The 60,809-nt window shown below is 36.5% G+C and overlaps 4 protein-coding genes and 1 pseudogene across 5 annotated transcripts; 3 read left to right on the top strand and 2 right to left on the bottom strand.

The window, feature by feature from the left end:
* Positions 1-356: 356 nt before the first annotated feature.
* On the bottom strand, positions 357-2,816 carry LOC149002926 (kinesin-like protein KIN-12C; annotated as a pseudogene).
* A 4,329-nt stretch (positions 2,817-7,145) lies between these two features.
* Positions 7,146-12,594, top strand: LOC149002927 (disease resistance protein RUN1-like). Its single transcript, XM_089138396.1, has 6 exons — positions 7,146-7,844; positions 8,003-9,113; positions 9,226-9,537; positions 9,634-10,281; positions 10,392-10,833; positions 11,180-12,594. The coding sequence occupies exons 1-6, from the start codon at positions 7,288-7,290 to the stop codon at positions 11,248-11,250; spliced, it is 3,141 nt and encodes a 1,046-aa protein (XP_088994522.1). The 5' UTR covers positions 7,146-7,287; the 3' UTR covers positions 11,251-12,594.
* Positions 12,595-13,706: 1,112 nt separating this feature from the next.
* Positions 13,707-23,746, bottom strand: LOC149002928 (kinesin-like protein KIN-12F). Of its 2 annotated transcripts, none has more exons than XM_089137681.1 (16): positions 23,377-23,746; positions 23,118-23,252; positions 22,931-23,014; positions 22,694-22,819; positions 22,486-22,545; positions 22,348-22,401; positions 22,149-22,241; positions 21,861-21,956; positions 21,482-21,630; positions 18,017-18,166; positions 17,630-17,759; positions 16,504-17,535; positions 16,292-16,390; positions 16,061-16,210; positions 14,418-15,140; positions 13,707-14,316 (listed from the first exon to the last, which is right to left on the bottom strand). In XM_089137681.1, the coding sequence occupies exons 1-16, from the start codon at positions 23,677-23,679 to the stop codon at positions 14,056-14,058; spliced, it is 3,645 nt and encodes a 1,214-aa protein (XP_088993807.1). In that variant the 5' UTR covers positions 23,680-23,746; the 3' UTR covers positions 13,707-14,055. The 2 variants fall into 2 exon arrangements, with proteins under 2 accessions (XP_088993807.1, XP_088993806.1); XM_089137680.1 differs by having other exon boundaries at positions 13,708-14,316; positions 14,418-15,146.
* A 3,838-nt stretch (positions 23,747-27,584) lies between these two features.
* Positions 27,585-29,260, top strand: LOC149002929 (Auxin-responsive family protein). The gene has a single exon (XM_089137335.1). The coding sequence runs from the start codon at positions 27,775-27,777 to the stop codon at positions 28,996-28,998; it is 1,224 nt and encodes a 407-aa protein (XP_088993461.1). The 5' UTR covers positions 27,585-27,774; the 3' UTR covers positions 28,999-29,260.
* A 17,322-nt stretch (positions 29,261-46,582) lies between these two features.
* LOC149002930 (uncharacterized) lies at positions 46,583-49,848 on the top strand. Its single transcript, XM_089138934.1, has 2 exons — positions 46,583-48,102; positions 48,371-49,848. The coding sequence occupies exons 1-2, from the start codon at positions 46,756-46,758 to the stop codon at positions 48,440-48,442; spliced, it is 1,419 nt and encodes a 472-aa protein (XP_088995060.1). The 5' UTR covers positions 46,583-46,755; the 3' UTR covers positions 48,443-49,848.
* The last annotated feature ends 10,961 nt before the right edge of the window (positions 49,849-60,809 follow it).

Raw genomic sequence — 60,809 nt, forward strand, 5'->3', positions numbered from 1 at the left:
CAACAGTTGCAATTAAACTAGTTCACACATTGGCTATCCGACAATCGGACGGACGAGAGCTGGATTCATGAAACATCTTGATGGAATCAATCCAACCCTTCAATTCTGATTCCTCAAACCGTGATTTTAGTATTGTATTTTTTGGTGGAATCCAACAATTCAGTTGATCCACCTAATCGTCATAAATCTAGAACTTCATATCACTGAAGATATACATTCAGAGGGAGCTAAGAAATGCTAAGAATTTCAAGTACCACCACATTGATGGCTAAACCAACCTAGTCATATATGAATGGAGACCCAAGTAGGGACCCTGACATATGATTCATTGCTCCTTTTCTTGCCTACAATGCCGCTTGTTATGCTTGCACTTCAGTCGCACCACCAAACATTAGTCTAATTCCCTGTGGTCTTGATATATTGATCCAAATTCAGCTTTCCATGCTTGATCATCATTTGGAGATGCGGCTGTGAAGGTGTTGTCTGTTATGTCAGAATCTTGAGGATATAGTGCCTGTAATGCAGATTCTGGCAACCGGCTCTCTGCAAGATATTGTTTCATTCTCACCATCTCCATCTTGTGCTTTGTTTTCTGTTTCTCCATTTGCTTCTTCAACTTCTCAATCTCTTGTTGAGCTATTGGGTAGTTCTCCTGCACCCATGAAAAAGTTGTCACTTTCATTAGTTTAAAACCTCATCATACTCTAAATTAAATTAAGAAATGGGGTTTCATAATAATTAGTTACATGTATGCTTACTTCTGCTTCTGACACAGCTTTCTCTGCCTCTGTCAACCTTACAATAGGAGTTCCCCAGCTGCATGAACTGCTTCTGCAGTGTCTTTAAGTTGAATCCTAAGACTTGTGTTCTCTTTCTTCAAGTGTTCCCTCTCTCTTTCTCTCTCTACTCTCAAGATTGAGAGCTCCGCAGCAAGTGATTTGATGAAACGGGACCCCTTACACTTGCGTCCTGCTTTTGCAGCTGCATTTTTCACCTCAGCAATCCCTTTCATGATTTTCTTGTGTTTATCAAACAATTCATTATATTTCTCCTGCAGCTCTACATAGTGTTCAATAATCTTAGCATGGCCAAGCACGGCCCTGTTTATTACATCATCCAATTCCATTGTGCAATTCTTCTCCAGTCTCAATTCTGCCTCCAGCTTCTCTGCATGTTGATGGTTTGATTCAAGGTTGATTCTCAATTCATCGGTAAAAGAAATCCACTCACTTTCCTTCTCTGTCCACCTTTGCCTTTCCTTCTGAATTTCTTCCTCAATCTTGTCATGAGTATCTACACTTTCTCTCATTTGGACTGATCCTGACAATGGATTAGAGCTGGACTGTTTGTCGATGGACTCACTTGAAAATGCTTAAGAGAGTCTTCTCTTACCTTCGTTGTATATTCTAATGATGATTTCCCAGTTCTGTCTTCCTTAGCTGGTAAAATCTCCACTTGCCAATGCTTTAACCTGACTAGTTTTAATCTCCTCACTTTGTTGTGGAATGGAATTGTTATTACTCTCCTGTCTGTACTGCTCAACCTGCAGAATTTCTTATTATGACTAACATGCAAAACCTGGTACAGATGGAACAAGTAGTTGTGGTGGATGAGAGTTTCTCACCAGATAATTTAGCTGTTCAATTTTAGCTGCTTGTTCTGCACAAAGACTTGTAAGATCCTTTTCTCTCATTTTTGCTTCCTCCAAAAGCTTTTCAGCATCCTGACAAAGTCCAAGAAGATCAAGACTTGAAGCAACACTCTGCACCAAATAAATGAATAAATCCTCCCCATTCCCTACTCTCTCTCTAAGTGTGTGAAGTCAATTACCTTAGGCACTTGGACTATCAAGCCCTCAGGAGGCCCACCTTCATTGACCGGCACACTACACAAGTTGAAGCTATCCTGGCCTTAGACCAAATTTACTACTTCTTTTGCAAAACATACACAGCAAAGAAGAATTATCTTGTGCTTCTGGTATTTGCAGTTTTGGTGATGCTTGAACTCCAGCATCAGCTTTTTCCACTGCTGGATATGGCTTCGGTGACAAGCGTTCAAAGGACAAGGCAACTGAAGATTTATTTGATGTTGAGTTTCTCTGATGACAGTCAATAATCTGCAAGCCCCTGTGAAGGCTAGCAGCCAAGGACTCTGTGGAGTTGGTGAATATTTTGCTTGACCGCAAAGATGAGTTATTATGATCACTTACTCTAAGTGACTGTCTTAGGACCTCCGGGTTGATTGTAGAATTCTCTGAACTACGATTTTGACTGGTTCGAAGATTTGATGAGGTGGCTATGCTTTTCTTAAGGTGCCAGCAAGTTTAGGTGACTCAGACAAGGCCAGGCCTTCAAGGACTGGAGACCATTGGCATGGTTTGATTGAAAGGCTACTTCTGATGGCAGAGTTAATGATACTAGAAGTGTCCGGGCAAGCAAGAAGGTTCCCCATATTTCCATCATTTTCATCAGAAGACAGTTCTTTGTCAGACTTTCTCAAATGGTTTTCTTCAGTTTTACTTTCTTCTGGAAATCTGTTCGTGTCATGGTGACTTGAAACATAAGTAGGATCAAAGTTTTCCTCCAAGAAAGATGATTGGATGCAATCTTCATTGTCAAGTAGCCCTCTTGATTTGTCATTGGAGGAACTATGCACATTGTCCAACTGGTCTGGTAACATCAATACCTTCAATTGACGAATCTGGTTACTCAAATCATTAACATCACCTCTGTTATTTCATTTATCACTGGGATATTTTGAATTGCTTTTACTCGCTGTCCAAACCTTAATGTGCTCAGGGTTTCATTTTGCCCATATCGTATTTAGCAAGGATGACAATTTCAAGCAAATTAATAAAAGGTGTGAAAGGGGGAAAAATCTTCTTGTGTATCAGGTCAGCAACATTATGGGTCATTTTCTAGTCCACCTGGATCTGGTACTGTTGTTAAATATATAATGCTCCGGATCCCCATTATCTGAAAGTCGTTCAGCAGAATATTTTTTGTAGAATCTGAAGCATAGTACATTGCGAGATAAAAGAACGACGAGGATTTGGGAAAGTTTTCCTCATCTTGGCCTAAGGAGAAGAGCTTTATTTATACTTGTGTTTTAATGTACAAGTGATACAAGTAGTGTATGGATAACCGAATACTTGTGTTTTATTTTGTGGTAAAACATTTGTAACAAAACGAATATAGGCACATCGATCGTACCGAAAAATACCCATAACTCTAAACCACTTATCCTCACACTTCTCATGTTAAAAGGATTTTTTTTTTTGGCCAAATTTAACTTCGTTTTTTTACATTTTTTTTATGAGGTCTTGCGCGCACCACGATTACATCCTCAAATTAATGCCGCCGAATGGGTGCGAACCCAAGACCTCCCCGTGGGAGGTAGAGTCTTTAACCGCTTCTTGCATGCTTCTAAACTGCATTGGTTCAACATTGACTAGAAAGAACCTATCATTTCAAACATTTTTTGTTGCAAATCCATCCATTGTACTAGATTTGGTGTGGAAGTGGGAGTGACTCCCTGAGGAGGGAGCTCAGTCGGCAGCTCAGCAAATTTTACTGACGCTCTTGTTCTACAAGGGCCTGTGTATCTTTTGAGGTCCATCCTCTTTGGCTAGCCCCATTCTTCTTAGCAATGAGGGTTTTCCTGAGATTTAGATCTATGATCTCCTGAATTTTCTCCAACCATCTCTTTTTTTTCAAGAGTGTTTTGAAGGAAAAGCTATTAATGGCTCTTTGTTAGCATTTCCCATAGACGGCGCCAAATGTTGTCGTAAATATATTCTGGGAGCTCCTTGGTTTGTTCCTAGTCCGGATCTAGTTCTTGAAGTCAAACAATGGTAAGAGTGGGCTGCCTCTAAAGATGGGGAGTCACATCTAATGATTAAGTTAATTCATGTAAGAGAACCATAGTTTTCCTCGTGAAGGGATGTTTACTCAATCTCGAACCTTTGGCAAGGAACAATTTCGTAGAACATTGCAACAAAGACCTATCAAAGTACAAGAAGATATTGAGATTGTTCGATGGTAGAAAAGAAACAAAAATAATAAATCATGTACAAATAATTTTTAAATTTTATTATTTTAAACAATATTTTGCCGATTTAGTGAGTTACATGACAAATGTTCTTTTTTTATTATTTTTATTTGTCTTATATATTTTAGATGTAGAGATCCAGAAAAAAGAAAAAAAAGTAGTTTCAAAATTTGTTTTTTTGAGGGGGGATATAAAAGGTTTTTGTTTATGGAGGCATGAAAACTTTGATTTTAATTGTAAAAAACCAATTTGCTCTTGAACTTTACAAAGACTAAACCCCCTCTCTTTCCCCATACTTATTCAAATTACTCATATTAAAATGCATATTAAACACGTAAAATACAATTGCAATACACGACTTATTGGGCCGAATTATCGGAGACATAGTCCTTGCCATATGGATCGATTAATTATCATACGTATTCACACTCAAGTTTTTACTAACTATGATTGGTTCTTTCTCTTTGTATTGATACCACAAGTGCTACTAAGGTAACTGAATCACTTTCCACCCTCACATTTTTCAATTGTAGTTCTCTAGTCTTTTCCAAACTTTTCAAGATTGCATAATTTTTGTGCCATAGTTTTGTATGTAGCCCAAAGAATACCCAAAATGAATCAACCACTCCTATGTTTGAGTTTTGTACGTAGCTCAAAGAATACCCAAAATGAATCAACCACTCCTATGTTTGCATCTTGCATTATTCCACCAACACCTCTATTGCCAGGTTTTCCAATAGAATTACTATCCAAGTTTAATTTATGCCAACTTATAGTGCATTCCAAAATATTTCCTCCCATTGAGGCTGTCTAGTTGGTGTATTTTGTAGACCAATTCATTTTGTAACTAACAATTCCCTTTGACTTATGCACCTGTTTAACTTTCCTGAACTATTTTGAGGCTTCTTTCTTTGACCTTAGTTATCATGGAACTAGAACTTAAACTTAGAACCATTTTGAAGGTGGAGTAGAGTCAAAGAATGCCCCAATCTTGGAGTTTTGAAAGGGATAATTGGAGAAGCAACTTTAATGATGCATGCTGATCACTTTCCCTTCGGATCCTATGTGTTCTTGTTTATTGATAAAAAGTTTTTTGAAAAATTTAACTTATATCAACACATAACTTTATTCTTTTGATAGTAGGAAGGGTTGCTGAGATCTTTTCGTTTTTTTAGTAGAAGAATCATTTATTGAGTAGAAATCGAGGTTACAGGGAAAGATTTATTGACTGAGCTTTCCTGGCTAGGTCATGTGCAAGTGAGTTCTGATATATTTTTCACGTAGGGGTGTAATTGACAAAAAATAATAATATAAAATGAAAAACCCCATATGGAATATCTTATCATTTAAATAAATAATCAAAATTTTGATTAATCAATTATTTAAATTTGACATAAACGTAGCTGAACGGCTATGTAAATAAATTCAACCACATTGAGCTAAATCTGAATCATTTATAACAAACAATCCAGATTTAATCCTATCAAATTTAATGGGTAGGATTTCTAGGAACATTAACCCAAGCAATTTACATTACCGTATAGCCACCACTTCCCCTTCAAATTTTATACAGATTTTACGTTTGTATTTTAATTTTTTTTAATAAAATTCCTTTTCTCTTACGGTCCCACCACAGCAGCAGTGAATCCGACCTCCCATCTTTTCACGTAGCTTTTCTCCATCATTTAAACCAACTTTCTTGACTTTTGGGGTTTAATTACGAAAAGTTTCATTTAAATCAGATAATTGGATAAGCACCTTTAACAATGCATGCTGAGTACTTACCTTTTCCTTTCCCTTCTCCTTCTCCTTCTCCTTCTCCCTGTGATGTCTTCCATATTTTTTCCTTGCATCCTGCTCTTGTAATCTGTGCGTAGAATCCTTAGAAAGTCATCGTGATTTTGATATTTTGCTTTGTTCACGACCATGACGAGGAGTTTATTACTATGGATAGGATTGATATCGTTAAAGAAGATGAGGATTTTTCAGGTCGAGGATAAGGGTAATGACTCTGGTTTATTTTTTGATCCCACAACACCAGTAGTGAGTCCCACCTTATATCTTTTCAAGATTTCGCATTGCTTTTTCTCGAGCAACTAAATTCAAAAGTCCTTGGCCGAAGACGTATGACTTGGTTTATTTTTCGATCCCACAACCCTAGTAGTGAGTCCCAGCTTCTATCTTTTCTGGGTTTCACATTGCTTTTTCTCCTGCAACTAAATTTAAAAGTCCTTGACGAATGACTCGGTTTATTTTTTGATCCCACAACATTAGTAGTGAGTCCCACCTTCTATCTTTTCAAGGTTTCACATAGCTTTTTCTCTTACAATTAAACCCTCTTTCGATATGTATGTCGTATTTTTTGTGTTTAATTGTTACTGTGGTTGTTACAACCATTATTCTAAAAGCTTAGGTTCAACCCATTCCTTAGCTAGGGTGACATTGTCTATTGCATGTATAACATTTGTATCGAACTTTGTGTTTTCATGCATTTATCTTTTGTATTTCTTTCTTTCATTTGATGTGTCTGTGTTTCCTATCAAGTTCATGAATGAAGTTTTTCACCTTCGTACCCAAAAAAAAAACCTTTTTTTTCAATTGGAAAAGTAACTTTAATGATTTGCACGTTTCGAAAAATTTAGCTTGAGTATATATCAACACATAACTCTGATTTTCTAATAGTAGAAGGCTCACATGAATTTTTCAGGTAAGGATATAAATGATAAAAGATAGTAAATTAAAGTTTAAAAAACACATACGGAAGATCTTATCTCCAAAAAAAACTCGATTGATCAATTATTAAAATTATATATGGGTTTCAAATTTTTATTTTCATTTTTTCAATAGAAATCCTTTTTTATTTTTACCGTCCCAACTCCCACGTTGTGTCTTTTCACATAGCTTTTCTCCAGAAATTAAACCTTCTTTCTTGCCTTTGGCAGTCGATTTGGAAAGTCAGTCTCCACGTTGAATTGGATAATTGGAGAATCAATCAACTTTAGTAATTCAAAACGGTGAGCATTTTCCTTTTACCTTCTGAGTAGCTTCCCTTCTCCCTGTGATGTCTGCGTTTTCCTCTCTTTTGTCTTCTACTTTCCCTTCCGATCCTGTGTCTTGCATATACATATTCTCATTGCATCGTCTCTTGTAGTATCTGTTTTTCACTCGTCTTTGGTAGTAGAAATTGTCTTCGTCCTTACTGATCTTTGGCTTAATTTCTCCGCCACGGAAGCCAACATGAGCTTCGGAGCCTCGTCGACTTCTGATCTTTCGCATAATGTCTCCATGGCGGCCTTGTCCAGCGGAGCCTCGTCTTCCTCCGGCCAGTGGAAGTATGATGTCTTCTTGAGTTTTTCCGGGGAGGACACTCGTACTAATTTCACCGATCACCTCTTTAACGCACTGGTTCGAGAAGGTATTCAGACTTTCAAGGACAACGAAGGGCTAAAAAGAGGAGAGGATATCTCCTCAGGACTAATGGCTGCCATCGAAGACTCCAGGATTGCCATTATCATCTTCTCTGAAAAGTATGCTTCTTCCACCTGGTGCCTCGACGAGTTGGTAAGGATACTCGATTGCAAAAGAGATGGCCGAACGGAAGAGGTTCTCCCTGTTTTTTACAGGATCGATCCATCAAATGTCAGGAAACAGAGAAAGAGTTATTCTAAGGCATTTAGGACACACGAAAAGCGTTTCAAGAAGGAGAAGGAGAAGGAGAGGGTGAAGAGGTGGAGGGATGCTCTCACAGAAGCTGCGAATTTGTCAGGGTGGGATCAACGAAAGGTTGCTGATGGGTAAGTCTTATTAATCGTATCTTTTGGTTAATTCATGTTGCTTCACAGTTGCAGCCTTTTGATTTAGTAATCTCTTTTCGTTCTTTTTGTTTTTTCTTTCTTCCATTCTTTTGTTCTCTGTGTTTTCATGTATATGGTTTTTTCACCAACATGATCAGGCATGAAGCAGAACTTATAAAGAGAATTGTCACACAAGTGTTGGCAATAACAAACCACCCCGGATGCTTGCATGTTGCAACATGTCCAACTGGACTTCACTCCCACGTAGATGCCATATGCAGTTTGCTGAATGAAGGCGGATCAGATGTTTTTCGCGCCATAGGAATATATGGCCCCGGTGGAATTGGGAAGACAACCATAGCAAAGGCCGTTTTTAACGTTATGTCTAGAACCTTTGATGGTAGTTGCTTTCTTGCTGATGTTAGAGAGGCTTTTAGTCAGCAACAGGGTTCTCTGCATCTGCAAAAACAGCTTCTTTCTGATATTTTGAAACGTGAAAGCATAGAGATTTACAATGAACACCGGGGAACCATGATGCTCCGTGATCATCTATGCCGTAAAAGAATTCTCATTGTTCTTGATGATGTGATCAAGATGATACATATGGATAAATTGGTTGGTTGTTTTGATAGGATTTGTCCAGGAAGTCGAATCATCTTGACCACTCGAGATGAACATCTGTTAACTGAGTTGGATATGGATGAAAAATATAAGTATAAAGTTGAGGCAATGAATAGGAATGAATCTCTTCTACTTTTCTGCCGCCATGCCTTCAAACAAGATCATCCCTCAGAAGGCTATGAGCAGCTCTCAGAAAAAGTAGTACGTCATGCAGGAGGCCTCCCATTAGCTCTCGAGATTTTTGGTTTATCTCTATACCAACGAAGTCCAGCTGAGTGGAAATATCAACTGGAGAAACTAAAAATGATACCTGATGGTGATGTCTTGAAAAAACTTAAAATAAGTTATGATCTATTAGATGAGTTTGATCAGCGCATATTCCTTGATATCTCATGTTTTTTTGTTTTAGAGGACAAAGACCAGCTAACTATGATTTTAGATGCCTACTATCCGAGCGTAGCAACTGCAATTAAAATTCTCAAAGAGAGGTCTTTGGTAACAATTGATGAATTTAACTGTCTACGTATGCATGATCTAATTAGAGACATGGGTAGGGAAATTGTTCGCAATGAGTCTATCAAGAATCCGGGAGAGCGTAGTAGAGTGTGGAATACTGACGAAGCCATTGATATATTGAGAAACCTCACTGTAAGTACTACTAACACATTCAAATGCATCTCTTATCATAATACATGATGATTCTTTTTTCTTTTTTTTTTTTTTTTCTTTTTTTAATTTAATAAATTATCTTTTTGGTCAGGGAACAAGTAACGTTGAAGCCTTAAACATATCATTTAGTGCACATGAGGATTTTCACGAAGTGATTAGAGGTTTTTCCAGAATGCCAAATCTAAGATTTCTTCTAGCTATCTGTTGGCCGATTGATGGAAGGAAAACCACTATAAATTGGGAAGTATCTGATCAAGAAGAAGTTTTTTTGTTCAAAAACTTAGTTTTGCTTGTTTGGAATTATTTTCCTTTGGAATATATACCAGCAAATTTTCATCTGGGAAACCTCGTTATTCTTCGGCTACAACTCAGCAACCTTATTAAAGTTTGGAAGGGAACCAAGGTATGCAAAATTAAGTTTGCCAATTTTTTGTTATATTTTTTTGAGTGAATTTTATGATATGTAATTGGTGGAAACTACGTTTGTCTTATCTTCCAGGATCTAAAAATGCTGAAGGTCCTCGACGTTAGGTACTCTTTTAAGTTAACCCATATGTCGGATTTCTCTGGACTCTGGAATCTTGAGAGATTGCTTCTCTCAGGGTGCCACAACTTGGTCGAAGTCCATGAATCTATTCATTGTCTGAAGAAACTCGTGGAATTGAATCTATACGGCTGCACCAATTTAACAAATCTTCCACGCGGTATCAACAAATTGGAATCCCTTGAAGAACTTAATCTTAATTGGTGCCACATGCTTGGAAATTTGCCGAAGGGATTTGGGAAATTGAAATGTTTAAGAATTCTTAGTTTGTCAGGTTGTGATTTCACAGACGATGATATGGCTAGAGGTGGTCTTGGAGAGCTTCACTTGTTGGAGTCATTAAATGACTTAGATCTGGACAACAACAAATTTAAGAGCCTTCCAATGCTTCCGTCAAGTTTGCAATGTCTTTCTGTAACTAGTTGCTACAGTTTGGAAAGATTACCACATCTGTTAAACTTGAAGCAATTACGGAGGTTAGCCCTTACAAAATGTAGAAACGTGACAGAAATTCAGGGCTTAGAGGGTTTGAAGTCTGCAACATCTATAGAATTGCAGGATTGCCAAAAATTGGAAAGTTCTATGAAGAAGAGAATCTTTCAGGTTTGTTTGTTTACTCACACTAGCTTTCTATCCCTTGAAAAGAAAAAAAATAATTTATTTGATCTCTTAATTTATAGAAGGAACATGGTCTGATTTGGTCTCATGGACAGGATATATGTAAAGAATTTGGAGATGGTGAGACCTGTGACATCTTTTTTCCTGGGAATGAGGTTTCTGATTGGTTTGGCTTTCAATTTCATAACATGGAGATGCAGCCACAACAAAAAGGGCTGATTATATGCAGCACCTTTGAACCACCCCACACGTTGGCGTCATCTACCGGTCAATTCCATGTTGAAGTTTTTAATAATTCAAAGAATTTTACATGGAAGCATGACAAAGAAGTGCGCATTCCCTATCGGAAAGAGTTTATTTGGATGATCAAGATACCTAATAGTGCTTGGAAATCAATCGCTGCTCAAATTGAAGATTGGGATACAGTAACTGTTCTAACATACTTTAACGCGGGGGATGAAAGATATGACTCAGACAAAACTTCGCTCATTTTTTCTGCGCATAATACAACAGTCAGAATACAAAAGTTGGCGTTAAGTAGGTTATGAGGATTCATCCATTCAATGATTCGTGTTAGCTTTGAATTGAGAACTTTCTTTCTCTTTTCTTTTTTTAAATTCGAAAAATAAAAATCTTCTGTTGTTTCCCTATTTGATTGGATAGGAGATAGGTCCATATATGGATATCTTATTGGGTGTCTTCTGGGGCAACTTCTAGCTAAAGAGGGATGATGGATTTTTATTTGCGGCAGCAGGCTCTGATTGAGCCGCGTCATCAAAATAAAAATCAGCAATTGAGATTTAAACAAAGAGGGGTTATTGTAAATATTCATTTTTTTTCTCACACTTTAATCCCTTAAAAGTTTATTAATTTACAATAACAGGTCCTCTGCAGCTCGACGACGGGGAGAGTGGGAAAGCGGATGTCGAGAACGACGATCGGAGAAGAAGATAGAAAGGCTGATAATGGTAAATCCGGTGGTTTATTCGGAAGGACTTCCTGCTTCATGTGCAACTGATCTAAGAATTTTCTTTTCACTCTTGGTGTTCACCCACCCGTCATCTAGTTGGAAGAAACCGAATTGGGAGCACTCGCTGCTCAAACTAGTCGGGGCGGCGATGGTGAAGGAGATTCAAGGCTTGCGCCTCCGTCTTCGCCTACACCGGCTGTGTTCATAGGAAGGAAGAGACTGGAAGGATTAGAGAATCTGACGGCACTTCATCTCAGTGGACAGCTGGTGCCTCTTCTCAGAGATGTAGGTGCTCTCTGGACGTGATATTTTCATTGTCACCATGTATGTGTCTATCTGTATTTAAGTAGCAAATTCTACTTTTCAACTTCGTATGTAAAATATCTGTGCTTCTTAGTCTTCTTCTTCTTGATTCTTGTTCGTGGGGGTTGGATTGGATTGATTTCCAGGTGTATCAACGAAGAATGACGATGTTAAATTTAGTACTTAGCTTTTCTATTTTGACTTTCAGAATTTCTTTATCATTTTCCAGCCAAGCCGAACAAGAGGGGTGTCTGGCTCGGAGCTCTCGTAGATGATGGTGGAGTGCTCCTTGTCACGCAGGTCGAAAACCCTAACAGAGCCGTCGGCAGAGACGGAGGCGAATACGCCGACGCCGCCCCAGGCTCCACGTTGCCCTCGGAGATGCACCAGATGCTCCTCGTATATTTCGGACCGTTTCTGCTGCTCCTCAGATCCTCCATCATGGTTAGGATCGATACTCGTCCTCCCCATATTCTTCATCTTCTCTTTTGGGTGTCGGCTTTGGTTTTCCTTTCCCTTTCCCTTTCCCTTTCCCTTTCCCTTTACGATTCGATGCACCACCAACAAACTGCGACACGCCAGGTTTCAAAATCGATCAATCTCCCAATCTTCCGTTCCTCTGGATCATCCCTCTCTTTCTGCCCTATTTTCTTCTACCAGAGGTTGATTTGCGAGGACCTGTTATTGTAAATTAATAAAACTTTAAGGGATTAAAGTGTGAAAAAAAAATTAATATTTACAATAACCCTTCATTGTTTAAATCTCATTCGTTCATTTCTATTTCGATGACGTGACTCAATCAGAGCCGTCTGCTGCTGCCGCAAATAAAAATCCGAGGGATGATGGCTCTTCTTGCATCATGATCAACCAATATTTAGTTCAATATTTCATGAAAGTTACAGTTTCTCTGTTTCCAAATAGTGGCTCTTCTTTCACCCTAAAAAAAAAAGTTTGGTAGCTCTTCTAGTGTTTCAGTCATTCCCTTAATTAAAATTTTTGCTTTTTTCTTTTCTGATTCAGTTTTATCCAGGTCAACTTATGCATGGCTTTATATTCTCAAGTTAGTTTTTACATATAATTTAAATATATCAATATCATGACCTTAAGGAGGTTTGAATTCTTAACCTCTACTATAAGGCGTTGGTCTTTTACTAATTGAGCCAATTCATTGAAGTTCTCTAAGGGCTTATTTGGTTACATGAGTCTGGAGATTTCAAATATCTAGAGATTTCAAATCTATAGATTTCAAATCTATGGAGTTATAATTTATAAAATTAAATGTTTGGTTGTGGAATGAGAGATTCATCCAAAAATTATTTGACGCGTGATTTTTGTGAATGTGCAAATGTATAGCTTTGAAATCTGGATTTCACCCTTCCCAAAACTCGATCACGTTTTAGTGTAAAAAGGTGAATCTCTAGATTTCATGAATCTAGAGATTTTTACAACCAAACAGGTATAATTCTCAGATTCATGTAACCAAACAAGCCCTAACTTCAAATTCACAATGAAGTTATCAAATAAGGTAATATAGGACCTACATTCACATAAGTATAAAAGGATCGTTAGACAAACAAGTTGAATGGAGAGGTAATCCATATGAATAATTAAGACAGTATGAAACTTACACTCCTATGATTATAGAAGGATGGTCTTGCGGACGAGATGGGTGGAGAGGTTACCCAAAAAGAATACTGATGATCATAATATGCATATGGGTTACCCAGGCAATCCGAACAATAATAAGGTTGCATTTTATATGTAGTTAATAAAAAAATGAATTGAGTTCTTCACCATAGAATGTAGAAAAGAAAAACAAAAAAAAAAACAAAACAAAAAAAAACAAAACAAAACAAACAAACAGAATTTGGAGTGCACTAGGTTTTGGTCTGAAAAGCATGTAATGTAATCAAATTTACGAGGAAACAAATTAGATTGTCAAACATATGGACATGCTTTCAGCATAGGGTAGGAGCACACGTGAAGAGTTTTAGGTTCGACTGTTCGAGCCTCCATCCCATAACACTCTGCACCCCTTCCATCCGGATGCTTCAAATGCATTTAGATTTATCGGGCTCTCATAGAAACACTTGGTTGATCCCAAATCACCAACATTATTATTTTTATGGTGATATTAATGTACTTTTACCAACTAACCAAAACAGAATCAATCCAACCCTTCAATTTTGATTCCTCAAACCATGATTTGGAAGAACAAGTAGTGTATTTTGGGGGAATCCAACAATTCAGTTGATCCACCTGATTTTCATAAAATCTAGAACTTTATATGACTGAAGATATACATTCAGAGGGAGCTAAGAAATGCTAAGAATTTCAACTACCACCACATTGATGGCTAAACCAACCTAGTCATATATGCATGGAGACCCAAGTAGGGACCCTGACATATGATGCATCACTCATTTTCCTGCCTGCAGTGCTGCTTGCTGCTTGTTGTGCTTGCACTTCAGTCGCACCACCAAACATTATTCTAGTTCCCTGTGGTCTTGATATATTGATCCAAATTCAGCTTTCCATGTTTGATCATCATTTGGAGATGTGGCTGTGAAGGTGTTGTCTGTTATGTCAGAATCCTGAGGATATAGTGCCTGTAATGCAGATTCTGGCAACCGGCTCTCTGCAAGATATTGTTTCATTCTCACCATCTCTATCTTGTGCTTTGTTTTCTGTTTCTCCATTTGCTTCTTCAACTTCTCAATCTGTTGTTGAGCTATTGTGTAGTTTTCCTGCACCCATGAAGAAGTTGTCATTTTCATTAGTTTTAAACCTCATCATAAATTTAATTAAGAAATGGGATTTCATAATAATAAGTTACATGTACCCTTACTTCTGCTTCTGACACAGCTTTCTCTGCCTCTGTCAACCTTACAAGGAGTTCCCCAGCTGCATGAACTGCTTCTGCAGTGTCTTTAAGTTGAATCCTAAGACTTGTGTTCTCTTTCTTCAAGTGTTCCCTCTCTCTTTCTCTCTCTACTCTCAAGATTGAGAGCTCTGCAGCAAGTGATTTGATGAAACGGGACCCCTTACACTTGCGTCCTGCTTTTGCAGCTGCATTTTTCACCTCAGCAATCCCTTTCATGATTTTCTTGTGTTTATCAAACAAGTCATTATACTTCTCCTGCAGCTCTACATAGTGTTCAATAATCTTTGCATGGCCAAGCACGGCCCTGTTTATCACATCATCCAGTTCCATTGTGCAATTCTTCTCCAATCTCAACTCTGCCTCCAGCTTCTCTGCATGTTGACGGTTTGATTCAAGGTTGATTCTCAATCCATCGGTAAAAGAAATCCACTCACTTTCCTTCTCTGTCCACCTTTGCCTTTCCTTCTGAATTTCTTCTTCAATCTTATCATGAGTATCTACACTTTCTCTCATTTGGACTGATCCTGACAATGGATTAGAGCTGGACTGTTTCTCAATGGACTCACTTGAAGCAGCTGCATCCATATGTGACTGCAACTTGCTCCGTAACAGTTGAATTTCATTCAAAAGCAATTCCCTTTCACTTGTGTCAAAGGTTGCATTTCTGTACTCAGGATCCAATGCTTCCTGAAGCTAGCAAATATCAGCAATTACGATTCTTGCAATTAGTACATTAAAAGAATCCAGGATTATTGAAATATATTTAAGGCATCATCCACTTTTATATTGGAAAGATGGGAAACAAATGTGCCCCCCACCCCCCGTTCAGTACTTCACCATACCTCCAACTCCATCCACCACACCACGTGAAAGAAATTAAAAACAAAAATAGAACTTTACAATACTACAAAAAAGGTAAACATCCCAAAAATTATAATAATAATAATAATAATCTTTGACCAAATAATAACAATAATAATAATAAGTTGTACAGTACTTATTGAGTTATTACTTATTAGTCACTCCATTAATCATATCTTACAAAAGCTTCCATTGGTTGGTCCATTCTAGGGGTGTAAATGGATAATAGAAATCCGCATCCATTTAGAGGTATTCAAATCCGTCCAATTACTAATTGGATGCGGATATGGTATACCCCTTTCCTACTAAATATTATCCGTCCGATAAAATTATAGTATCAAGTTACTCGGATTTATTTTCTTATTTTGTAACTTTTTTACTTGAGATATGAGACTATTTTTTTAGATTAGATTTTCAACTAAGATAGCTACCAAAGTTCTTAAATTCTTAAATTTCAAACTTAGCCTCACAAACAAAATGGCAAGGATGTCAACAGATAGTCGAAAACTTGTATTCAATTTGTATTCATACCAGTTAAGAAGAATCTACTTAAAAAAATAATTGATAGGATATTATCCAAATCTGACCAAATATAATATGATGCATTTATGGTATTACCACTATCCTACCGTTTACACCCTCCATTCCCACAGATATCATATGTATTGCTGCACTATCAGTGTTCAATTTATTGTTCCATACTATCGATCTTCGTTCTGCTCAGAAAATGCTTAAGAGAGTCTTACCTTGGTTGTATTTTCTAATGATGATTTCCCAGTTCTGTCTTCCTTAACTGGTAAATCTCCATTTGCCAATGCTTTAACCTGACTAGTTTTAATCTCCTGACTTCGTTGTGAAATGGAATTGTTATTACTCTCCTGTTTGTACTGCTCAACCTGCAGAATTTCTTATTATGACTAACATGCAAAACCTGGTACAGATGGAACAAGTAGTTGTGGTGGATGAGAGTTTCTCACCAGGGAATTTAGCTGCTCAATTTTAGCTGCTTGTTCTGCACAAAGACTTGTAAGATCCTTTTCTCTCATTTTTGCTTCCTCCAAAAGCTTTTCAGCATCCTGACAAAGTCCAAGAAGATCAAGACTTGAAGCAAAACTCTGCAGCCAAATAACTGCATAAATCCTCCCCATTCCCAACTCTCTCTCTCTCCTAAGTGTGTGAAGTCAATTACCTTCGGCACTTGGACTGTCAAACCCTCAGGAGTCCCACCTTCATTGACCGGCACACTACACAAGTTGAAACTATCCTGGCCTTGACCAGATCTACTTCTTTTGCAAAACATATACAGCAAAGAAGAATTATCTTGTGCTTCTGGTTTTTGCAGTTTTGGTGATGCTTGAACTCCAGCATCAGCTTTTTCCACTGCTGGAAATGGCTTCGGTGACGAATGTTCAAAGGACAAGGCAACTGAAGATTTATTTGATGTTGAGTTTCTCTGATGATAGTCAATAATCTGCAAACCCCTGTGAAGGCTAGCAGCCAAGAACTCTGTGGAGTTGGTGAATATTTTGCTTGACCGCAAAGAGGAGTTATTATGATCACTTACTTTAAGTGACTGTCTTAGGACCTCCAGGTTGATTGTAGAATTCTCTGAACTACGATTTTGACTGGTTCGAAGATTTGATGAGGTGGCTATGCTTTTCTTTAAGGCGCCAGCAATTTTAGGTGACTCAGACAAGGCCGGGCCTTCAAGGACTGGAGACCATTGGCATGGTTTGATTGAAAGGCTACTTCTGATGGCAGAGTTAATGATACTAGAAGTGTCCAGGCAAGCAATAAAGTTTCCCATATTTCCATCATTTTCATCAGAAGGCAGTTCTTTGTCAGACTTTCTCAAATGGTTTTCTTCAGTTTTACTTTCTTCTGGAAATCTGTTCATGTCATGGTCACTTGAAACATAAGGATCAAAGTTTTCCTCCAAGAAATATGATTCAATGCAATCTTCATTGTCAAGTAGCCCTGTTGATTTGTCATTGGGGGACCTATGCACATTGTCCAGCTGGTCTCGTAGTTCTCTCATATCTTCCTCGTCAATATTTATATCTTGCTCAATATCATTATCTACGAGGGGTAAGATCACAGACCGATTGAGACTCAACCTTAAGTGGTTCAGGCTTTCACGTGCATTTCTTCCTCTGAAGTATCCATCATTCTTTGTCCCAACTGAGCAGTATACATCTGACTTTGCTTTTATAAGTTCTTCCTGTAAAAAGGAGGCACATAGTATGGTAGATAATCTCATGTTGAACAGTAAACCATAGGTGATAATTTATGTGTCTGTCTGGTAACAACAATACCTTCAATTGACGTATCTGGTTACTCAAATCATTAACATCATCCTCTGTTATTTCATTTATCACTGGGATATTTTGAATTGTTTTTATTCGCTGTCCAAACCTTAATGTGCTCAGGGTTTCAGCCCTGTATCTGCATTTAGCAAGGATGACAATTTCAAGCAAATTAATAAAAGGTGTGAAAGGGGGAAAAAAGTACAAACCCCCCCCCCCCCCCCAACACACAAAAAAAAAGAAAAAAAAAAAAGTACCATACTGTGAACTTTGTTTGCCCCTCAATTCACCAAAGTCCCCAAAAAGTACTGTTCCTCCCCCACCCATGCCAATGACCAACAATAAAAAAGGAATAAAAGAAAATTGAATAAAAATCCATGGTCTATTCTGACTAACCTATCTTCTGGAGAAATGGTACAAATAACTGTGAGTTTGACATTGCCACCAAGTGATTCCCTTAGTAAATGTGTTAAACACGAAGTTTCATATGGGAGATCTTGAGATTTTCTTGACTGATTGCCTTCTGCCAGAATGTTGACCAAGTTCCTGGATGAGGGATAAAATAAATCAAGCTCATCGACATTTAGCTCAACAAAAACATTGTACTAGCCACTCGTCAGCTTTCAAGTTACAACTATGGTTTTTAAAATTATATCAATAGAGATTTAGAACAATGGAAGGATGGGTGTCAGTAATAGATTTAAACCATGACATTGTAGTCAAAATTTCATATTGCATTACAAGGCAAAAATCTCCTTGTGTATCAGGTCAGCAACATTATGGGTCATTTTTTAGTCCATCTGGATCTGGTACTGTTGTTAAATATATAATGCTTCAGATCCCCATTATCTGAAAGTTGTTCAGCAGAATATTTTTTGTAGAATCTGAAGCATAGTCCAATGCAGATAAAAAGAACCACAGGATTTGGAAAGTTTTCCTCATCTTGGCCCGAGGAGAAGAGCTTTATTTATACTTGTGTTTTAATGTACAAGTGATACAAGTAGTGTTACATGCAGACTCTCTGTACTTCAGAGTCTTGATAAACTTCTAGCAGCAACAAAGAAGGAACTGAAATGAGTTTTCAGCATGTCAAACCAATTCAAAATTTGAAAGGTTGTCATCATTTTTTGAATTTGTAAAAACAAATTCTAATAATTTGGATAACAGATGACTCTAACAGAAGCAGAAGGAAGAAAAAAAAACAACCAAACAAACAAACTAATGTGGTTTAGCAAGATTGCCTATGAGGGATCAGAACTACTTTATTAACACATGAGAATAGGGTTCATTAATGCACTGTTGTCATTGTTGTCAACACAGTGCATAGGGTGACTGTATAGTACAGAGAACAGAGAAGTAGAGAAAGTGTACCGATTCAGTAATGTTGGGGTTTGCATTGTCATGCTGTGTCGGCATTATTATGAGCCCAGTTCTAACTGGCCATTCAATGGATGTTGGATCAAGCAGTTGAAGTAGGAAATGGTGCTCCTGTATCAGAGCTGTGACTGCAACACCTTTGGGGTTTACAGCCCTCAGTTGTGATTATTGTGGACCAACATAGGTATCTAGAACTTGGAGTCCTCTAGAATTTTATAAGTGCTATTGCAGGATGGTTGTGCATCCCGGGTAGCCCATGTCACAAGAATTTTATGTCAGTGTCACATGACAGTTTGTTTTACAGGACCATAATACGACCAGCTATGATGGATGATGCATAAGTGTTGGGCTGTTAAGAAGCATCATATAAATAAACTCATTGAAGAGAAAATGAAGATGTCGAGATGTATGAGAGGAAAACCAGGAAGAATAAAGTAAGGAGTGGTCATATTAGAACTAGTTTAGAGAAGCTCTAATAAAAAATAAGCTACAAGAAATTCATTTGAGGTGGCACAACAATGTTCAACGAAGGCCTTTAAATGCCCAAGGTACGAAGGAGTGATTTAATGCAAATTGAAGGAACTAAAAGAGCTAGGGGCAGACTGAAGATAACCTTATCATAAGTGGTGAGAAAAGATATGTATCACTTAGGCCTTGGATCCAGTATGGTTTTGATTAGATCTGATTGGAAGGCAAGGATGTACATAACTAACCCTATTTAGCTGGGATAAGGCTTATGTTTGTTGCTGTTGACAAAGACCATATGTTTATGATTATATCAGTGTGTGTGGAAGACTAATAAACTTGGGATTGCCCCAGCCAGAAAAGGTCATCTGTAATAACTGAAAAGTCAGCTTTGAGAAGCATTATCAATGTGGTGTGTGCCTGAGACAAGAAAATGTCAGTGCCAAATGAGTGCCTACATCAATGGGAACCATCAATGTTCGAGGACAGCCAAGAGGGAGTGCCAAGTGAGGGGTCCCTGATGGAAGTATTGAAAAAGTGCCAAGAGATAAAATTGGAGAAACTTTCAACCCCCTTTCAGCATCAACATAGGACCCTGATTCAACCCCTTTTCAGTATCAACCTGGGAAGAGCGGGATTACTGACCTCATTCACTATCCCTGACGTAGGTTCCCCACTCACCCCAAGAAGGTCCAAGGCCTAAATGAAGGCCTAGCACTGCTTCCCAACAGCCAAAGCACTGCCCAGCAGCAGAGGAGCAAGATTCTACAGCAGAGTTATTTTGGTAATTTTGAGCAGTTCCTTTTGGCTTTAGTTAGATTCAGGAGTTTGTTTGAAGTTTTATTCTGTATTTAATTTGTTTTTGGGTCAGCCTAGGATAACTAGAATTCCTATTTAAAATAGAAGTCCAATTTAAGTTGGAAGTGCTAGATAAATTCTGTTTTTCTGATGTTTGAGTCCTAGGAATCAATACTAAAGCCTATAAATAGCCAATAGATGCTTGTAACAAGAAAGTTTTGATGATTTTAAGCAAGATAAAGGATCGAGTAGGGTATTAGGTTTTCAAGCAGGGAATTCCTGTTGAAGCTTGGTTATTCACATTCTTCCCATCAATCATCATCCACATGCCCCTAAATCCCCTCTCATACCATTCAGCTCTTCTTCTTTCTCCCAGAACCCTAAATTCCATAACTCCCAATCCCCACCACAGAATCCCCCCCCCCCCTGCAGTCACCACTCCCTCACTCCAGCGCTCAACTCCAAGTTGCTGCTGTAACTATCAGCCCTAGAATTTAAGCTTCCAAAATCCTAGAACCTCTTGAACTTGAATCTGAAACCAAAAAAAGCAAGGTTCAGATTTGTGTTTCAAAAACCCTTTGTCTATATAAACGCTAACACCCCTAACAGCTCACAATCCCCTAGCTGCAGGGTTTTGTAAACCCAAATTTGCTTGCTATTCATCAAGGATCCCTCATTTATTGGCCCTTATCCCAATGAGGCTACGTAATCCCCTGTGTCAACCTAAAAATAACAGGGTAATTTCCAGTCAACCTCACCCCTCTCTTGTTCAGAGAATAATGGTGCTACAAAATTGTAGAGAAACGAAAACAGGCACATCGTACTGAAAAATACCCATAACCCTAAACCACTTATCCTTACACTTCTCATGTTAAGAGAATTTTATTTCGTGGTAAAACATACATAGATATATTTACCAAAAATATTCATTGAAACTAAAAAACCTCTTCTTGCATGCTTTCAAACCAACCCCACCCCCCAAAAAAAAAACCAACAACAACCCAGTTTGTTGAAGTTCCAGTAACAAAGATAACACACAAGAGTGGGCTGATTCCTCTGGACTCTAGGGCTTCTAATGATTTTCAGTTAAGCTCATAAACCATGTGACAGTAAATAAAATTTCGTAGCCCCAAAAAAAATTAACCCTATAAAAGATCATGGTAGCTTGATATATAACTAGCTGACTATTAAGTACTAATGGACATGGAAGGGAAGCCATACCCAAGCTGTGACAGAGACTTCTTTACATTTTTGCCTTCCTTAACATACTGTCTACCCGCATCATCAAGTGTATTTCTTTCTAATCCAGCAAGATCAATTAGGCTGATTCTGCTCGTCTTTGTGCTATCAAAGCATTTTGATGAGGTCTCCTGTGGTGATTGCAAAATGTTTTGCTGTAAAAATTATATGATACTAAAATGGAAATGAATGGATTCATCCCAGAAAAAATGGAAATGAATGGGAGATTATTAGAATTCAATGACTAGGTTCTTGAAATACTCATACTGACTGTACACAGCCACATGAAATCAGCAAAGGGTCATCTCTGTCAATTGTTAACTGTAATAGATGCAAACAACATAGCATGACTCACACGTACCTTGCACCAGGATTCAATGATGCATGTGAAAACAATATGAGACCGAGAGCTCTTGGAATTTATACTCGTTGCACCAACCTTTCTGTTTGAAAGTCCCTGCATCAAGTGTAAGTATTGAAATTAAAAATAATTAACATGGAAAATAAATTGCATAGTAACATAGTTCCAAAAAGGAAAATCCCAAAAGAAAAATGAAGTTTTGTATTAAGTTACAAAACACAGTTTTATAGATGATAAGTTTGCAAGGCAACCAAAAAAATTGAAGGTTGATACACCGATATTAAGTACCTTAACCAGTAGCTGTGTTACATCATCATAGTTGGTCACGTACTCCTCAGTCAAATGCTCAATGTAGAAACCATTCTTGGAGTCATCTCCTATCTGGTCCAAATTGAACAGACCAATTTAACCATGAAAATCTTTAATCCAGCAAAGTTTTTCAAGAATGGAAGATATGATAAAGAACGAAATGAACACAAAACTTCACCTCAAGGTTCCGTTTTGTTGGATCGAGCAAATCCCCAATCTGTCCATTGTATATCTGCAGCCAGGAAATTTCATAAGGAGAACCATATGAAGCTAAAGACTAGTTAATTATAAGCTCTATAGTAGTAATAAACAATACCTCAAGAAAAGAACAACGACACTGGTAATTCATCTGCTTCCCTTGAGAATTCTCTTGCTCCTAAATAACATCAGAAAATCAACATGGACCTATCCTGGCAATCCTCTCCTTTTTCCTCTTTTTTTTGGGTTGGGGGTTTTTTGGGGGGGGGGGGGGGGGAGAGAGAGACAATTATAAAAGGGAAAGGGAAAAGAGGGGTTGCACTTACTCTCTGAATTTCAGAGAACAACATCTGAAACACTCTAGGGACAATGCCCTGGTGAATAGTTGGGGAATGACCTTCGACCATGGCTCCGGGTGGACCCCACATGGTGTAAGTCTTTCCGCTCCCCGTCTAATGAGAAACCAATAGAAGTTTAAACGAAATTTGAATGATGTTAACGAGTAAAGATGAAAACTTTTGAGGGAAGAATCGAAGGAAAAAGAAAAGTCAGTAGTTAAGTACCTGACCATAGGACAAAATAGAAGTGTTGAAACCTGTCAATGAATCTTTAACTAGCTGTACACCGACTGCCTTAAAAATGTCTTCCTGAACAAAGTAAAAGAAGAAACAAATCAATTACCCATTTAAACCTAAAATATGAAAAACAAAACCAGCAAACATACGAGCATGAAATGAGTGAATTTTGAACCTGGGAAGTACTTTGATCCATGATAGAATCAAAGCTAAACAATCTGTCTCCCACTGATAATGAATTAGCAGAATCTCTCCGAATAGTAGTTTCCTGCTTATCATGCCCAATATCTGGTTTGATCCTTACCAAAACCTAGCAAAGAGCTCACGATTAACAATTTGTAATTAAAATTCAGACATGAAACAGTGAGGAGAGTGGACTTAAGTGTCTTATAACTTGAATTTTCGGTTTAATTAAGCGGGGAAATCCAGGATACCTTAACTGCTGGGTCCGAAACCCGTGGTGCTTCTCCTTGACCTCCAGTTTGACAGCTTTCTTTGTGGAAATTCAGCGATTCTGACAGTGATTTTTTGGCACCCACAGGTGAGGTAGAACCCGCAATGATCTCCGGAATATTGGGTTCTGGCGGTGGATCGTTTTCTCTTCCGAATTTTATCTTCGAATGCTTGGACTGCATCTTTAGCTTGCGAGAGGAGAATCTGGAAAACTGGTTTGGGATCGATTGGGTTGAAATGCCTCCCAAGAATTGGCTTCGTTCATTCTCTGTTTCCCGTCTCATTGTTTACGAATTCTGACAATGAAGCAGGTGTCTGATTGATCAGACAGAACAGAACAACAGTAGTACTGTAGTAGTATGTTCAAACGCGCTGAGAGGGGGAAAGAGGCGAGAAACGTTTATTTTTGTTGTCTTGAGATTAGAGAGCCGTTTTTACCAAAAAAAAAAAAGATTAGAGAGCCGTTGAAAAAAATAAAGATGGCTTTTCGCCTCTTCTTTCGATTTAGCGGATTTGAATTTTCATTTTTCGAAGAATCACAGTGAATTGACCTAGTTACCCTAGCTGGCAATTTTCTTTTGACTTTTGTGGCTTAAACTCTACATACCTCACTTTAGTATTTTAAATTACGGGTTGTACATTTTATAAATGACAAGATGCACGTTATAACTATTTCATCTAAAATTCTAGTAATTCATGAGTGAAATGTTCAGATTACCTTCATTAAAGTCAAATGATAGCTATTTCTATACAGGAAAACATCATTGGCTGTGCACAAGTCTCTGTTGTGCGCAGCAATGTACATATATATCAAATAATTGGTTGAGAAAACAAAGTAAATACAAGACTATTGAGAATTTTTAAATTTAAAAATTAAAATTTTAATCTCAGCCAATCATTTATTACAAAAATACATTGTTGTGCACAGCTAAGGATTTTTTTTCCATTTACATGCACCTCATTTTTAATTTGAACATACATTTATTTAAATAGTCTTCACTTAGTCATCTTCTTCATTCATGTAATCTCTCACTCTCTCCACCTAGTGCAAGTACCATGTCTCGCAACGACCATTGCAACTCACTCTCTATGAGAAATGGATCACCCGATCGAACTCTGCTTTATTTCTTCTTCTTTTTTTGGGTAATCTCTGATTTATTTCAACTATGATATGGTTGTACTTATTAATTTGCTATAGTTGCAATTTGTATAATTTGTGCAATTTTTTTTAATTAATTTGGATGCTATGGTTTTGAAAATTTGTCATTCTTTGTGACAAACGGAACCAGCTATCATTCTAATTGTTGCATGTTAATTTATTGATAATGTGAAATATGTGATACAAAATTACCACACAAAAAAATGTGATACAAATATTAAAATTAGCATTTTTTTTTTTAAGAACAATTAATTTCATAGCATTTATTTTTGATTCACAAAACAAGTGACTGCTAAACCTAGTTACCTTGTTCCTCCTCTAGTAAGATGAGAAGCAACAAGAGGAGGATTAAGGGTTTGAGTTTGGAAGATTACAATGATGAGATTCTATGGAGATTCTAATTTGCTTGTCATTGAAATCAATATTCAGATCCATTCTAAATTCAAAAAACTCTGAAGGAGGGGTATTTTGTGGGTGATTTTGTTGGAGAAGTTCCCCTGACAATGTACTTGGTTTGTTGGATCGTCGTAGTTGTGTTGATTAGGGTGGATTTGGTCATCATCTCATTGAAGAGATTGATTCGTTTCTTGGTGTGGATTGCATCTGACGATGCATTCACACGAGCAAGGGCTGTTGCTGCCGAATAGATGTCTAGAATAGCCCTATGTGAAATTTTCAAATCCAGTAGTTTTAGTTTCGGACTAGGTTTTGAACTAGATTGGCATAATTCAAAATATTCTCAATTTGCTTTTTCTTTTTAAAAGAGAAAACAATAATAAGCCCAATTTGAAAACCTAATTCCAATTTAGTGTATTGCTCCATTGTACCAAATACAAATATATAATTGTTCCATTCACTTCTAATGGTGTTAAGTCATAAGTGACGTTGGATATTCTAATGTCTATTTTGCCCTTCTAAAATTAAGAAGTTAAAAGAAAATAAATGTTATCCTCATTTTAAAATTATATATATAATACCAATTTTACTCTTCTTTTCTTGCCTGGTTAGAATCTAATAAGTCGGATCCTCACAAGATGAAACTTGGAATTTCGTAAAATTGATAATGTCAGGTTGCAAAGCAAATAAACAAAATTCATATTTAACAATCACCTCCCCTCACAAATGGAGGATTTTTTTTATTTTTTTATTTTTTTGTTACAACAATAGAGGATTTTTATTTGCTGCAAAATCCAACGATAGATATTGCACCACATGTACAAGAAATTTTCTAATGGTGTTAAATCAAATAGTAAAGGTACAGATGTAAATGAGCTTTCTTTTCTACAAATTAAAGGATTTATTATTTATAATAAAAAATATTATTTGAAAATTTTGTAAAAACAAATCCATAAATCTACCCGACTCTAAAAATCGATGATTCTCTACCCAAAGAAACATAACAATTCATATACTTCTTCTTCTAACTCCACTGTCATTTCCTCTCAAAAGATTTTCTTCAATAATCAACAATTCACTTATACCCAAGTCATGGATTAGCATTTATCGAGTTTGATTCTTCAATAATCAACTTTTGCACTTCAAGGGTCAAGAGCTCTTTTGAAACCCTAATCTCCTTGTCAAATTAGGGGTGAAGAATCCGTTATATGGTTCTATTGGGCTTTTTAGCTATGAACTGAATTATACTAAGTAGTTTATAATCTATAGCATTCTTTTTTTTTTATGCAGATCTTGGTTCATCATTTGGGGAATAGTCTTTATCATGGCTTCTACAAACTAAGCTTGAAGAATCCATTATATGATCCGGGCTTTATAGGTATGAGATGTACTAAGTAATTTATAATTTATGGCATTCTTTTCTAGATGCATATCTTGGTTCATCATTTTGGGAAATGGTTTTTATCCTGACCTCTCCAAATCTTTTAAATGCAAGAATTGCTACAGATCTTAGTCCATTATTTTGCAAAAGTTGATTCTTGAAGAATTGAACTTTGACAAATGCTAATCCATAACTAGAGTATAGGAGAATAGTTGATTCTTGAAGTTAACCCTTTCATAAAAGATGGGTTAGATGGGTTGTTTGTTCTTCCTTGGGATAGGGAATCATTGATTCGTGGGTAAATTTTGGGATTTGATTTTGCAAATTTACAATAAGAAATCTTTTTTTGTAAATAATAAATTCTTTACATATTAAAAAAGAATAAATTCTTTACATATTAAAAAAGAAAATTTATTTACAAAGGTACCCGAGCTATTTGATTTAACAACATTAGATCATTTCTTATAGTCCTGGCCCAATATCGACCGTTGGTTGCATGTTGTAGCCACTACAGCAAATAAAAATCTCACTATAGTTTAATCCTATTAGAAGTAGGAATTTCCTAAAACTGTTTAAATTAAATCTAGCTTGCACCCAAATTTTGCTTTGAAAAACAAATGCAACAAATTTCAAAGTTGTTGCATCAAAACTATTTCTTGAAGCAATAATTTTCATAATTTTCACTTTATGCTTCAAAAATCACCTGAAACACAACGATTTTCTCAAATGACTTTGGTCAATTTTTCAAGACAAGAAACACCAGAAATTAAATCCAGTCTCAAAATCTAAAATAAAATGTACCATTCTAAACCATGCCTATAACTTAGTCAAAAATGGTTATGGCAAAAACTGAGATTTCAAATGGAAAATACTTTCAGTCCTCCATGTAATAAGCCATTCCATGCTCAAGAACCTTCTTAGAAAAAATCTTGAATGATTTGTGTCCATTATGACATTATTGGCATTTAACATCCAATTCGACCACCAACCACATTAACTTAGCTTCAAAGTCAAGTACTCAAGTTCAAGCTTAACCTCATTAATGTTAATGAATAGTGACAACAATAATGATCTTCTTCCAATTCCCTTTCTCATCTTAGTCCTCTGAAAACGACTTGGAAAGAACATAACACCAGAAAATAAGATCCAAATCCAAAATAAACTACAAAACCAGTGAAGTCTCCACACATGATCAGCCATGATGATAACCCACTTACAAGTGACCACTACCACCAACCCAATAAAACAAATCAACCACATTTCTCTTCACAGACATGGCGTTTGTCCATTGCTTACCTTCAACGTTAAGCAGTACTCCTGAGTTTCAAAAACTGAATTCATTCAGGACTTTAAACAAACAGATGACAAGCATAAAGATAACACAGCCTTCCTTTCACTTTCAGTACCATAGTTCCTTGCAGACCTGCAAGGAACTCTCTACCCATGGACCACTCACACATCCCAACCATGGTCGTCTTGATTCTCCTGCTTCTCCTCATTTCAGAGTCCAAAATGGCAACTGCAACTCACTGTACGACCATTACACCCACCAAGATTTATCAGAAATGCATGACACTTCCTACCCAAGAAGCCTCCATTGCCTGGACGTTTTACCCTCACAATGCCACCCTTGATCTCGTCTTTTTCGGCAATTTCATCTCTCCATCTGGTTGGGTTGCTTGGGGCATCAACCCTTCCTCGGCGGAGATGACCGGAACCCGCGCCCTCATCGCCTTCCCCGACCCCAATTCCGGCGTAATCATTGTCCTTCCTTACATTCTCGACCCAACCGTGAAACTCCAACGCTCTCCTCTCCTCTCTCAAGCACTCGACAACCACCTACTCTCCTCCACCGCCACTCTTTCCGGCGGCCGTACCGCCACCGTACAGAATGGTGCCTCAGTCCAAATCTACGCCACACTGAAGCTCGTCCCAAATAAAACCAAGATTCACCACGTCTGGAATCGAGGCTTATACGTACAAGGCTATTCTCCAACCATCCATCCCACCACCGCAACCGACCTCTCCTCCGTCGCCACCATCGACGTCTTGTCAGGCTCCGCCACCTCAAAACACAGCGACATCAAAACCCTTAAAACCGTGCACGGCATCTTGAATGCCGTCACTTGGGGGTTCTTACTCCCCGTCGGAGCTGTCACGGCAAGATACCTCCGACACATAAACGCATTGGGTCCAGCTTGGTTCTACGCTCACGCCGGAATCCAGCTATCGGCGTTCCTGATTGGTACAGCAGGGTTCGCCATTGGAGTTCGGCTAGGGGAGTTATCTCCAGGGGAAGAATATAGTATCCACAGGAAGCTTGGATTTGCAGCATTTTGCTTAGGAAGTTTGCAGACACTGGCATTGTTGTTTAGACCCAAAACAACAAACAAGTTCAGGAAGTACTGGAAATCTTATCACCATTTTGTTGGATATGGTTGTGTGGTGTTGGGGGTTGTAAATGTGTTTCAGGGTTTTGATGTGATGGGAATTGGCAGATCTTATGCCAAATTGGCTTACTGTTTAGCTCTATCCACCTTGATTGGGGTTTGTATAGCTCTGGAGGTGAATGGGTGGATTATTTTCTGCAGGAAATCAAAAGAGGAGAAGATGAAGAGGGAAGGTTTGGTTGGGAACTTTGAGAAGGACACTTCCAGCCAAAATTGAGGAATTTTTTTTATTAGTATTATTATTTTTATTATTTTTTTGGTTCTAGGTGAGAATGTGAGATTAAAGGATAAATTCCTCCTTTTGGATTACTCTTCATTTTTTTTTTCTTCTGAGTTTGGTACAAATCAAGAAAACTGCAAATACTGAAGTCTACAGCTCCCTTGTCATGGTTCTATTTTTCTTCTCCTCAAGAATTTTGAATTATTGTACTTTGAATAAAGACTCATGTACATAAATATTTATTTAAGTAAATGTTGGGAACTTTATTAGAGAAAAATGCTAAGGTTTTTTGTTTACTAATATTGGTTCAACAAAAATCTCGAAGGGTAGCTCTATTGGGGATTTTTATCCGCTCCAGTTCGTGTCAGGCTCCAGTTCCTCCAGTTAGCCATTAGATCTTCAACACGTATTTCATTCTAATCGTACGGTTACGATTATTCCAACTTAAACAGTTTATCCTTTATTTTTTTCTTTCTCTTGTTTCGGCTGGCTCTCCCTCTTCACCTCAGGCAACACCGACTCATCGCTGGCGAAGCGAATCAAGGGATCGAGCGATCACTCAAGCGAAGCGAATCGAGAGAGGAATCGAGCGATCACTGAAGCGAAGCGATCGGTCTCATATCTGCTTCTTCTAGTTTTGCTTCTTAGATCTCTGTTCTTCTTCTTCTTAGATCTGGGTTGGGTTTTCGGTTTCTGGTGTTCGAAGCTTGTTTTTCTGGAGACTTGTTCGTTGCAGGAGACATAGAAAGGGAAAAGAAGAAGAAGAAGAAGAAGGGCATTTTTTTTCAAAAATTCATTATATAAATTGAATCCTCTGCAACCCCTGCTACTTTTTTGAGCTCATAAAGATTAGCAGTGGAAGAACAAAGATCAAACATGTTAGCATATAAGCAATCTCCTTTATGGTATTTCACTTTTAAGAGTATTTCTGCAGAGAAGCATAACTGTTACCCATTTGGATTCCCTGAGTGAAAAAATGCTCAATGAGAAAATGAATTGAGTGAATAAATCAAGAAATACAGATCACAATGACCCTTCATGGATCTGGAGTTCTTTTTGCCAACGGCAAGGCACCATTAAGAGAAGAAGAAGGAAGGCCTATCATACGAGATCTTAAAGAAGCAGGAATTTTACTCTTTTTGACGAGAGCCAGATCTTGGAAACAGATAAGCTCTCGCCTTTACTTCGTCTACTGAGTTTCTTTCCCTCCAATTTCCATATCCACAATAACGGTGGTGTTGCCGGAGTCGAAGAGAGAAGAGGGAAGAGTGAAATGAGATGCCGGAGGTGTGTGGGTTGCCGGAGTAAAAGAGGGAAAAGACGGAGGGAGGAGAGAAATACTTTAGGGTGAAATGGTTAAGATTTAATTTTACTCTTTTTGACAAGAGCCAAATCTTGGAAACAGATAAGCTCTCGCCTTTACTTCATCTACTGAGTTTCTTTCCCTCCAGTTTCCATATCCACAATAACGGTGGAGTTGCCGGAGTCAAAGAGAGAAGAGGGAAGAGTGAAATGAGATGCCGGAGGTGTGTGGGTTGCCGGAGTAAAAGAGGGAAAAGACGGAGGGAGGAGAGAAATACTTTAGGGTGAAATGGTTAAAATTTTACAACCATAGGATTAGAATAAAACAGGTGTTCATCATCTAGTGGTCAACAGGATAAAACAGGAGGATGTCAGTACTGGAAGTGATAAAAATCCATCTATTGGCAAATGACCAATGCTTCTACCTAGAATTTGAGAGTTCAAAGACCACTTATAATAATTATATAAAAGCGTCAAAAAAATAAAAAATAAAAAATCTTGAAGTTTCTACCGTTAAAAAAAAATCAAGACCAAACAAAAGATAGGATTGATAATGGAGCTCTCAAAAGTGTCTATCAGGAAAAAAAAATATTTTACTGCTTCCAAAAAATACAAAAAACATGGTTATTATTACTTTTTTAGCAAAAACCCATAGTGCTTTTATTACAGAAATATCAATATTTGATAATATCTACTTAACATGTGAGTGTCTCCACCAAATGAAAAAATCAAAATTAGAAAAGGGATTTATGGCACTTAAGCTAGATTTATGTAAGGTAACAGATAAAATGGAATGGACTTCCGTTGGAGATACCCTTAGCCTTTTGGGTTCTGACCAACAATGGGTTCAATGGATTCTACAATGTATTACTACAGTATAATACCAAGTGAAGATCAATTGTCAACTACATTGCAAATAATTACCACCAGGGGTTTAAGACACGTGTGTCATTCAAGTCCTTATATTTTTATTATGTTATCAATCGTATGTCTTATATGTTTGTGCAAGAACTACCTACGAGGATGCAGTCGGTTTCTATGCCACCACCTCATTCACTAGAAATGTGTTACAAAGTATTTTGTGATGGCTCATGGGATGCCAACACAATGTTCGGTGGTCGAGGGTGTTTGATGTGGGATCTCGGTGGTAACTTTGTGATGGCAAAGTCTATTGCAAGTTTTGATTTTTTAGTTTTGGCCTCAGAATGTGAGGCCATTAGAGACTCAATTTATTTAACTATATCTCTTTAAATCTCTCATGTGGAGATCTTTTTAGATTGCTTAGTTGCTATGTATTCTCTTAATCGGTTTGCTCAGTCGATTAGTGCAGGCATTTTGGGAGATGTAATTAATTTAAACACTCACTTTCGTGTTATTCAATTTTGTCATATAAATATGTTAAACAATAGCCATGTTGATTTTCTAGCTAAAGGGGCTAGAAAATTTATGTTGAATCAAGTTTGGTGGTTGTCCTCACCTCCTTTCCTTGCTCACGCAGGTTTTTCAACCTCCAGTTTGAGGCTGGAGAGTTCAATATAAATTTTATTTTGGGCGAAAAAAAACCTTGCTTTTAGTGTTGCATTTGGATAGCTTACCTTGCTGTAAGGCAATTTGCAAGGTTTTTTTTTGTGTCGAGGTTCATTCAAGCCAGTTTGCACGCACCTTGATTACATCCTTAGAGGGAGTTTTGTCGTCCGTAAAGGTCGAACTCATAACCTCTCCAAGTATGGATCTTACCACTCTACCAACTATGCATTGAGAGGAATTGCAAGGTGGCCATTGGTCAACAAATTGTACTGCCAGGCAATCCTTCCTCTTCTACCTCTCCAGAATTGCTCACTATTTTCTCTTTCAGTTTCAGGGCATGTGCTGGAGCCCTAGCGGTGGAACTGTTATGCTCAGCTAATCTGAAACCAGTTGATCAGAAAAATACTTAGACTTGTGAGCAAGTTCTTTCCTCAGCCAGCCCATCAATTACCTACCTCATTGCTGAAAATGGCACTGCATGGTGGGAGGACAAAAAATATAGAGAAGCGTTCGAAGAAGTATTTAGAAGAAGCATTGTATAAAGTTTATTCAAAGAAAGGTGTTCAGAGCTCAGTGTTCGAACCCAGCTGAATAAATTTCTAAAAGAATCCAAGAGAGTACACAAATGGGAGGTGGGTGTTGCTGTCAAGAGGCTTCGAGAGTTGAAGTTGTACAACCCTGCTTTAATGGTGAGATGAAAGGACTTGGGATACACGGTTTCTCTAGCAATCAAAATTTATTCTGCTTGATTTGTGGAGCTTTATTTTGTTTCATTTTGCTTTGCTGATTTTTTTTTTAATGCAAACAAAAACAAAGATTATTCATGTAAAAAGGGTAATTACATCAGTAAGTATTGTTTTTGTTAACTTAGGTTGCCTAAGCTTAAGAGCAGCTATAGCAACAATACCGGTATCTTTAGAGTTACGGGTTACAAACAAAAACTTGAATAAAGATGATACAGATAACAGAACATCAAACAACTCCAGAGCCATCCAGCTTGAGAATCCCTTAGTTTACATCTCAATTTTGCTAAAACGTTGGTCCACCAATGCTGAACCCCTGGAGAATACTTTTGACTTTAGAAACCAGCATGTTTCCTGTAGATTGAGCCATAACTTATGAAAACAAAATGAAAGTGAAATTGACTAAGTACTACTGCAATACATCCAACTGAATGGGTAATAGAGTCATAGGAACCTTCACATAAAATAGTAGGGTGATTGACGCATGCCAAAAGAAAATAATGGGTAATACAATCATAGCAACCATCACATATTTTGCTTTTGGTGATGGAGTCTTATTACTTTGAGTTAATGAATTGAGTCATATTTTCTGTTTATATTTTCTTCATTGGGTATCAAAGAAGGACAATAAGTACACACAGAATTTTATGTCACTTCAGCAATTTCACCTCTAGTTCTTTGTGTGTTCTTGGGGGATGAGTAAACCCCAAGGAGAGTTGAACTCATGACCTCTTAGGGGGCAAGCTTTGGCCGAGTGGTTATGTTGCATCATTGCAAGCATCAGGTTGGGGATTTAATACCTGGAGATAGCCTCTCTAGAGGGGAGAAAGGCTGCATAAATTTGCCCCTCTGAGAACCTGCAGTAGCAGGAGCCTTGTACAGCTGAACATATTTTTTTCTAATACCTGTGCCAATTGTAGTTGCCTCCTTTGGCTACTTCAGAGGGGTAGTCTGGGACAGTGGGACGTTCATGTTGGACATAGAAATTAATTGGGTGGGAATCAATTTTGCCTTTGATGGGGCTGTACTGTGTGGATGTTTTTTTTACAGATTTCTGGTGATTATGCTTCTGGAGTCCAAGACTGATAGGCATCGGACAATTACATCTTTCTTGGTGTCAAAAGCTAAGAAACTGGAGGAGGAAGGGGTTTATTTGTGATGTATGAGGTGGGGGAAGCTCAAAACTAACAACTCTGGTTGGTTTTGCTGTCCTGAAGCAGAAGCCCAAAAAGCTGTTCCAAACATGCGCAATGCTCTCTGTTGTTTCACAGTTTACTAGTTTCAATTTTGTGATATTAACTTTTACATTTGCCATGTAGCTTTCAGAACCATGCACAGAAGAGGCATGAACCCAAGAGTCAAGTGATCACGCTAACCATGGATATTGTCGGTAAAGCCAAAGGTGTTGCTGCTGCAGAAAACTACTTCATTAATCTTCCTGAAGAGTCAAAGAACCACCTCTGCTTTGGTGCCCTTCTTAACTGTTACTGCAAGGAACTTGTTGGGGTAATTGTATTACAAATTCTTCAAACATACAAAGATGAAATCGCAATACAATTGAGAGATGAAGATCGTCTTTAGCAAATTTGAAGAGCTTGAAGTAGCAACCGAACGAACCACTGATTGATGAGGTTGAGTCACACCTTGATGCTGTCTTTAAGGTAATTGATGCACCCTACTACCAAGGGTTCTTCGCACCACCACCTCCAAGATAAAGCAACCTCCAACTAGAAGATGAGGTAGTTCTTCTAGTCCCTTAAAGGAGCCAAAAGCTAGAGCACAACACTTAGACAACTCAAGATAGAAATGAACTTTGTAAAACAAATAATGTTAGTGAGGAGAGTCACAATAGCACACAATATGCAAGGAAGGGTTGGGTTTATATAGGCCCAAACCACACCTCCGCACAAAGGGAGAATCAATTCTCCACTAATGGAGAATTAATGGTTTGTCCCTCCTCCACTAATGTGAATAAACCCCCTTGACCTAACATCCCCACTACTTGGGGAAGTAACTCTCATATTCACTTCTTTGAAATGAATAGGATTTAACCCATTCAAAGACCTTAACCCCCACTCATGGTAATGGCCATGAATGGTCATGAAGTTGAAATGAGAAATGAATGTCAAGAGTTAGAATTTGAGTAATTTCACCATTCAAGTAAGTCCACCTCATCACCATGATCAAGACCTTTAAGACCCACGACCAATGTCATGAAGAGCCTCATAACCAAGGTCATGAAGGGCCTCCTTTACTCATGGTGCATCATTACCACCCTTACCTCATGTGCCTCATTACCACCCTTACCTCAAGGGTCCCACACACAAACAAAACAATTAAAGAAAAGAAATGCAAAAACTAATTTTGAAACTTAATATATAGATAATATAGATTTTAATAAAAAACCTAACAATTATAGTAGTGTAAATTTCGTTTGTTTGCTGGAATAAAGGTGGGGTGGGAAAAAAGGGGTGGGAAAATTCTTGAAAAATGTGTAAATTTCTTACTTTTCCTTTAAATCCTAAAATGGTAGAGTGTTTGGTTGCTTGGGGTGGGAAAGTGGGAGACAAGGTTCCTTGAATCAAGGAACCTTGTCTGCTGATGTGGCAGTTCAACTTTCCCACCCCATGCTATTTTAAAACCCCACATATTTGGTGGGATTTTGAGGAAAGTTTGGGAAAAGTAAAAGTGGGACCCACCCCCCATCACTTTTCCACAAAACCCTTTCCTTTCCTTTTCTTCTCCCTCACCCCACTACATGTAGGACCCACATGTTTTTTTTTTCTTCCATCCTCTCTTCTCTCCCCCCCCCCCCACCCTTGCAAACAAACGCAGCAAATACTTGTGTTGGCATCACTTCCAAATATAGTAGTTCAGTCACTTGAGCCTTTTTTTTGCCCCCTTAGTAAATGAGGTAGTGGTTTTTGAATTTCTTGTTTAGCTAGCTGAGATGTTTCCTGTAGGGATTTTTCCTTTCGTGATGCATTCTGGTTGCTATATTGCTGGCATGGGCTAAGAAGATCTTTTAGCCTTTCAAGCTTAGAGTTTGATGGGTAGTCAAAGTAGAAATATTAGGTTATAGAGTTTACCTTTTTCTTTTCTCTTTTTTTCCTTTTTTTTTTTTTTTTTTTTTTTGGGGGGGGGGGGGGGGGGGTGGTGGCGCATAACGTTAGGCTAAAGGGAGGTGTCCTGGGATTGCAACTGAGAGAACCATGAAATAGCATTCAGTGAAAGATTGTAGAGTATAGCAAAGGTTTCCCTATGTTATGGGAAGGATTTTTGAAAATGGTGACTTCTTAATATTTTTCTCTAGAGGCTTACTGTGTTGGATCACTTCCAAGATATGGCAGTTCAATCACTTTCACTTTTTTCCTAATAGATTCTTTGTAATGAGGTGGACCAGGTGGTGGTTTTTGAATTTGTTACTTCAGCTTGCTGAGATGTTTCCTGTAGGGATTTATGATGGTTACTGTACTGCTGCCACAGGCTCACAAGATGCTTTAAGGTTATAATTGATCAGTAAGTAAAGTAGAAATTTTAGGTTATATTAAGGAGCAAAGTCAGATCAAAGGGAGGTGTATTCAAACTGCAAGAGAGGGTATGCCTGTGATGAGAAGGACCACTTAATAGCTTTCAGTGAAAGATTAGAGAACAATTAAGGATTTTTTGTGGTGAGGAGAATTTTTGAAAAAAAATGTCAGAGAAACATTTTAGTAGACTGAAGTGCACAGAGGAAAATGTCATACAGTTGTGTTTTTTATTTGTCTCATATGATGCACTGAAGTGCAAAAGCTTATCCTCCCACGAGATGGTGGTAAAACCATTCCTGGGTTCATCTTTTCAAAGTCAGAAACTTCCTGGAGCTTAGTATCCAGTACAGTTTTTTACCCATCTTACATTACCTTCAGTTTTTCAATTTTCACTTGATCCATTCTTATTTGCAGGGTTTCTAGCATTGGTGTCTATCATATCAACGGATGCATGTTGATATCAGTGAGTTAACAATAGAATTGATCCAATATAGGTTGGTGTAGTACTTATTTTAAAAACTATTTGCATCTTCCTTCGTATTGACCATTACAGGTTTAACAAGTCTAATTGGAATGCATACACAGAGATACTTGATTCAAGCAACTTTAAGGCATTGGAAACTTGCATTTCTTGACTATTTCCATCTGTATCTCTGTATCTTTGGCATTTTTGGTACCTCTTTGATATGATATGTCTCTTAAATTCACTCTTGCAATACAATACTGATACTTGAATACTTGATCATTTTTACCAATACAAATTCACAATAAATCAACTAAAACCTGGATAGATTCACAACATCTGCAAGAGTTTTGGAGTAGAAATCTTAAACTGACAATAGAAATATGTAAAAAAAAAAAGTGCCCTCCTGTGGCTTAATCATGTCCAAACTGAAGCCTGTCCCTGCTATAATGTGAAATTAGACATGTATATCTGTATATTTGAACAAAACTCCTCACATAGTTTAATTTTCCATGCCTTATCTTAAGCTATCTTAAGCTTTGCTCCAGAACATTTTAAGAGTTACAGAGTAAAAATTTAATCTCAACATTCTAATTAGTAAAATCAAATATTTTACAAATACAAATAATAAAGTGGCTGACATCACATAAGGATATAATGTTTAGGTACCTGTGTGAATCATACCTTGAAAATCCATGTTTTCTGTTTGACCTCAACCAAATTGTTGTTAACCAAACACCTAGTCTTCCTTTTTTCTGGCCTAACTCTGGATAAATGCAATTATTTAAGGCATTCACACTTAAGCAAAACCTCTGAAGTGATGGCCATCAAGTTAAATTTGATTAATTAAACTAAATCAGCCTAAGCAGCCTGTCTTGCACATATACAATATTCTATAGAGTCAAAGCAAGTTCTTAGAATTGAAGAAATTGGATAGAATGATTAGATAAGATGACTAAGTGAAGCGAGGAAAAAAATCCGTTGTTATGCACAGCTTTCTGTCCTGCACAACAATGCACTTTTATACTAAATAACAGAGATGTGAGCAATAGAGAATGTTTTCCTTCGCTTAACCCACCCATTTAGAGTTTTGATTAAAAAATAATCAAATGCAATTAAGGTTAATTGGGAAGATTAGGCACTCCTAACTTGTTCCATCCATGAAGCAATGCTTCTGGCCTTCTCTTTTGGACTTTAAATCACTTCCCCAAATGCCAGCACGGGTAGAGCTTTGTGGGTTCATAATTAAACTCTAAGTAGTCTAACATTAAATGATTAAACTCTTTGATTGTTCCACTTTATCAACCCACTTTCTTCAATGCCCTTTTTTCTTGGATTCCAAACATTCGTCTTTGTATCTAACTATCATTTTCTCCTTATCTTGTTGATGAGTCAATTTTCCATTTCAAATTAACAATTTTTAGCATGAGGGCAAAAAGTTAGATAAGTAAGAGCATGAATGGCTCCATATGTTGTGCCATAAAATGAATAAAATGTTTTACTTGCCATTTATAATCAAAGCTGCCCACTAATTTTAAATTGTTTTAAAACTTGGTCATTTGATGAATGCTTGAGAAAAAAAATTTACAAAATGTCACTTGCGAGTTACAACTTGACCTAAGTGCTCTTCATATTAACGTAGATGCGAGAAAAAAAAAATGATTGAATTATCTTTTTTCAAGTAGGGCATAGTTAATATTAACATTGAGAGAGATCAACTACTGATATTTCACATAAAATACAATAAATTTATTTATTTATTTTCTTGATGTTAAAATCAAGTATTAATATTTTACAAATGTAAAGAGAATCAAAGAAAATATCTCAAAAGATTGAAAAGAAAGGGAAAATTTTCAAAAAATTAAAGAGTTTAAACATTGATATTTCATACATGAAGAAAGATTAGAAAATTCTTTTTTCAAAATATTGGAAAAGAGAAGGAAAATTTCAGAAAATGGGAGACCATGGCTCGACTCTGTGTAGCTCTACCTCTGTTCTCAATTAAGGTGTTAAGGTATGAATAAAAGTCAATGATTTTAAGATCTTGATCATTTTCGTCGATGCGGGTTGAAGGACTTTAATGTCATATTTGGAGAAGATCTTGATCAAAATTTTAGTCAAGGGTGCACAAGCTAGCCGGTTCGAAAGAAAACAAAATTTGTTTGCTGGAATAAGGGGGGTTGAACAATTTTTGAATTAAATTCCAAAAGTATGATTTGTTTAGGGCCTATATATCGTTACTTAAGTTTGAAGATTTTAGGGTTTGGGTACTTGAGTCTGTAGATTTCAAAATTTAGAGATTTCAAATCTCAGCTCAAATCTCTAGGCAAGATTGTAAACTAATTGTTCATGGTTAGTTTGAATTTTTTGAATTGTAGATTTATCTTAAAAAATATTTAACGCTTTGATAGTATGGGTGAAATCCTCGGATTTCACCCCATACCCAAAAAACAAAATTAGTTTTAGTGTAAAAATGTGAATCTCTGGATTTCATGAATCGAGGGGGTTGAACAATTTTTGAATCCTAAATTCCAAAAGTATGATTTGTTTAGGGCTAAATCTTTGAAATGAAATCTATAAATTCGTTCTAAAAACATGGTTTAAATGTTTGACACTTTTATAATAGGGATGAAATCTTTGGATTTCACCATATACCCATAAATGTCTTCACGTTTTTAGTGTAAAATTTCAAATGAATTTAGAAATTTATTACATAATCAAACGAGTATAGGTCTTCAAATCTGTAGAGTCCAAGATTCATGTAACCAAATAGGCCCTTAGTTGATGGTTAGTTTGAAAGCTTTTTTGAGGTGGCATGAAAATTTTTCTAGATTTATCTTATCAAAAAATATTTATTGAATTATGGTTCAAATCTTTAACACTTTGATAGTATGGGTGAAATCTACCTAGATTTCACCTCTTAGGTTAAATTAACTTACGTAAATATTTTGTAAACTCCAAATTTGGCTAAAAATATTTTTTATTTTAAGTGTAAAAATGTAAAATACTATATTGCCCCTAAAATAGTATAAAAATCAAAACTAAAATCTAAATTATCTTTAATTATTAAAAGCCCAACACCCCTTTTTTAATTTTTATCAAACAATTAGAAAAACACGACTATCAAATAAAATTAAAAATGCAATTGAAAAGAAAGGGTCTGTTTATAAAGTTAAACCACAACTATTTTGGATTTTTTTAATTGTTTGATAATTTAAAAAAAAAAAAAAAAAGGGAGTTGGGTTTTATTCTAAAGCTAATTTGGATTTGAGTTTTGATTTTTAATACATATTTAATTGAGGGTAAATTAATTTCACCTTAGGGTATGCATATTTTCAAAATTCTACAAAATTTTGTGAAGAAATATTGAAAACTAAAATATGAAACTCATGATTTAACATTTTTTTAACAAATTTTTTTTTATTTCCTATCTATATATTTTTTTTTCCTACCCCACTTTTACAAAGAAACCGCACCCTAACTAAAGAGAGTTCTCAAGTCACCTAAACAGTAAATATTTGTTTTAGATAACAATAATTAACCGTAAAAACACAGTGAAGGGCGTTCGTTAAAGAAATAATTATTTAATATTTAGAAGAAAAAAAAAATTTAAATTTTTTTTTTTTTAATTTGTCTTTCAATTTTGAAGCGCTTTATGCGCGTGGCACAAATGTTACACGTGGTTAAATAAATTCAAAAGAGGAATGAGGAGTGGAACTTTACTGGAGACATATCCAGCAGGAAATGGTAAAAAGTGAAGACTTTGGATAGCAGACGCTAACCACACACGTGTTCTACTCGCTTCCCATGACAGAAAGACACTACCGTGTGGCTGTGTAAGTTGTAACAGAAAAACAAAACAAAACAAAACAAATCATTTTCTCTCTCTCCAGTTTCTCTTTCTCCTACGCTACCCATACAAGTTATACAACACTAAACCTCACTCCATCACGTGGGATTGCGACTATTGGTGGATCCCAAAAGTAACTTTCCCTTTTTGGTACTCTTGACTTCTGACTCCTGATCCGAAAAATTAGCAATTCGTACATCATTGTGCTGTTCATGCCCGTGTGGTTATTTGTCGGCTATAGAGAGTGATCGCCACTCTCTAGTCTCTACTGCACTCGCTTCCTCCGAGGCGCGTGGAAATCCCAGTCCCTGGTTTAATGGCGAAGACTTTTCTGACCAAGTTTAGCAAGATGGGTTTGTAGAATTTTTTCAAGTCTATCCATTCTTCTTTGGACGGAGGAGGTCGCATTCAAATTTCAAAGGTTGCGGTGGATTTAATTGATAGAAGGTTTTTTAGGGTAATTTTCATCTTACCTAAAGTTTGATTCATGTTAATTTTTAGCCTAAATAAATAGATACTTTGCATTTATCTATTCTAAGCTATCTAACAAGATCAATTAACTGATAAATTGTGATTTTTAAGACCAAAATACCTTTATATTTATTATATCGTAAGATTTGCATCATGTCTTTACAATTAAATTCAATAATAAAAATCAAAAGATTAGGGTATTTGAATATTGTAAATTTATGAATTATTAAACCTTTGAATATAAAATGTCATTGTGTGAGTTCACTTGTAAATTTTTTTTTTTTTTTAAGTTTCTTAATTTACAAAATCAACTCCTTATTTATCCGACCTCCAAATCCCTCTTCATTTGGCCTGCGCAAATCCTCCGCCACTAAAAGAAAGGATTATCCCGTAAAAGTAACAAGTGAGGCTTCCTGAAAAAGAGTTTTGTGATATGGGTTCTTTGAAAACCAATGCTTTCAAAGTACTCCATAACATAATTTGGGTTCTCTGTACCATGGAACCTGCGATAAATTTTGTTAGCTGCAGAAGCAACAGTTTCTGGGGATAAGCCACATAAATATACAAGGTACTCTACGACCTAAGGTAGTTAGCATCAAGTCATAAAAAGACCCCACTTGTTAAAACCAAAATCAAACCTTTCGTGTAAAATTTTTCTTTCGAAGGAGCAAAATTTAACATGTAAAAATCTGGGTTGAAAGGTTCTGAAATAAAATAAAATAAAATAATTGAACCCATCAAGAAACCTCCAAAATTTTCCAATTAACAAGAGGTAAAGATTCAAATATCAAAACAACAGCAATTCCATGTCCAACCAATTTTTCTTAATCATGTCGATCAAGCCATACATGTAAAAGAATCTTTTCCATCAAACAAACATATACATATTGATATACAGATTGAAATAACATCATGCGCCTCAAGATAAACTAAACAAGAAAAATATAACTTCAACTTTTACAGTTAAGCAATATAACATTTTGAAAAGAGCAAAAAAAAAAAAAAAAAAAAAAAAACACAGATTCGAGTTAGATATACAAATAAAAATTCAAGTGTTTTCGATTCCAATTACCTGGGAAGGAGATTACGGAGAATATCTTCAGAGACAATTCGGGATTTTGAGATGCTGGAAAAAGATTTTAGGGACAAGTTTTGAAGGATACGGAGATGCAATGCATCTATGGAGTCGAATTTGTAAATTAAGAAACTTATAAATTTTTAAATGTAAAAATAAAAATAGGTTTTACAAGTGAACCTACACAATTTGATTTTATATTTAAAGATTTAATAATTCATAAATTTACAAGATGCAAATACCCCCACTCTTTTGATTTTCATTGTTGGATTTAATTATATAAGACATTAAGCAAATCTTATGTAGAATAGATATGAGGGTATTTTCGTCAAAAAAAATCACATTTTGTCCTTAATTGATCTTATAGGATACACGGGTCTAGATGAAAATTATCATTTTTCTTATTTTATTTAATCTTAACTTTGGATGTGACTAGTTAGAAATGTACCTAGAAAATTTCTTTAAACTATCAATTTGTTTATAAAAATGAAGTGGAAAAATTTAAATTTGGATCTCGCTTTTTAGTTTTTTATATTATTTTCACAAAACCCACATATTTTGTAGAATTTAAAAAAAAAACATGAAATGAGAAAATTAACACACCATCTCACCAAACAAACTTATTTATTTTAATAAAATTTGTCTCTACATTTCTTATCTGATGAACAAAACAAACCACATTTTTAGAATTTAATGAAAACTTTTGGTTTTTCAATTTTTTTTCAAATTTTTTTCCATCTCATTTTTATTCTAACAAACAAATGCAGCGTTAGAGTCCAGATCATTTCTTCATTCAAGAATTGAGAGCATCTACCGTATACCTAATGACAATTGATGAAGATCTCAATTTGATGTAAATAGTAAAATACCTCTCAACTCGTTCCATTAGCTTTGAAATAGCACTAGTCAAGTATGTATAAAAATGTTTGAATCCTTAAAAAAGCCACTTATAAGAAGAACTAGCAGAAATAAAGTGAAATCTAAATAATAAAAAATAAATAAAAGAAAAATGAAAAGGTAAGGGAATACAAAAGGCTCACCTCCCCTGACAGGAAAGTGACAAGTCAAAACATGTGAGTGTGTGACATTGAAAGCTTCTTTGCATAAATGACCATGGGTCCTGCTTAGATTTGGGCCAGATTTCAATCTTTTGTGGGGGCATAAATCTTTCATTTTGGTTTCTTACTCAAAAAAAAGGAAAATGATTGAAAGGGGGCATAAATTTCAAATACTGCATATAACTTTTTTTTTCTTCTGTCAAAGATAAGAATTTTATTAAATAAAAGAGTTTAAGCTAGAAGACTTAGACAATAACAATGATTAATTAATTAAAAAAATATTATTATATAAATTATTTTTTTATTACAAATACACCTTGGAGGGCTTGAAGTTACTTATGCTTGAAGAGTGTTCTTTTCTCATTGTTGAAACATTCAATATTAGCATTGAAAATACAATATAAGCCCAATTGCAATGTATCATTTTTCTTGAATAAAGAATAGACATCGATATATTATCAACAGCCACTTTGAACATTGAAATGAAATTCTAGTCATCAATAAGGTCTAGTTGAGGTTACCCAAACTTTTGATTAGACCTATTGTTGAGGATTTTTTTTCATTTAGTCTCATTCTTTAATGTGAGCATTATACTCCAAGGTTGATTAATAATTTGGCAAATTAGTTGATGAATAAGTCAGCCTAAAGACTATTTGATGGAATTCTGATCCCTGTTTCCGAGTAAATTGTTCTCATCGAAACAATAAGGTATAAATAGATTAGTCTTTAGAGGTTTCTTTTTAATGATAAAAGGTTTTATAAACAAATAATATTGAAGATGATGATAAAAAGACAACAACATAATGATTTTCATTTCTAATGCAACACGGTTGTTGACCAAAAAAAAAAAAAACAACAATAGGTTCTTGCATGGGGTTAATGTTAATATCATTTTTATATCTTATTATATTTGAACAAAATCGGATAATATTCTATCAATTTTCGAAAGAATTCAATTGGATTCAGATAATAATCGGATAATTATTTCCTTAAATAGATTATTCTAAATAGCCATGTATACAAATTGAATATAGGTTTTTGACTACCTATTTACATTTTTACCATTTTATTTATGAAACTAAGTTTGAAATTTAAAAATTTAACTGACTTTGATAGTTATTTTAGTAGAAAATCTATAAAAATAGTCACATATTTCCAAACAAATTAAAAATTAGAAAAAAACAAATAAGTAACTTAATCGGATAATTTTATCGGACGGATAATAATTGGTAAGAAAGGGGTATATCATATCCGCATCCTATTAATAATTGAATGGATTTAAATATCGTTAAACAGATACGAATGTGAATTCAAGAGCAGATTTGGGTTTTCCATTCACACCCTTGTTCTTGCATTGTCAACTTTGTACAAGATTTTGTTATGTTTTGACTTGAACTCTTACACATGATTTGAAAGATGGACCTGTACTGACATATTTTAGTAAGTGACCTAAATGAACTATTTGCGAAGATTTGTAGTGGGAGTGCGGCTCTCACAGTATGATATGATTCTACCAAATGAGTCAACTTGATTGGAGTGAGTCTATATATATATATATATATATATATATATATATATATATATATATATATATATCTTATGTTTGTTTACTATATTATTGAGAAATTTGAGATTTTTAATTATGGTTTTGGGTAAAAGATTTTGTAATGTTGTTCTTGGCGATTGGTTGTTGGATATCATTATGTTATTCTTCTATAGGGAAATTTTTATTCTTCTTCTTTTGATAACGTAACATACCACATCGGTGTGTGAATCAATGTTAAATTTATATGTATTTTTTTCTTGTTTGTTTTTCGATTCGCTATTTTGAGGTGTTTATTCTAATAGATTTGACAAACAAAATTTTTCAATGATTACTCCAACAAGGATGCATATATGATATATTCTATAATTTGCCTCCTAGTGCTTCCCTTTAAGTTGAATCTATGATTGTGATATATAGCGAGTAATTATCTAATAATTATAATTAAAACCCAATATTCGGAAAATATTGATTTTCCTCTACAATTTCTCTCCTCATTTCTACTTTATTCTCTCTTTTCATATTCTCTTTCTTCCTCTTTCTTCAATTCAACCATTAATAATGTGAATGATCTAATCTTGACTTGTAAAAATAGAAGTTTACAAAGGCTTCACAGTGGATCCTCCTCTCACCTAATGCAATTACCCGCTATGAAGTAAGAAGAAAAGGATTTAAAATTTCGAGAAAATTTTAGGGATTTAAGATCAAATTTTCTTAATATCGGGTTTTAATATGATAGTTGGATAATTAGATGCTACACATGACAATCCTAGACTATAATTGCAAGGAACTCCAAAGAAGCCTAAGTAATTGATGTGGATCATTAGTCCAATATAAAATGTTGAAGGATATGATTGAAAAACTTTTGAAGAGTAGATTTATATGGGATTCCACCCGATTATGAATAATAGTATATGTTGAGGCATGATTTCGTCTTTATTTTTAAAAGGAAAAAGTGATTTCATTTTTATATTCTAATTAAAAAAAAAAAAATCTAAAATTAATCCAAATTTGTTTACGAATACTTCAATTACATTTGGGGAGCTTTATATAATTAATATCGACAAAACTTCATAACCCGGGGATTAAATAAAAAATTTTCATTTTTGTACCAGGCCGGCAGCGTGGGGATATTTTCTCTTAATGATTTTCTTTTTCTCGATTTTTCATAAAAGGGAGACAAATTTCTATGGCCAGCATTCAGATAAAGAAAAGCCATCCCTAGAATATGAAATTTCTAAAGTACCCTGCATTGGTGATTTGTTCTCCAGCTGGCCCTAAAATATTTTAATAATCATTTAATCTTACCAAAAAGGGTAAGTATTTTATATTAATTTATTAATTAAAAAATTAAATATGAATAAATGTCATTCACTCCTTTCCTATCTCTTACAGAGGAGAGAGTGTCCTGCAACCAACATTGTCAGTTTGTTTGTTCTTTTGATAAAGGGTATGATCGTCTTTCCGGTTGAGAAGAGAGGAGAGGATCTGGACCAGCAAACCTGGTCTGACAACGGCGGCAAATGGCGACAAGTGAACTTGGTGCCATTTGAACGATGAAGATCAATCCAGAAATCAAGACTGATTCAATTTCATTTGTACACGTGCTGAATCAGATGGTGCTTCGTGGATCTAATCAAAGTCGCCTTTGGCGACGCTAGAATCCAAATGTCACCATCTACTGCCGCATGAAACTAAGTGAAAGCAACAAAACAGACTAGATGACATGTCTTTCTGACTCAGAACCGTCTGATCAGAATGAGATCAACGGATAGAATAGATTGTGGACGACAGATAATATACAGTTTTAATAAACACGAAAAAAAGATAAAAAAGTTGTAAATTCGCGCTTAAATGCCAGCAAGGCTAAAGCCTAAAAGACAACGTTATAAGTCAGGAGACTCAGATTATCGTATCGGGTTATCGGGGGACCCGCGTTCCGGCAACCTCCACCAAAGAAATTAGAATTTTCAAATATAAAGCGAAAAAGTGAATGTCAGTGTCACACTCTCACAAGTCACACCCACTCTTGTAGAACCGCCATTATCGAATCTTTCGAGTTTCGTATTTTAACCACTTTTAGGAGCGAAAGCTTTAGAAATCTAACCAAACGTTATTTATTTCTCTTCTCCGCTTCAGATGCTTTACTTTCTTTTCCATACAACTTGAGCTGATTGATCTCTTCTTCCACCATGGTTTCGCTGGCAGGGGATTCTCACTCCAATCGATTTCTCTCAACGGCACAGAATCGTTACTCTTCCACTGCCATATCTTCTCTCCATGGTTCTAGGGTTCAGAGAACTCCTGGTCGTTCCATGCGAACGATTCGTTCCAATTTCTTCCAAGATGATTCTTGTAACTCATTTGTTTCTGCCACCGACGGTAATTCTGGAGTAATTTCTGAGAATTTGTCGGAATCTGTGATCGATTTTAGACTGAGAGAGCTCGCTGTAGAGACGAACAAGCCAGAGAAGTCCTCTGTTCCTGAATCCGATCTGCTCGAACTCTCTCAAGTTTTTACTGAGTTTTCTGTTTGCAGCAGTGACATCTCCGGTGAATTGCACAGATTAGCTTGCCTTCCGTCACCTGATCATGTGGATAATCCTGACGCCGGTGATGTGGAAACATATTCTAACAGTGGAACTTTCTTGGAGTCGTGGTTGGGATGTATGCAGCAAGAGAATCTCTCCTCGGAAATCCTCGACGATGCTAGTGCTACGCCGATGAATCTCGAACCAGCCGTGAAGGCTTGCGTTGAAGGTCTACAATCTCCGTCCATTGCAACCAAACGCTTGGCCGCCGCGAAGCTACGGCTTCTTGCTAAGAACAGATCTGAGAATCGAGCAATTATTGGTAAATTCGGTGCTGTTCCGGCCTTGATTCCGCTCCTCCGTTGCAGTGATCCGTGGGCGCAAGAACATTCTGTAACAGCTCTTTTGAATTTATCTCTCCATGAAGATAACAAATCCTTGATTACCGATGCTGGAGCTATAAAGCCTCTCATTTACGTTCTTAAAACCGGCACCGAGGTGTCGAAGCAGAACGCTGCTTGTGCTCTGCTTAGTCTCGCTTTGATTGAAGAAAACAAAATCTCAATCGGTGCTTGCGGAGCTATTCCACCATTGGTGTCTCTTCTCCTGAACGGTTCTACTCGCGGGAAGAAAGACGCCCTTACTACGCTTTACAAGCTCTGTACGGTGCGGCAGAACAAAGAAAAGACCGTGAGTGCCGGAGCCGTGAAACCGCTCTTGGGGATGGTTTTGGAACAGGGGAGCGGTTTGGCGGAGAAGGCTATGGTGGTGTTGAGCAGTTTGGCTGCTATTCCAGAGGGCAAGACGGGCATTGTCAGAGATGGTGGGATTCCGGTTTTGGTTGAAGCCATCGAAGACGGATCGACGAAGGGGAAGGAGTTCGCTGTGTTTACGCTCCTGCTGCTTTGCGCGGACAGTGTACAGAATAGGGGATTGTTGGTTAGGGAGGGTGGAATCCCTCCGTTGGTGGCTCTGTCGCAGTCAGGAACCGTAAGAGCTAAGCACAAGGTAATAATTATAGTTTGGGTGAGGATATAAATTTACCCAATTTGATTTTCTCCTTCATCCCTCCTAATCAATGGAAATCCCCCATGGGTTTTGCATCATTTGTTCTTGTGGTACCAAGTGGTGGTAGAGAACTAGAAATTTTGGTGTGTAGCTCTAGTAGCCAGTTAAATAGCTCTTGTCTGTGTTGCTCACAAAATCTTTGTTTTCTTCCTTATCAATTCTAAGAAGAGTTGGTCCTAACTTCGAGTTTGGTTGTGTGATTCCACAGGCTGAAACATTACTTCGGTATCTGAGAGAACCGAGGCAAGAGGCATCTTCTTCTAGCCCTTTGGAGAGGTAATAAAATTCTTCAGTGGGTTCTTGTCTATTTTGACTGTGTACATAGGTGGGTGTTCTCATGGTTTTGTTTGTACAGTGTCTGTAATTGAGTCATAGGTTATATCCAAAACTAAACCAGGTTTTGAGTTGCTTATGTTCTTGTGGATTAAAAAGGGAATTGTATTGGGATATCAAGATTTCAACTGAAACACACAAAAGAGTTTTGATTCAGTCTTTACTAGATTGATCTTAGAAAAATGTTGTTCAGTAGTTTTCGGTAGGGAAGGTGAGACCCGAGTGGTGAGTGATTGAACTAGAAAGCAGAGAATTATATTTGTTAGAGATTTTTCAAGTGTGTCAGTCCTGTTTGATGTAATCATATATAAATGTGTTGTGTTGTGTGTGTGACTTGTGTCTGATCCTTCCTTTCACGTTGACCAGTTGATTATATCCTTATCCAACCCATTTTATTTCAATGAAGTTCATCTCTCTCTGTCTCTCTCTCTCTCTCGACCCCTCTTCCATAAATTATGTTGGGAAAGCTGGATCCCAGATACGCTTTTTGACGTAAGAAGTCATAGATGGTGATCGTAGTGGGTTCCTAAGGATTCATAAGTCACTGTATTCGCAACCATCGTTATTCATGACAGCATCAACTTCCTTGTACATATCTTCAATCCGTCTCCGGCTGCTGTGAATGTAGTGAAATTTTTTCTCATGATTTTTTCAGCTGAGGCTTTCTCAGCCCTACAGTTGATTTGTCATTTTATTTCTCAGGAAATTTATTCTTAGACCAACAGATCTTTCCCACGCAAGGTTATTTGCAATCAATTACATATAGTATTCCTGAAAAAAAAATCCTACTATTAAGAATTGAAAACTAAAAAGGGTATCTGTAATAATTTTTTTTCTTCCTGAAGTAGTAAGATCTGATTAACTGTAGACACAAGGGATATAGGAATTTATATGTAATTTGTCATTTAATAAATATTGTAAGCGACAGTTGTATGAGTCCACCAAAATCGGTCTGTAGATTAGTTGTATTAAATTGAATTTGGTCGGTTTGAAGTTTGAACTTTTGGATCCTCGTAAAAACCCAACCTCCACTCCTCCACATGAATATTATTTTTTCTTTCTGTTTGGGGAAGGGAAGGTAGAGGGAGGCAGAAGAGTGGGTTTTTCTAAAATTACAAGTTATGTAGGTTCTTTTTTAAAATAAAAAATTGTATAGGGTTTATAAGTAAAAAATAATACAATATTAAAAAAAAAATATTTTATTACTTTAGCCTTGGTCAACAGTCTGTCGAGGGAACAATCCGGACTCGAGTCAGTCCATATTTTTTCATTAGACATTCATTGCGGGTTCTACACATTATTCATCTTATAAAATTGAAAAGTAAGTTACTTTCGTAATATGTAATATGTAAAATATTAGTAGAGAAGAGTGAGAGGAGGGTGAGAGGAGTACATAGGTCTATCTCATTATTCATCTTATAAAATTGAGCAAATTACACTGGCACCCCAAAATAGAGGCTTTAAAACACTGACACCCCACTTTATGTTTAAAAAACACAGACACCCCATTCATTAAACACACTAGTCCATTCTGTTAGTGAAACCATTAATTCCCTGTTTATTCTTTTTTAATTCCAAAAATACCCTTATCAAAATTAAAGAGAAAAAAAAAAGGCAATTAAATGATTGACACGTGTTCTATTCTCTCCTCTGGCTCACTCTCTCCACCGCTCTTCCTCTCCTCTTCCTTGCTCCGGTCGATAATGGCACCTCCTTTGGTCACAATCATATTACCTCTGTAAGACTTTCTTTTCACTCTTTCCCGGATTTCCATATGAAAAACAGAACAAGAATGGAAATTACCTGAGAAAACTGCGACAGAAGCTTGCTCCAAGGAGTCGAAGATTCAAAAACGACCCCCCAGAACACGAAGAGAACGGACTTCTTGCCTTGTCCACTACAAGCGCGGAAGAACCTTCAAATAACAAAGACCAAAAAATAGATAAGAAAAAAGAGAAAGAAAAAAAAAATTACCCTAACAAAGCCAGCAAAACACCAACTCAAGATGCAAAGAAGTATTCCCATCAAAGGATGAGGAAAACAAAATTCACCCCACGACGGCGAACATAGGAACGCCGGAACGTGTCATCTTCTCCTCACCACTTCACGAATCCACACTCACCGCACCGATCGGAGACGGAGGGTTCGGAATACATCGACAAGCACACCCAAATAATCCGAAGATCCACGGAAGATTTCACACGCGTTCAACCCCAACATCCAATAAATCAAAGGTAAACAACAAAAAACCAAGCGAATTCAATTATTCTATAGCTTAAAGAAAATCAATCACTTTTCTTGCGTATTTCATTTCGAAACCTTTGCGCGGTGATGAGGGTTCTCATCGCAAATGTAGATCTTTTGCTAGTATAGTGCACCGCGATATCATGATTTGCTTTGTCTTTCCTCCCTCCCCCCCCCGCCGATCCGTTTATATTCCATTCTAGAGAGACGGATACGAGAGGAAGAGTGGTGGAGACGGCGGAGAAAATGGGAGCCGCCGGTGGAGAGAGTGAAGCAGAGGAGAGAATAGAACACGTGTGTTTCTTAGTTTTTTTCCCCTTTAATTTTGATAAGGGTATTTTTGAAATTAAAAAAAAGAAAACAGTGAATTAATGGGTTTACTAACAGAATGGACTAGTGTGTTTAATGAATGGGGTGTCTATGTTTTTTAAATATAAAGTGGGGTGTCAGTGTTTTAAAGCCTTCATTTTGGGGTGCCAGTGCAATTTGCTCTATAAAATTTAATAAAATCTAAAATAAGTTTCTTTCGTAATATGTGATGGAGAAAGGTGAGAAGAATACAGACCTATATGCTGACGGATAGATAACCCCGGAATCAGAAAGGAAGGGGAGGGGGGAGAGGAGAGGATATCGCTTGGTCGTTGCGTAACTAAAAAATTATAATTGTCATGTTCCTTCATATTCCTTCCCACATTCAAGGTTTAAAACTGTAGAACAACAAAAGCTTTATTGGGGAGAGGGGATAAAGCCTGCACCTGCACTAGTGAAACACACGTTTAAAGGGTAATAGAGTTTTTCGGTAGGAGGGAGAACAGACAACAGAGGAAAGAAAAAGGAGAGGAAGAAAGAGAGGCATCATGGTTTTAGCTTTGCATCGTTGTCATTAATATATAAAAATAGCTGAGGCAAGACTTTTTCTTTCTTTCTATTTTGGTAGAATTCGGACGCTTTTTTTTAATTTAATTATTATTATTATTATTATTATTTTTATTTTATCTTTTTCCAAAAGAATTCAGACGCTCAGATTATATGAAAAAGTTAGTTTCTTGACTAGCAGCTGTAATGCTCCAACGCTCCGGTGTGTAACCTCGTCCACCACTGTGGAGTGTAATATCTTTCGCCGGTGATTACCCACTTTAGCCTGTTCATCTATGGCTGAACCAAGAGAACCGCCACTGGGCAGGCAGTTCATCCCCTTAGATTCTGAAGATGATGAACCCTTCGAGATGGACAAAAGTTGATCTAGTAGAATAGAACTGTCACCCGAGCAAACTCCGGTTGGGCGAGTCATGGAAGGAAAGAACTTTTGCATTCAAGCGATAACGGAGGGACTCACAAAAGAGGAGAATGTTTTAGCCTACTATCACAAAATGGATAGAACTTTTGTCTTCCGCTTTCAACACCCCTTAGACACACCCAACGTTTTGAAAAGAAGGTCCATGGTCGGTTGGTGGAAACTGGATAGTTCTTGGAATGTTGGAGAGAAGAGGAGACTGGGATTCAAATTTATTGAAGACAACTTTATGGGATTCCATGAAAGGTTCAGGACTTGAAATTGACATTTGATCTGAGGAGTAGGGTAGGGTTATGTTGGAAGTATGATTGAGGTTTTCAAATTGGAGTAGACTCTTTTTAGTTATATCTTTTGTTTTTTCATATTTTTTTATATTAGTTTTATATTTTGTGTTAGACTATAGGTTTCCTAATATTTAGGATTGGGATTTCTATTCTATTTGTTTTGTATTTCTTTATTCTACTCATAATAGGATTAACTCAGATTGTAACTATAAATACCCTATTAGGACCGATGAATGAAATATACCTTCTGAGCATTAATTCCAACAGATACCCTTCACAAGGTCAAATGATAAATGATATGCAGCAGACTTCAAGCTCAACTTTTTGACGATTAGGGTCAGTATAGAAACAAACGGGGAAGTTTTTGAAGTTACGATCAAGTATGAAAGGCTCAGCACCATATGCTACTTCTGTGCTAAATTGGCACATGACGATACAAGGTGCAATAGTTGGTTCAAGGCGGATATGGAACACCATCAATCCCACAGATGTTGAGCAGATTCTTAGTGTAGACTATTTCCTAAAGCTAAAGCGAGTCTAGCAATCAAAGGGATTCCCCTACAGGTTATGCTCATTGAAAGTTCTGACAAAATGACATGGGAAGAATTCCAACAAGTTTAGCAACAAAGCATCGCCCTCGGAGAGAAGCAAGAAGATGAACACTCTGACAACGTCAAACCTCGAACAAAGAAGGAGAAGCAGGTTCTTTCAACTTTTGACATCTCGGTTAGTGTAGGAAGTCACAGGTGACTCAAGATCAACGTAAAGTTTCTTCAGGGGATATCCTAAACGGCTAAACCTCCCTGCCCACCAACCTCTACCCATCCTATGTACCAATCATGCTTCACCAAGGTACGACACTCCCTGAATTTTACCTTGCTCAAGCCAATATCTCAATTCCAGGTTCATCTTTCCAATCGTCACAACCACAACAGACAAATCCAAACCTGTTAATCCCACCTCATTACCATAGATTTCAATTACATTTTTCACTTTCCCAGATAACAATCACCCAATGGCAACCCTATGGCTCTGATACAACAATACCCAGTCCAACTCCCTGACATCACTCAGGCTCTCGTAATGCTTCTTCCTTAGCTTTTGGCGTGCACTTTAAATAATCCCCTAAATGCCCAATGAACCCCACCTATCTTACCAACCGTCACTCTCTCAAGCTCCTCAAACCAATATATTTCAAATGTCCAAGCCCTGTTGCCAACCTTAGAACAACATTCTGTCACATCACCGTTACCCACTAATGAACCTCCATCCTCCTCCTCCAGAACCTCAATGTGCCAAACCCAAACCAAAAAATGCTTCTTGTGCGAGTAACACAGACGAGGCTTCTATAGAGACCGATGAATAACCTGCTAACCCTGAACATTTTTAATGAAGGGCCCCTTGGACACTAAGGGTTATCAGATATAGGAGTTGCCATGAAAGTGATGAGCTTGAATGTTAGAGGTCTGGGGGTAACCCGTACATTTCGAAACCTAAAAAACCTCACCAAGAGAGATAACCCTAACATTATGTTCTTTATGGAAACTAGAGTGGTTTCTTCATAGATGTAGAGCATTCTGAGGAAACTGAAATTCAAGAATATCTTTTCGGTTGACTTTGTGGAATATGCTGGGGGCCATATTGATAGGAGTATCTGAAAATAGAGGTGAAATTTGCAGATGAGAGAATAATTGACTGCTTGGTTTCGGAGTAAAGGAAAGATCCGTTTCATATAACCTTTGTCAACAAGGATCCAAGGAGAGATAAAAGACATGAGGTTTGGGGGAATATACCCACTATGAGCATGAATGGAAATGGGCCGTGGCTCTGCCTAGGCAACTTCAACTCCTATGTTTTGTGGAGAGAAAAGACAGATAGTGTGAAGAAGACTTCAATTTGGCATTTTCCATGTATAATTTTGCTTTTTAACATTGATTTAGGTGATACCTTGGGAGCGCATTAGTAGACCAAAAAACAAGGAGGGCTAGGTTTGAAGGATCCATATAAACAAAATTTGGCTCTATTATTAATGAAGGCAGCTTGGAGATTGTGGCAAAATCCTGATTCACATTGGGGCTGTACTATGAAAAAAATTTAATTCCCCATTCAGATTTTATGAATGCTAAGCATGGCCATAACCCGTCTTGGGCATTGCACAACTTGTTGAAAGGTAGGAAATGGCTTTAGATGGGTTTATGTTGGATAGTTGAGACAGGTAATTCACATTCCAATCTGGGATTTGAATTGGGTTCCTACATTGCTGAGTTCAGAATTAGGCATCTATCTAATGAAAACACTTCAATTCAGAGGGTGAGCGAACTCATTGACCCAATGTCTAGTGCATGGAGGTAGGATATCCTAGAGAAATTGTTCCAAGAGGAAGAATGGCTAGAGATTAGGAAAATTAAAATCCCCCTGGTTACCCGAGAGGATGAGTTGATTTAGGCGAGCTTGGGTAATGGGAAGTTCTTGGTGAAACAAGCTTACGCAATGCTGTCAAACATTCAAGAGAAAAAGGAAGAATATAAACCATCAACTTTGAGGACCAACAACAAGAAAATCCCAGAAGAAGTTTGGCATAATATTTGGAGCTTCAAGACTATTCCGAAGGTAAAGAATTTTGTATGGAGGGCTTATAGTGCCTCATTGTGATTTTTAGAAAAAAAAATTTCCATCTCTTATCTAATTTTTCAGATAATTATTGTCGCCCCTATGCTAGCTTAAGTTATTACTTTATCTCTTATATTTTTAAAATTCTTAATCTAATCTTAGACTTTACTTGTAATAAACTAATGAAATACTGTTAGTGTTTTTTTTTAATCTAAAATACAAGAAAACATAAGTATAAAAATTATATTTGATTATGGTCTTTTCTAAATTAAGATAATGTTGTGTTTTAGCTTCTTAATTTAAGAATGATGAAATAGAAATTAAACATCCAATCGTAATTGTCTTTTAGCACCATTAAAATTGAGTGGAGCAATAATAATTTCATAAAGAATTGAAGCTATAGTAGAAGGGGGCAACAATAATTATTCTTTAATTTTTTCCGTTAAAATTAAATGAAGTGAGTCTAGTGAGATGCTGAATATTTATCACTATCGACGGAAATATATTAGGCTTAATCAGACAGTGAGTTAATGGCATCAAATGTATACCTAACACATCAATGTCTCATTTTAATTACAAAAGGCCCAACCTTAATTTAAAAATAATTTAATGTTATAAAGTATCTTACTAACATAAACATTTTTCTGGGCTTGGAATCGGTCTGTTGGGTTGGTGGGTTTATCAACTAAACGCTTTAGGTTCAACTGCCAAAGCTGCTGTAGTTTGGCGAGCAAATCCTCTGTTTTGAGACAATGTTGGTGTAGGATATAAAAATCAAGGTCTAAAGTATTGGCATCTGAGTATTACTCAAAAAAGAAAAAAAAAAATTGGTATTAAGTATCATATTGATTAGGTGATTTTAAGTGATCGTATCGTCTTGTATAGAGTATTGTATCGCACTGGTCAATGTATTTTAGTGCACAACTGAAAACCAACCAAGTCTCAGAAGGCGGATCAAGAAGTCTAATCAAAAGTATATGCAAGCCGACACCTTGCAGACGACGTGTCACTCTCACAGTGTTGTGTGTCCGAGATCGGTGAACCGAGTTCTTTTGAAGACTATCAACCAGCTCTTCCGGGCAACCTCTTTGCCTTCTTTCTAAGAAATACCTAATCTAATGAGAGAAGTACCAATATGTATTGTATCGCTTGTGTCCAATATGGATAGGTATTAGCTAGTATCATACTGAATTGTTGGATACTTTAAACCTTGCTTCAAAACCGCTTCTCCAACAACCACGGGAGAGATCCGGATTCTCATCTGACAGACAATCAATTTCTTTATGAATGAGTGACTCGTGTCTATAGGTGGCGGTTTTCAGGTGTAAGAAGAAAATATCTTTGAGCCCATAGAAAGTTAGAGAAGAAATGATGAAATAAAAGCCCATGGGCTTAATAATTGATTCATGATCGATTCAAGCTGTATAATCAATTTCGGTCCACTTTTGATTCTAAAGCAGAAGCCACTCAACTATCAAAACATGCTGGGATGAATAAAAGGCAGTTTAGTATTTTCACAAAGGGCATGTGTTACTGTTACCACTATGGTTACGCCAAGTTGCACCTTTTACTCATACTTGACATTTCTATGAAGCATTTTAGGAAAGTCAAAAAAATATTTAACAAGGGAATCCTTCTAGAAAAATCAGAATTTGTTCTTGGAATCCGAAAAAAATTTGACTTTTGGAACTGTTCTAGATAATTTTACTTTTGGTCTTGAAAGGAAATATGCATATCTAGATTATATTCTTTTCTTTCCTTAAAATAGATGATCTTCTAGATGGGTAAAATTAATCATGTAATTTGATTGCCGACATTTTTTATTTTCAATTTATCATTGTATTATCGTACATTCTTGTCGATACACTTAATTTTGATTCTTTTTCAAAGTTTTATCTTCCCTCTTTGTCAGTGTACCATACTGAAAATTGTAACATGAGGAAAACGTCGGCCTCTAATTATCTCAAAGATTTTCAGCAGTTGACTTGTCGTGTGGTATGAAATGCTTGCAAATTCAAAGCTCTCTTCAATAGTCTTTAGACTTGGTTATTTGAGTCAGGAAAGCAAATTTTGGCTTTGATGATTTGAATCAATAATGGCTTATTGTGATTGGCGAAACTTATCCTAGTTTGCTTTGGTTCAAAGGCGAGTCAGGATTAGGGTTGAATCAAGGTTGAGTTGTTTGATGTGTGACAACCAGACCGCCCCTGTTTACTAGATGGTTAGTGTCACGGCTACTGTGAGACGATTCCATCGCTATTAAAAATGAGAAGGGTCCTACATATCATGACCAATTAATGAAACAGAAAAAAGATAACATAGATGTGAATTTGATATTTTAAAAATGGGTAGGCGTTCTTTGAGCGAGGTGTTATATATGTTAAGGGCCAACAAGAATTACATTTTCGAAGATAGATGATCATTTTACCTTCCTCTGTATTTGAACATAAATGATGTATTCCTTCATGGAGAACCTTTTCTTCTCCAAATACATTAGAATAGCATAAATTGAGACTTTTATGTATAAAATGCTCACTTTTGTGATAGAATATCAAAAAGACTCAAAAAACAAAGGCATAGCATGAAACTTTTCCCTAGCACCTAGTGAAATGGCAAACATAACAAGGCATGGTGACAATTCTTCTTTATTTGATTCATTAAAGATTTCTTTTCAATTCTCTAAGGACTTGGCCTACCACAGATACATCCAAGATATCAAAATCAATCACTTCATTTTTTCTGTGACAAGTGGCACTTTCAGAAAAGAATGAAAGAAAGATGATCTGGTAAGGAGCAGCAGGCCCATCTGCCCATCTATTCTCCTCAAAAGTCTTCTTTAAATGGATAAATGTATTCCATTAATTTTTTCTCTTTTGCTTTCTAGGGTTTCACAAGAAAAACATAGTTTTTGGAGAGAAGATTGAATTGTGAGCCTGACCCATCATGTCCTTTGAACATAGACACATACCACTATACTCTACTAACCCCACCCTCTCTCTCTCTCTCATTATAGGTGAAAAGTAAATCCAAAATGAATAAATTATTTGTGAATGTACATGGGCCCTGGGCCCAGGGGCCCATGGCCTCTCTTTTTACTTTCTAGAGTCTAGTCTGGCCCACTGATGGTCATTAGTCATTGCTCATTGATTTGATTGATCAAAGTCCTATTTTTGAAACAATCCCCATCATCCATTGGATCCTAACCATTCCCAATTCAAGTTGGGATTTAAATCCATTGATATTAATTGGTCAAAATGATAGCTCTACCTTACGAAAAGAGAAATATTTCACTTTTGTTTTTGTTCACCATACAATTTATATTTATAGATATAAAGGTTCAGATAAAGTTCTTTAACCACCAACCACCCACAAAGATTTCATGATAAATCTTATTTCTATCATTTCTCTCATTCAAATTATTCTTTTTCTTTTTAATAACTTAACAACACTATTTGATGAGGGAGGTATGATTCATTTTTAATTAAGATATCATTTTAGGGTTCATAATGTTATAAAAATTTGTCACCGACATTGGGAGGGCTAAAATGGTCACTAGAATGTTTCTTTTATGATTGATGATTGGTCATTTCAATATGATTTGGTCCTTTTCTAGACGATTTACTCGATGGATGATCGATTATAGTTTATTTTTTGAATCCTTAATCTATGGGTTTCTACTTCCTAGCTCTGTGTGGTCCACTTCAAAAGAGATTTCTATTTATTTTTAATTTGTCACGGAATGTTATATAAACTTTTGATAGTGTTGTTTCATATATTAATTTTTTTTAGATGAATTTATAATGTAGATAGAGAGAATGAGATGAGCAACACTATACATCATACTTAACCTAAAATTAAGTTAGAATATAGTGCTAGAGAGATTCATATGGTTAAAGTTTGGTAGCATGGACCACACTCTCAACATGTAACCAAATTGATGGCCTTGTTTCCAAATTTAGTTGAACATTCTCTATGATAAATCTCAAGTTGGATTTAATAATTGGGCAATCCAATTATTGAATCAAACATGCGAACCAGTGAAACTCCTATTTCTAAAGAATTTCAAAACCAATAAATATCTCATGCATGTTGTCTATTTCTTGATATTCATTCCATCAACAGCGAGGTTTAGAGCATCATAATCATCCAAATCATACATGAATAATTGGCTCCCATCATCAACAGGGTAGCAACTGGGGACTGACCAAGATTGATATGATCGATTCGTATTTGGAGACCTATACGCTATACCAGACATGAATACTCAAAATCATAGCTTAAGCTTGTTATCCATGCATTTTGCTTCAGTCCTGTGCATTTATTGTTGAATCAGGATCTGGTTGAGATTTTGACCGAGATCTCACTCTCAACCATTAATTTTCAACTGTCGAAATCTCGATCTGACTACTGACAATCTTGCTGAATGTGTCCTGCACATTGAATGTGTAAGATAAAAGCAAGGTCCGTCATCCATATGGATACAAGTATGGATATAAAGCATGCATAACACACAGGTCTTATTTCTCTGAAAATGGTCTATACCCAATGAAAGGTGGAGATCTATTCCATATATCCATATAGGTAGCTTGGTTACAAATGAATAATCAAAATCTACATCTCAATTCGTATTTGTAATTGTTTAAGGATTGTTATAAATATGTTTAAAACTTTATATAAATATTTTATTTATTTTAATTGTGTCTTTTATCCATGGTTTTATTTAGTCCCACATCGGGTTGAGAGGATCTGATTATATGGTTTTTATATAGTAAGAGCCCAGGTATTATTAATTTACTTGAACCCTATAGTGCCTGCCATGATTAGATATCTAGATAGATATCTAGATAGATAGATAGATATTGGGACTTGGGCTTTGACCCGGAAGGCCCAGTTTGTCATGGGCCCTATTCTGGAAAGCTCACTACTAGGTGAATACGTGGAGATGCCATTTGAATGGCACTCTCCTGTAGGGAAGTCAGCTGGAGGTACCTTGCTGAAGAGAGTTGAGCTGAAAGGTACCCTCACAGCCTTACCCTTTCACCCATAGCCTTTAGGGCTCTATATAAACTCAATTTCGTGCTGATTCTTAACACACAGAATTCCTCCTCCTCTCTCTCTCTCTCTCTCTCTCTCTCCCTCTCTCTCTCTCTCTCCCTGTTATTCTGTTAAGCAGTGAACACAACCTGATTATACCTTGAGTAAACCTTCGGGGTGTCTTGGGTGAAGATACTTTAGACCCGTTGCACATTCGGGGCAATACCTTAAAGAAGTACCAACCTTACCTTTCTGGGGTGCAACCTTAAATCTTGGGGTGAAGACATTTTTAGAACCCGTATTGCACAATTCGGAGTGTCTAAATACCTTAAAGAAAGTACTTCATGTACGTTTCAACTCTAAAGGAGTACTGTGATTACAACAACAGTTACAGTGCGTGCAGATCCCTCAATCGTCAACAACAAGGATGTCTGAATTCGAAACTTTTCTCATTAGAAAATATTTGCATCTATTCGATAAGCAAATGGATTTGAATTCAGATTATTGCTTATTAGATTAGATAATTTATGATTTTGGTAAGATTATTTTAGGGCCTGTTTGGTTATATGAATCCAGAGATTTCAAATCTCTAGATTCATGAATTTGAGATTTATACCTGTTTGGTTGTGAAAATCTCTAAATTCATGAAATCTAGAAATTTATCTTTTTACACTAAAAACATGAATCTGTAGATTTATGGGTATAGGTGAAATCTAGAGATTTTATTGCCACTATAAAAACATTACACATTTTTGCATTCACAAAAATCACGTTGATCAAATATTTTTTTTAGGATGAATCTACAAATTTTATTCCACAACCAAACAGTTAATTTATGAATTATGACT

This window comes from Hakea prostrata, chromosome 10 (assembly GCF_041222555.1).
Source record: "Hakea prostrata isolate BN-2017 chromosome 10, UWA_Hpros_2, whole genome shotgun sequence".
Classification (NCBI taxonomy): domain Eukaryota; kingdom Viridiplantae; phylum Streptophyta; class Magnoliopsida; order Proteales; family Proteaceae; genus Hakea; species Hakea prostrata.

Bases quoted from the DNA above. Each gene is read 5' to 3' on its own strand.
- LOC149002930 (XM_089138934.1), top strand. From the start codon at position 46,756: ATGGTTTCGCTGGCAGGGGATTCTCACTCCAATCGATTTCTCTCAACG. The intron at 48,103-48,370 runs GTAATAATTATA...GTGATTCCACAG, and splicing joins CCGTAAGAGCTAAGCACAAG to GCTGAAACATTACTTCGGTA.
- LOC149002928 (XM_089137680.1), bottom strand. From the start codon at position 23,679: ATGAGACGGGAAACAGAGAATGAACGAAGCCAATTCTTGGGAGGCATT. The intron at 22,402-22,485 runs GTATTGTTTATT...TCCTGGCTGCAG, and splicing joins GTCGTTGTTCTTTTCTTGAG to ATATACAATGGACAGATTGG. The intron at 22,242-22,347 runs GTGAAGTTTTGT...AATTTGGACCAG, and splicing joins CAACAAAACGGAACCTTGAG to ATAGGAGATGACTCCAAGAA.
- LOC149002929 (XM_089137335.1), top strand. From the start codon at position 27,775: ATGGACCACTCACACATCCCAACCATGGTCGTCTTGATTCTCCTGCTT.
- LOC149002927 (XM_089138396.1), top strand. From the start codon at position 7,288: ATGAGCTTCGGAGCCTCGTCGACTTCTGATCTTTCGCATAATGTCTCC. The intron at 7,845-8,002 runs GTAAGTCTTATT...CAACATGATCAG, and splicing joins CAACGAAAGGTTGCTGATGG to GCATGAAGCAGAACTTATAA. The intron at 9,538-9,633 runs GTATGCAAAATT...CTTATCTTCCAG, and splicing joins AAGTTTGGAAGGGAACCAAG to GATCTAAAAATGCTGAAGGT.